The following is a 72,089-nucleotide window of genomic DNA, read 5'->3' as shown; positions in this document are numbered from 1 at the left end:
CTAGTGCAACACTCTCTAACAGAAAGGCTTTCCTAGATGTCAAATGAATCAGCTAAAACAACATGCAAATCTCATTATACTTATATATAGGTGCAAGCAAATAATATTTAAACACTCACAAAATAATCAAATGCATGGGAAAAAGGCACAAGCAGATAATTATGGCAAATAATAATCATTTACAAGTCAAATAATAATGAAACATTCACAAGTGAAATGCAAGAAATTAGAACACAAGCAAATAATAAATGAATAGGAGAATAACGGTATGTGCATATATATGTGGTTAAGAACAGAAATACCCCACAGGCTGGCCACTCAGCACACACACAAAAACACATGTAAAAATAACTATATATCTATACATATATCTCAATACCAATGATCAAAGATAATACTGCACCGGCTGCTGTAACTTCATTTTAGCTCTCACAAGACTCAGCAGATGAGTCCACCTCTCAGGAGAGACCCCAGTTGTCAAGCCAAGAAACCTCTGTTTTTATAATATTCTCAATGCAGGAAGACACCTTCTACGTCAAGGAAACGTACTGGTGCTGGCCAGGCTCCTGCAAGCATTCCAAGGCAAAGGATTCCTAATCCATTTGCCTAACACTCCCACACTACATGTTTCAGCCCGTTATCTTAGTGAAACTCATGAAAGTAGAACACATCTCAAAAAGTACAGAAAACACCCTCAAAGAGGAAAAAAATCTTGAACGCAAATATCCTGAAAAACGTGAGTAACCTGGGGGCCTACTTGTGTGTAAAAGACTCGGGCCAGACAGAATCAGAATTCAAGATGGAGTTAGAGCACTTTAAAGTCAAAAGTTAAATCTTCATTTCCCAATGTACAACATAATGCTCATTTGTGCACAACTTCCCATAGCACTATACTCCGAGACAGAGTAGTACTTTCCACGCATTTCTCTCTCTCATGCTTTCAAAAAGCACATCCCACACATTCTGTTCCAGGCAAGGCTGCTTTGCTTAGTGCTGAGGAGAAAATAAAGACTCCTACTCTGAAGTTATAAGGAGCCAAGAAATCACAAGTCAAAATGCAAGTGAACAAAAAAAAAATTTCTTTTTAAAAAAAATATTTTTATTTCTGCAATACAATCAGTGTCATACAATTCGTAACATTTCGTAATTGTACCTACTTCAGCATGGCATGTATCATATTTACAATCACACTTCATATTGCATTTTATGTTTTATAACGTCCCTCCATTCTAACTCCCCCCTCCCCTTGGTTCCCTGGCACTTTAAACTTCTGCACTTAGAGTAACTTTCGAAGCAAGGTCATATCAGTCCCATCCGTTGCTTATATATATAGCGTTACTTCCATCATTGTACCTCTTCCAACATTATGTGAATGTCATCGTATAGTTGATATCTGCACCCCTCTATTTGTGATATACTCCCCCATACCACAGAACTGTGGGCGTTACTCTTTTTCAACCCAGTTTGTCAGCTTCCACCTAACGCTGTGTGCCGTGTACCTATTCCATGTGTGTCAGACCGCACCTTTCAATTTCCGCTATCAAAGAGTTCCATTCCAATGCAATGCGATTTTTTCTGAGGCCTCTACGTTCTTCCCGTTGCAGTTCCACTCCCTCTGCCTTTCCCCATCGTGTCACCTCACTATGCCACCCCTCAATGCCTGGTGACCTCGTGGACTTCCATTTCATTGCTATTGAACGCTTAGCCAGTATCAGGGCCATACCCACAAAGCGTGTGGCAACACTTCTTTTCCTTTCCTTGTAACCGACTCCCAACATACTATATATCGGTGTTGCGTAAGGCCTTCCTGGTGCAATTCCCGATAACAGTCTGTGTACCGTGCCCCAGAAATGTCCTATTTTCGGGCAATCCCAAAACATGTGTAGGAGTCCTGCATCCTCTGTACCGCACCGTTGGCATGTATTCGCCGTTTCCGGGAACATGGCGTGTAATCGGTGTGGAGTGAGATATGCCCTGTGTATAAACATTATTTGTATAAATTCGAATTTGGGATTGCATGCCACTTTTTTCGGGTATTTCAGTATTTTCTCCCATTCCTTTTCTCTTATTGGTATGCCTAAGTCTCTCTCCCAGTGTTTCCAGAGTGGTTGTAGCGTTGTCACTCTGTTTTCTCTAATGCCATTGGTTAGCCATTTCGTTAAGTGGCTGCCCGTCCCCTTCAGGTATTGCATCGTAAGTAATGAGTTTGTGATCGGTTCTGTGCCATCTCTTGCCCACGTCGTGGTTATGTAATGCGTCACCCTTGCGTGTAATAGGAACTGTGCACCATTGGTCTGGTGTGAGCGTGCAAAGTCTGTATGCGTCACAAGATAAGCCCCCTCAAAGAAGTCCCCTAACTGCACGACCCCTGCGTCGCTCCACGCCCTCAGTTCCCATTCCGTTAGTGTACCTGTCCCTAGAGGAAGCCCCAACAGCGGGACTGTAGGTGCGTAAGACGGGCCCACATTAGTGTATTTGACCACCTTCCTCCAGTATTTTATGGCAAGCCGTAGAAGGTGTGGTGCCGATCTGGGGATTTTAACACCCGGCAACATCAGACTATGTATAATTCCCTTCTTCCTGTCATTCTCGGTCATATCCAGCTCATGTAAATTACGGCCCGCAAGCCAGTATGCCAGCCACTGAAGTTGGCAGGCATATCCATATGCAATCAGATCCGGCACCCCCATTCCTCCCCTATCGGTCGGTAGTTGTAGCTTTGCTAGACTGATGCGTCGTCTGCCCGTGCCCCATATCAATTCCGTTAGGAGTGTGTTTAGAGATTTGAAAAAACTCATCGGGATCAGGACCAGCAGATTCGTAAAGAAATATATAATTCTAGGCAGTATTACCATCTTTGATATTGCCACCTTCCCGGCTACTGATATTGGCAGCGTATTCCAGAATTTTACCTGTGCCTTGAGATTGCTCATTGCTTTTCCCAGGTTGCCACCTATCAGGTCCCGGTCATCCCGGTATACTTGTATTCCTAAATATCTAAAAGTCGTGGGTGCCATCTGGAGTCTATGTGGTGTGAACTGTATGTGGGTGTCCTCTGTTATTCCGTGAAAGCAATAACCATATGATTTAGATTCATTCACTGTTAGACCCGATAACTCTCTGAAGTCATTGAATGTTTCGGGTATTTGGTCCAATCTACCCTTCATGTCTCCGATATATAATATGATATCGTCTGCGTATGCCGATATTAAATGAGATTTGGAATGTCTCTTAATCCCTTTCATTGGGGCCATAGTCTGTATCTTTATTAATAAAGGTTCCAATGCAAGGATGAACAGAAGAGGCGACAGTGGGCACCCCTGTCGTGTTCCCCTCTCTATGTTAAACTGGTCTGAGATAAATCTATTGGTCCTGATCCGCGCCGTGGGGTTCAAGTATAGCAGATTTACCCATGTAATATATGCTTGCGGTATCCCGAATTTACGTAGTGCCGCGAACATATAATCCCACCTCAGGGAGTCAAAGGCCTGCTTGAGGTCTAGGGATATACACCCCTCCCCTTTGTCTCCTGATCCATTTTGTATCTTCAGTTGACTCAGGCGTCTCAGATTCAATGCAGTGCTCCTACCCGGTACAAAACCACATTGGTCAGGGTGTATCAGCTCCGGAATATATTGGGATAAACGTGTTGCTAAAGTCTTACTGAGGATCTTGTAGTCCGTGTTCAATAGTGACAGTGGCCTGTAATTCTCCATTTGCAAGGCATCTCTGCCAGGCTTTAGGAGGGAGATCACCAGTGCCTGTAGTGTCGTGGGCGGTAGGGCGTTGGACGTCATGGATTCCCTATATAATGTGTGTAAGTGCGTGGCTAATATGTCAATGTACGTTACATAAAACTCTGCCGGCAGCCCGTCGGTCCCTGGGGATTTATTTCTGGACATCGACCTAATGGCCTGTCTAATTTCAGCCAGTGATATGGGCTTCGCCAGTTCGTTACTCTGCGCATGTGTAAGTTGTGGGAAATGTAGGCCGTCCATAAATGACTCAAAGCGCGTTTCCGACAGTGGTGCGTGTGGTCCGTATAGTTCCGTGTAATCGCTCTTGAACTCCCTGTTTATATCTGCCTGTGCCCGTATCGTCTCTCCCCTGTGGTCCTTCACCTCTACTATAGGGGTACTTGTTGGATCATTTCGCACCAATTTCGCCACCAGTGGACCTGATCTATCAGCCTGGGTATGTTGTCTGCACGTATATTCCCTGTAATCTATTAACCTTAGTTCTTCTAGCAATTCCGCGTGTTGGATATGCGCCTCCTGAAGTTGTGTGAGTCCCTCGGCCGTGCCTGCTGCCCCACATTCGAGCGCTGCTAGGTTACCCTCTACTTCCTTAAGCCTTTCCACTACCAGGTGTTTTAAGCCTACTTTCATGCCCATTGCCACTCCGCGTATAGTCACCTTGAAGGCGTCCCACTCAATTTGTCTGGAGCTCGCTGTATTTGCATTCTCATCAAAATACCTCCTGATTGCATCTAATATTGTAGGTCTGTAAACTGAGTCCTATAACAGACCCGGCGACAGGCGCCATGTTGGTATTGGGGTTGGGATCCTTCCCCATTGCAGCGTCAGCTCCACTGGATTGTGGTCCGAAAGTGTCTTGCCCATGTGCATTACTGATTCTATAGACCCTATTAGTGCAGTGGAGCAGAATATGCGGTCTATTCTTGTGTGAAGCGGAGAGTAGAATGTATATTCCTTATGCTGCGTGTGCTTGATGCGCCATGTATCTGCCAACTCCCAGCTTGTCGCCCAGCATTTTAGGGCTTCCACCTGCTTCTTGCTATCTGCTGCATGTAATGGGGCGTGTGACCTGTCAAGGTATATGTCTAACACCGCGTTGCAGTCCCCACCTATTATCCAGTCATATTCCGCCCATTCTGATAGTACCCTACTAACCGTATCAAAGAACTTCGATTGCTCCGTGTTAGGTGCGTATATACTTCCTAGCACTACGGGGGAGCCATCTAGTGTCCCTCTTACAAACACATATCTGCCTTCCTTATCCACTTTGTGTTCCATTTTTTTAAATGGGACTGCGTTTTTGATCCAAATGGCAGCCCCTCTGAAGAATGCCGAGTATTCTGTGGCATACAATTGACCTTTCCATTTCCTATGTAATTTGGTACCCTCTGCCCCATTCAAGTGGGTCTCCTGCAGGTACGCTATTGATACGTTTCGTCATTGCAATTGCGCCAGTGTTCTGTGTCTTTTATGTACTGAGCCCAACCCCCTCACGTTCCAGGTGCATATCTTGTATGTGTTAGGGGTTGACATAATGGTGGTTAGTGGTGGTGCATGACCTCGCCAGTGACCCACTAGTGTATGTCTGTGTGTTGTGTCTCGCTAGTGCCATATTTGTACGTAACTTCCCAACTTTAAGGTCCCCACTCAAAAACTGTAGAGGACCAAACATAAGTACCCAGCTGGGGTTAGAATCCAATTCAGTTGTGCCTGCGCCTGGGGGGGTGCGCCCAGTCGTTCTCTCACAACAATGAGTCACTTAAAGTCTTGCATACGGCCCTACTAATAGTATGCACTTTGAACCATTGTCACTTTCTCGCACCATTCAAACATCTGTTTTTACGTTACCAATCCGCATCTCCAGTCCAGTTAGTCAGTATTCGTTCGCCTCCTGCGCTGTGATACGTGGAAACAGTTGTAAGCTGTTGTCTGAGTCTGAGGCTGCAGTGTGTGAGCTGGCTTGGCTCGTCGTGCCTGCCTCGGGTTCAGCATCGTGTTCTGCTAGCGCGTTTGTTGTCAGTAGTGCGGTTTCCTGTTGTTCTTCCGCTCCGGCGAGTGTGCTGTCTCCCTTCTTTCCAGTTTTCCCTTCAGCAGTCCCGTGAGTTTTGTTATGCGTCCCCAGATTGCCATGAAGTCCCGCTCCCATCGTTTCGGTCGAGTTGTCTCGCGCTGGGCAGGGTGTTAACGACACCTCCATCCACTCGGATGCCTCTTCTGGGGTGTCAAAAAAGTATGTTTTGCGGTCATGTATAATTTTGAGACGCGCTGGGAAGAATAGTGCATACTTCATACACATACAACATGCGTTTTACCCCCAGGAAGGATGACCTGGCCTTCTGAACTTCTGGGGTGAAGTCCGGGTATATTGACACCACTTTGTTCTCGTATTTCACCGGGGCCTTCTCTCTCGCGGCCCGTAATATTGTGTCTCTGTCCATGTAATGGAGGAGTCGGGCTATCAGGGGGCGGGGGGGGGGGGGCTCCCGGTCTAGGTGGTTTTGGGGGTATCCTGTGAGCTCGTTCAACACTTTACATCTGGGTGAGTTCTGTACGGTCCACTAACGTCTTCAGCCATTCTTCCACAAATTGCCTCGGGTTCGTCCTCTCACTGCGTTCCGGTATTCCTAGGATGCGTATATTGTTGTGGCGTGAGCGCCCTTCTGCATCATCCACCCTATCCCGGAGCCCTCTGATCTGACGTTCCAGTTCTTCCAATCTCATTGAGTGTTCCGTTTGTTGAGGGATCAGGTCATCCAGAGCAAGTTTATGTTCCGTGACTTTCTCAGCCAGTTTTTTATGATCAGCTTTTAGGAGGGACAGGCCCGTGGTCATCGTGTCCATTCGCGTTTCCAGTGCTTCCCGTGAGGCCCTTATTTCGGACAGGGTTAGGTCCAACTTAGCTTCTTGTGAGTCCATGCCTGTCGGCGATATTATTTCATTGTTAGATTAAGCTAGTGGGTCTTCAGAACCGGTGGATTGTGTCGTAGTGATCCCCATGGGATCCGGTTGTCGGAGTCTGTTGCGACCCATTTCCGCTTTACACTTCTGTCCTGGGTACTCCTGTCCGTGCAGTACTTAATTCTCTCACTCCTTACCGTTCCCCTTCGACGCCCGACAGCCAGCCTCTGCAATGCCACGACTCTTCTCCAGTGTCCGTTCCGCCATTGGCGAATCACGGTGGACTGCCTGTATCCACTCCAAGCCTCTGCTCGTTGTGTCCCTCTGCCCCCGTGCTGAGCTGCGTCTCTCCCTTGGTGGTGCCTCTTGGCCTCCGAGAGATACCTGGTCGGCACTCTATGTTGACTCTGTGCCCTTTCCTCTGATGGCAGGCAGTATGCACCTGTGCACGTCAAGCGTTGTAGTCAGCCCTCCATTCCCTTCCGGGGATATTCGCCCTTTGTCATGCGTGTCGTGGCAGGACTTCTCCAACCTCCCTTCGGGCTCTGCGGAGGCTCCGCACCCCTTCCTGTGTCGTGCAAGTGCTTTATGCCGCTGTTGGAGCTCACCTGCCCAGTTATTCCTGTACGCTTCTTACGCTACCCATGTGTGGGTGGTGGGGGGGGTTTGTGCTGTCCCTCGGTATCCCGGAAATGCCTGCGTAAACAAGGCTGCTGGGGGTGCGCCAGTGGAGCTCCGCCGCGGCTCGCTTCTTCAGAGTGTTCCCGAGCCTGTTCTCAAAATGGCAGTTGCTTGCACTCTCAGTGTCGTACTAGCCCGGTATCTTCGGGGCTCCACACCGCCCCGTCGGTGTACTGTCTGCTTATGCGCTACCAGGTCGGTGCTACCCCTTCGCCGATTCGGGGGCTGTGTATCGCGCTCTCCCCCGTTCTTTCACCCTGACGTCACAACTCCGCACAGCGCATCTTCTCCCGATACGAGCACTGGGCTCTCCCTTTCCTCGGTTCTCGCTCTCCCGCCGTCTCGTGCCAGCCGCACCGTGTATTGTGCAGAACACCGGCATGCATGAGGACGTCTCTCCGCTCCACTGAAAGGTGTCCCGACTTGCCGCCGTCCTGCTTATGTCCGCAGCAGCTTGGTGCGGTCGGCCATCGTCCGGCTCCACCCCTCACTGTGTGCCGTGGCTTGCTCCTCTCTGCTAGGCCGTATCTCCACTATGGCCCGTGATCTCTCGGTCCGTGGCCTCAGGGTTCTGCAGGTTTCGCCAAACTCCTCACGACCTCGACTCGGTGCAGGTAGGTTGGGGATCTAGGGTTACAGGTCCCTTAGTTAGAGGATATTCAGCCTATTTCTAGGGCTTTGGACGGAGCGAGCTTAGCTCACGTCTGCCATGTTCGGCTGCTAGCCACGCCCCCCCCCCCCCCAAGTGAACAAAAAATGATGTCGTACATTTAAGATGGAGTACATTTAAACACATAGAGTCAATTAAAATACTGATAGACAAAGGTCATCCCATAATCCTAATACATATGAGTGAATAAAGCACTACGCCACCATCCATCATGACACAAGAAAGACATTCTGCTGTCCTTCAGTCCTCTCTCTCCCTTCCTCTGTCATTGGACATCACTCCATTTGCCATATTTAGAGTAGTCGGCCATCAGAGTTGGACAGAGAGACCCTCACGACATAGGGCAGTAAAGGCAGATGGTGTTTCCAATGTTCGTTGGTGTTGGTGGACACGTCCGTCAACACACAGCTCAAAATCAACTCACCAGCACCACCTGCAGCTCTCACTAAAAAAGACACTTCTCTGGCAACACACACCATATACCTCATACCACAAGAAGCACCAGCAGCAAAGCCTCTTGTGAAAAAATATTAAGATGTCTGGAAGAAGACAATCCAGATTCTCAGAAAATTAGCTATTTGTGATGGTGACTAAGATAATTGTGCCCCAGTTTGGAGGAGAGATTCAGAAAACAGCCATGAGCCAGAGAAGGCAAACCTGGGGCAAAATAGTGAATACAAAAAATGCTGCCTCCAGTCCCAGACATTCACAGGAGGACATCCGACATTGGTGGAACAACCTTGAAGGAGAGTCCTGTTACTCACCTCCAGGCACACCAAAATGCCCTGGCAACTGACAGTGGGTCTCCCAGAGCCGTCAACCTCATGTCCTGGGAAGGGACAATGTTCAAACTCCATGCTGAAAGCATTGTGGGAATTCCAGGGTGGAGTGAAGACTGGTAAATACAAACTAGCTCTCTCTCGGTAACAAATTCACCCTCTCCACGCTCTGGTACCCCTAATCCCTAACACATATCTCTTCCCAAATGACAACATATTCACAGGCATATGCTGGAGTAGTACAAGACAGACTGGATGAATCCTTGTCATGAGGACAAATCTACTCCAGTTCTGTATTTTGATTCTGACTACTTATTTCTGCCAAACCAGCCCTGGCTGTAGAAGTAAGCTTTCCAACAGCAAAGCCAGCAGGAACACACCCATTGGAAAACTCACTGTCCACTCTACTCTAAAGAGAGCATTCATTCTGTAATTTTGATGTGAAGGGTACGCCATTACATTTAGGATAGAATAGCCCATAAGAAACAAAGGCCCTGAGTTAGAGTTAGAGTACCTGGATACTCCATCACAGTGTGGCTGATATCAAGCATACCTTATTTAAAGGCCAGTAGTATATAATGCACTTGAAATAAAGTGGGTGAGATACCTTTCCAGCTATGAAGGAGTAACCCATCCACCAAACACAAAACCAGGCCCAGAATATGGTGCTGAATGGTATCACACAACACTGAATGAGGCCCTTCATAAAATAGAATCACCTAGCAACTCTACTGAATGTTAACAATGTGTGTGAACTCAACTTCATATAATATATCCATAACGTTTAATAAAAAAATGGTGATGTTTTCCATTACATTTTTAACAATAACATGATATTTTCTTCATATTTCCCTCTAGCTCAGTCTCCATCAGAAGAAGATCATTTGTGATGGAGTACCCGTCTGCCAAGCTCTAAATCAAACTGATTGGCAATAATGGACTGATACCATGACTGACAGGATATCTGCCACAAGACTGTCCCACCCACCAAAGTTTTAGCCAGGCTCTTCATCAAGTGGTTCATTAGGCTTTCAGTCCTGTGGTGCGGGTAAAAAGAATTAGCCCTCTTCAGATCTCTAATAAACATGACGAGTTGACACCACCATGCCAATCTAACCACTCTGTGACATGAATTGCATCCATGGGCATTACTTAAGGGGACGCTTTTAGTGGACATCCTCGTCCAGCAAAGTGTAAGACAAGACTGTTGCCATAAACACAGAGAAGTGTGGCTCAATGGTTAGAGCGGCAGACCCTGATGCAGAGGACTAGCCCGAGACTAGGGTTCAATTCCCCGCCTCGGCGGGTCTTGGGCTCAAAAGTTCCACAGACCTGATAATTCTTGCCTCGTGCCTATTCCAATCATGGAGTCCCACTCTGTGACTCTGGGCAATAGCTTGCTTAATCTCCACAACGGCCCCCACAACGCTAAGGATGCCTGGCCTCCACCTTGGGGGTGCCCAGGAGTGGACACCTCACAGGGAAAGCCAGAATGGGTTCCACAGTGGTATTCGTACAAGCGCCTTGACATTTACACAGGTTAGCCCTTCACACACATACAGTTGCTTGAGGTTAGGTCTACATAGTACATAAAGTGTGAAAGAATGTTATTACAGATGTGAATGCATGTTGCCTATTGTTAGGAAATATAGGCCCTATGAAAATGCCCAGGGCCACAATAAACACCAAAATATTCTGAGGCCTTACCGCACAGGGTTGCAACTAGAATGGGGCATGGGGGGCATGGGGGGACATGGCTAACCTGGCCGTTGGCAAAATGCCAGAGGGATAAAATAGCTAGCCCGGCACTGCAAATGCCACAATAAAATACATTACATTGTTTTTAACATTAGTTCTCAAGTGCGATGCAACACCATATAGAAGACACTAGATGGCAACATTGCTACATATTATGGCATCCGCTGCCTCGCATTTATTGGCAAATGTGTTAAGTTATTGTGTGTAAACATAAATTGGAAGATTTAAGAGTCGTTGGGATGATGTAAGGAATGCTCCCATGGTAGATTATAAGGATAATTCCACAATTGTCAGTTTTAGCGTCATAATAATCTGCAGAATGCTCAGTGGAAAAAATACAAGAGACCTGTTTTTTTCCAAATAAACATACACTGTAATGTTTAGATGTAAATTCATTTATGGGACGAGTCTTCTTTCTGAGTTCTGCATATTGCAATTGGTGACATGTGAGAAAAGGTATATTTTCAACAAAAAAATCACGAAGTCTTTCGTGTTGATGTTTGTGTCATTTGATTGTTTAGTTAAAATCGAATACAATTTGGAGTTACATATATTTGCATGTTTTTATTTGCTGTGAAGTTTAAATAGATTCAAACAATGTCAAAGTAGAAAATGACGATACAACTTTATAAAATGTTTCTGCAGTTGAAATGTGCAGAGGGATATAGAAAACATTCTCCCACATAAGTATCAATTAGTATATCCAGTATTTATTGACATATTTTTATTTTTGTGTACCATAATATGAAGTGTGTATCAATCTTAAAGGCCAACGAACCCCTTTCATGGAGGCCCCTTATCATAGTAATCGCATGAGTGCCCTCGGTTCTGTGTCCTTATTCATCTTGAAGCTCCAAAGATGTATTATAAACATGAAATAGCCAGTGTGCAATGCGCATGCGTCCTTTTCACCAGAGAGGCCTGCATGGCCCTTTTGAAACTGTCTCAATGCACAAATATATCACAATAGTCGCGTCTCTTCACAATAAGTTGTCTCCTCAGTGTAAGCATGAGGACATGAAGACCTCTCTCCAAGCAAAGGGACTCCATCAGTATTGTGGGGGGAGGGACATGTCCTCTTGGGAGAAGAAAAATACCCCAACCATGGATCCCTGAACCGGGGACATATCTTTTAAAACGTTGCCTAGAATCAACGGCCGAGTCCTCGGGATCAGAAGCTCTGCAGTCTTCAGTCTCTGAAATCACTTCCGATAAGGGCAGCAGATGTTTCTGTGTCCACGTCAGAGTTCCCTGGACCTGCATCGTCAGACCCCTGCGCCATCCTGAGAATTGTCAAAGGGCCCCAATGACTGCATGGAGCACTGCTGCTTCTTCCTTCACAAAGCGTGAACATCTCCCATCAAACCTTGCGCCATCACCTGCTTCTGCCACTTTGATGGATCAATGGCCTTGCAGGGTCTCCAATGACCCTGGTCAAACCCTGACGTAATGATCTCCGCTACCACAAGCCTATGGGATAGGGGTTTCAGATTAGAGAATCTACCACCAATGACGCTCTAACGTGAGGGTAACCAGGGTTGGGGGAATCCCCGAGATGTAGACTCAACTTTCCCAGCACTTTCAAGTGAAGATGAGCCCAAGATACCAGGAAACCATGTTCTCATGTTCGTCTGTGCTTTAATCCCACTTTGTGCTAGCAACAGAGGTTGGGACAGCCATTGTACAGTTTCTCGTTGAGCCCAAGGATCTTAAGTGTTGAACAAAATACCACTCTAAAACCTGCCTGGAAAGATGCCTCACAGACATCCCGTGCATGCTCTGGAGATCCGGTGGCCTGCTTCATTGATGTCAATTAGAGGGAGCCAGTGGTCTAACTCCTTGCATTTTGGGGGATTGACTCCAAGGTCTACCGCAGAGATTGTGACGCAGTGGACCATCAAGAAATGAGGAAGAGGCATTCCAAAGCTACGAAGCATTCCCACCATCTGCACCGTGACCACTGCAGTCTGCGGGATCAGACCTTAGGTTCACCTCCCCGTCCAGGTGGAACTCCATTTGCTCCCCATGCCTGCACTATCTTCAAAACCTGCTGAATCATTTACAATGCTATCACGACCAGCATCCCTGCTGATCTTGAAGACAAGATCACTAACTGTGCTTGATCTCAGAACCCGCAGCCAGGACACCATCACACCAGAGAGTAAGAAGTGTATACAATAAAAAACAAGACAGCAGGCCTTTTCCATCTATGCACTGAAGATCTGGAACAACATGCCAGTAGTCATCAGGATCGCCCCAACCCTGCTCCAACGTAGGAGCCTACAGCACAGTGCATTAAATGTCCACAAACGAGCTACCTCTCCCATTACTTAAAGACTTTATGCTGGTCTTTGAAATGTACAGAACTCTGCTAACTTTTGGCTTGGTTTACGGTATAGAAACACCACATAAATACGTACAAACATACATACATACAATGAGGGAAGACGGAAGTGACTTGGCTTATCCAAGATGGTGAACCGGACATACTCTGGTGCAATGGCATATGTAAATATATGATGATCTAGTGACCATCCGGTTCTTCCTAGCTGAGTCAAATGGGTGGGTAGCTGAAATATGAGCAAACAGCATCCTTCAATGCCCACCGATCTACAGACGTTGCCAAGCTCCTGTTTCTGGGGTGTTTAGTCATCTCAAGGCATCAAAACTTTGGTTCCAGTACTCTACTTTAATGCTATTGTATGACACAGATATATGTTTGCAGAGCTGTGCATACAATACATTTGTTAGCCACATAATAAAATATCTGTTTCAACTCACTCCAGCCTTTAGAGCCACTAAGAATTTCACAAACAGCTCCTCATTACTCTGCCCCTCACGATCTGCCCGCTATATCCCCAATTTGTGTAAATCTTGCTCATTTTCAACACTGGTTGCCTCTATCCCCCAAATCTGGGAAAGTCTCCAACCTGGGTAAGAGGGTGGAGTGCTCCTCAGACTATCAATGGATGTATAGGAGGTTTTAGAGTGCACTCGCCTTGCTCTGACTTGCTGTGCTCTGGTTGGACTGCTATGCCCGTCCTGCCCTGGCCCCTGAAGCACATTGCTTCGCTCCAGCGATAGCGCATCCTTAAAGGAGGTTCTGTCACACTCCATGGATGGCTTTCAGGCATGCTCAGGTGCCACCCCTGGCAGTCAATATTTGGGGGGATAATAAGATGCCTGCAAGAGAGAAAAACAATTAGTACATCCCCTGAATTATAATAATAATAATAATCCACATTTGTAAAGCGCACAATCACCCGTAAGGGTCTCTAGGCGCTGGGGGCCGTTGGGAAGATTAAGCAAGCTATTGCCCAGAGTCACATGGTGCTGGGCTAACCTGCCGCCGGCCCCGGGGATCGAACCGTGATCCCCAGAATCCAGCGTCAGTCGCCCTGGCCGTGACGCCTCACCTCTTCCACTGTCACAACAAAATGTAATTTCTGTTAATGAACTGTGCGGATATTTCAGAATATATCAGAATTAGGAAAGCACAAATGCAGCACAGTTTTTGTAATTCTGAAGTGTGCAGGAAATAAATATTTTAATACAATCAAAACAAATCAATACACTTAGTGATGCCATTTCCACACATTATCGTTTGCGGACTGTATAGTTTTATCAGTAAAACTGTATGTTTGTGCAAATGTAATGGCCATTTCAATTGAAAATGTGAAGTCTGTAACGGTAGAGCGCTATCACTCTACGCCAGTGGTTCCCAAAAATTTTTGACCTGTGGCTCCCTTGACCTAATGGGCAGTTGGCCGTGGCTCCCCACCATTTTTTACCGGTGGGCGGGATGTAAGCCGACCTCAGGAGTACTTCCTGTTGTCTTTTCCTTAAAGTAATTGGGACGCAATGAAGGTATTATAATCATATTTGTAACAAAACAAGAATATAACAGTTGTTTAATAAAAACTTGTTAAGTGAGAAACAATACAAGATTAATAGCCAAATATGCTTACATGCAATTTATTTTAACCACACAACAATAGTTTAAAAACTTCTGTATAATAAAATATCTTTTTCAATGAACAGGAAAAACAACTAAGTCCGAATTTACCATAAAAATCCTAGTGAGATGGATGTGCTTGTTTTTCCTTATATAGCTCCTGAAATCTTGGAGTTATCTTTGAGATCGCAACACGCATTTCTTTTTTAAGGTTAATTTTTGCCCTATATTTTGACTTTATTACTGCAACTGCTGAGAAACCAGCTTCACAAAGGTACGAAGTAGCAAACAGGATCAAAACATGTAGAGTTCTCTTGCTTATCATTGGGTATTCATCTCCAGTTTGGCACCAGAACTCAAGCAGTGACTGAGACTGGAACCTTACTTTCAATGCTGAGTCACTTGCAACATCAATAAGCTGTTCTGCTTCCTCATTGTTGAAATGCATTGAAGGCGTCTCTCACCCATTTTATTGGCTCCACTTCATCCTCTGGAAAATATTTATCAAGGTAAAAACGCAGTTGAGACAAATACAGAACAAAAACTGTCCGCATTTCCTCCTTTAACACCATCTCATTCTCCTGCAGAAACTGGTACAATGAAGGAAAACATTTATAGTCACCTTTTCCAAAGGATCACTTTCTTCTTAAAGCCTGAAACATTGTCTGACAGTTGCAAGATGTTAGTATTATTGCCTTGCAAGGACTTGTTCAGTGCGTTCAGTTTTTCAAATAAATCAGAAAGAAAAGCCATTTCATCAAAACAATGTTTATCATCATGTAGATATGAGTATATTTCATTCCTCAGATCATACACTCTAAGCAGGGAGTTACCAAGAGACATCCCCGAGAACTGCTGTAGAACAAGAGGCATGAGTGTTCAGCACCCATGTCCTCACACAGTTTAGCAAAAAATCTTACTTTCATTGGTCTTGTTTTAATATGATTATCCACTTTGATGACTTTTTTCAGAATACCATGGCAGTTCTTCACTGAGGTTTCCTGCTGCCAGTGCTTCTCGGTGTATTATACAGTGTGTCCAAACAGCATTAGGCGCTTTAGATCGTATGCAAGCTTGAAGTCCTTGGTAGCATCCTGCCAATGAACGACCCCATCTGTACAAACTACAACACATCTCTCCCAGGCAATTTGATTCTGTGGCATAAAATCATCCACAACCGCATACAAGTCTTGACCTGTAGTTCCACCTTTGATTTCTTTACAAAACAAATACTCAACAATTTGTTTTTCGTACAGAAACCTGACATAGCAAATAAGATGGGTGCCTTTGTGGTTGTCTGTTGCCTCATCCAACTGGAGTGCAAAGTCTTTGCCTCTTAGATTACAGGTGAGCTGATCGTTAATATCTTAAGCCATATCATTTATCCTCCTGCTGATTGTATTATTAGAAAGAGGCACTTTCAGCAGCTGTTTACCCGCATCTTTGCCGAGCATGATTGTTACCATATTAACAGCAGCAGACAAAATCAGCTCTTCTGCAATTGTGTGTTTTTTTTTACTCTGTGCAACTAGATAGGCCACTTTATGTGAAGACAGGAGGGCATTACTATTAATTTTGGTTTGTTTAGAGAAAGTGGACTTTTGTAGTTTGGCTTCTACAACTTTTCTTACAAAAAATTCCCTTGGCTTTTCGACCATATTTGGGTTAAGACTTTCATGATGCCGCTAAGTTTACTTGGAAGCATGAACTCCAGAGCCAAAACTTTTAAATAGATTGCACATTGAGGACGGTCCTCATTATTAACCTGAACACACGTGAAACCATAATCCAGATACCTGTCATCATACTTTCTGTACTCGGCTTTTCGTTTCCTGTCCTCTTCTTTGTCACAAGTACCTGCAACTTCACTTTACTCAGATGAACTTGGCATTAGGAATCTCTTCATTGTCAATCATAAAGATGGAAATCAGTTCCACTCGTCTGAATTATTCAGATGGAGACGAGAAGAATTTACAAAAATATATAAGAAAGGTCTTTCTAGCTGTAAAGTTCCTGGTCTTCTTTTCCTTGCTCAAGTATTTCCAGGTTTCTTCCGGGTCTCATCCACAGTCTCCACGGTATAATAAGTCTGAAGTACAAAACATCCAGGTAAGAAAAACAAAAGTTATCCTCTTTCTAATGATGGATCTATTATTTTGGTTAATTTCCAATAGCAGCCCATGGTGATGGTGACCATTTGGATTAATTATTTTTATTGGTACCCCGCACAGACAGAAAGAGCATTCCCTTTTGTAATGAAATCTAAGATCGCACATTTTTGCAAACAATGAAAAAAGTCAAATTGCGGCTAATGTGGACACCACATTGTGATTAGTAACACCAAATACCACACTTCAACAATTCCTGGGTCCATCCAAGGACAGATCACAGTAGTGGAGCACACACACCACTGTAAAAGTGCAGTGGAGCACATGTAAGTCATGCATCTAGGTGCAGGTGCAGGACTATCTGTCTCAGTACCTGCTCAAAGGCTTGCCGCTGCGCCGCACCGGCCTATGCGAAGAAAGCTAAGTGCCTGACTTCAGAACTCATTCACCACTAGCCCGAGAGGAGGCGGAGTGAACCAGGGCAGGCAGCTACATGGAAGTGCAAACACAATCTGTCAAACATCGTGTGCATGCAGATGAGTGTGTGAGCAGGTGTGAGCAAGTGTATGCAAGTGAGCGAGAGACAGGAGTGAGTGACTGCTATTGTGACTTAGAACATGTGAGACTGAGAATGAGGGCAATGAGTGAAAAGAGTTAGTGCATTGCATGAATCAGTGTGAGTATGGAAGTGAGAAAGAGTGTGAGTGAGTGAGTTTAAATGACCATGAGTGAGAGCGTGCCTGTAAGTGTGCTGTAGAGCTTGCGAGTCTGGTGCTGACCCTGGCATTCGTGGCATCAATTTTAGGTGTGTTTTAAGACGCGGCTACTTTAATGGTGATGTGCAGTGACAGTCCCCATGTAAAGGTTAATAGGTCACCTTCCAGTTACTGATGTAATCAGGACCAAACATGTTGTAAGGGGGTGCCACTTTCTTCCAGGCATTCTTCATTTGCTTTAAAGTCATACAACTGGAAAGGCGTCAAATTATGCTGCTACACTTGCCCTTTCTTGATGGGTAATTTGGAGAACCCTGCCATATTATGGGTCCTCCGAGTGAAGGAAAATTGAGAAAATAACCCATCGGATTTGATGCTAATTTATCAAAATCCCTTAGCGTAGCCTTGTGGGAGTGGCTGCATAAAGCAGCAGTGCATGGGAGGGGGGGGGTGTAAACCGGGCAGAGCAGCGGAATAGAGGCAGAACAGAGGAACATGGACAATGGTTGGAAAGAGGCAGTGAGGGCAGAGAGGACGAGGCGGTGACAGCCTGAGGAGGGACAAGTAAAGGAGAGATGCAGAACATTTGGCAGGGGGTAGAAGTGAGAAAAGAGAAAGAGCGAGGAGAGGATATATCTACCATTGAAGAGGGCTGGGACCGTGACAGGATGAGGTGAAAGCAGGTAGGGCTGCTGGAGAGTCAATAGCATGGACATGTGACCACCTGTGACTGCCTGCACGACCGGCCCATCAGGGGCACCAACCTGTCACAGTCTGCCCGTGGGCATCAATGAGTCCACACGCAACTGCACCCCTCTCCTACCCTTCTCTACGATTTGAGAGAAAGGGATCTGTTGGACAGGCCACATGAAGGGCCGCTCTCCCCCGGCCCAACCAGGCCCGAACCAGCCACGCAAGTACCACACACCACCATTGCACGTCCACCGTCCCCGCAGGGACCCCTACACTCGAACCTGTTGACCGCGTAGGCCGACCCACTACCGGCCTGCGCGCCCATCCTGGGCGCCATCTTGGACACTCCACCACGAGGCCGCCTGGCCCCCGATCGACCTCAACCCTGGGCCTGGCCAGGCCTCAGACATTCCGGCACCAACATCCACCCAGGAGGTGAGCGGGCTACTTGGTCAGTCAATGGGAGCCAGAGGTGTCGATGGCTCTCCCCCGCCAAGTACCGCTCGCCCATCGCCTCCCCGGGCGCTGGCTCCACCCCCCTGCTGGGTGTCTGAACCCCCTCATCCCGGACCTCCCGACCTCCAAGTGCGAGGATCCGGACATCAAAGCACACCAGCCCTATAACTGGGGCAGCTCCAGAGCAGGACGGGAGTTGTATCTTGGAGTCGAGAGACGCAAAGAAGAACTCATCCTTGACGGACTACTGGCGCTGCCGTAGCTCTGTCTTGTGCACCTTCGTCGTGCCTGCTGGCGCTGCCGCGGCTTTGGGAACCACCCTATCCTTCATCGTCGTCGGGACCTGCTGGCGTGGCCGCGGACCGTTTGTAACCACCACCTTCATCGGGACCTGCTGGCTCTGCCGCGGACCGTCGTCTTCCTTCATCCATCTCGGGACCTGCTGGCTCCGCCGCGGCCCGTTCATCTACGCCCCCGAGCTCGAGGATTGAGAGCTATTGCCATCTTTTTGGTAACAAGACTGTCCCGCTACCCTCTTCCCAAACAGAGACCAGAATAGAGGGGACCCCTGAGTCCAGACCTCCTTGTACCATTCTACCGTACTTGAAGAATTCCCTATAAAGTATCGTTGAACTTTATCCTTGTGTGGTGTCCGTCTGTGGGGGGGAAGTTACTTGTCTGTACGATTCGCTGGAGACGGCTCTCCCCGGAGACCTCTCCCCTTATCCTCGGCCGACCCTCCCGGTCCGTCCAACATTGGTGGCCAGCGACGGGATACGAATCACCGCATAAACCGTACAGAGAGTAGCTCACCCCACGGCGAATCACGATGTCAACTAAAGACAGCGGATCAACGGAGAAATTCCAGATGGAGAAATTGGACGAGTACAGCCATCGTGAACTTAAACAGTTCTGTATCGAATTAGGTATCGCTACCACCGGACTAAATACCAAAGATGACTTTAAGCAGGCCCTGGAATCTTGGGCAGAAACCGGGGCTGCCGGAACCCCCGATCAAGAGATCGCAGCACAAACCCCCATGGCCCCTGAAGAACGAAGAACGGGTCTCTCGCCAGACGAGATCCAGGAACGAGAAAGAACCCGACTACACGAGCTGGAAATGGCCCGGCTCAAAATGGACGTTGAACTAAAGTTGGCCGAACAGAAAATCAACTTAGAGCACCTGCGTCTCCGAGAAGAAAGAGAGGAGAAACAGAGACAAAGGGAGCTCGAGGAAAAAAAACTGGCATATGAACATGAGCGGAAATTAGCTGAAATCGACCTACGCAAACAGAATAAAGAAGCAGGGGTGCCCGAGCAACCCCACACTCCAGGGGCAACAGAGAAGAAGGTACACATCCCCAAGGATGTCGTTCGAGAATACTTCCGAGAGGACGACATCCAGCAATGGTTTAAGGCCTATGAAATCGCTATGACTGCACACCGGATCGATAGAAGCGATTGGGGGGCCGGTCTGTGGGGGAGATTCCTCAATGAGGGCCGCGACGCCCTGCTGCAACTCCCGGACCACCAGATGACCTCCTATGACCATATGAAAGCTGCACTCCTCACCCGCTATGGCCTCACACCCGAGATGTACCGTCAGAGGTTCCGAGACTGCACCCGCATCCCAGGTACAACTTGGGTGGACTATGTCAATTACTTTAGCCGAGCCTTCGAGGGCTGGATCAAAGGAAGCAAGGTCACAACCTACGAACAACTGTTCAATCTTATGGTATGGGAGCATCTGTCGAACAATTGCTTCATTGAACTTCGCCAGCACCTCCTCGACAGCAAGTTAACGGATCCCCGGCAGCTCGCAGCCGAAGCAGACCGGTGGGAGATCACCAGAGTGAGTCGAAATGGGTCCTCCGAACAGAACCGGAACAACAATGGTCAGCATCGTCCCCGAGGAGGTGGAGGCCAAGGACGCGGAAGAAGCAACGCTCCGGTCACCCCCACTACCAGCCCCACCCCCCCGGCCAACCGGGCAGCACCCCAGCGCGACCGGGACATCGAGCCAATGTTACCTGCCATCGATGCCAACGAGTCGGACACTATGCAAACGACCCAAACTGCCCCCAGTACCAGAGCCCAAGACCCCGCCAAGTAGCCGCTGCTGCTCTGGGGGAGGAACAGATCTCAGAGGAACAAGAAGAATATGAACAGGAACACCAAGAATGGGAGCCAGCCGCCATGGCTCTCGCCTGCCTAGGGGGGAGAGACATGGTCCCGCGGGTCCCCCTACCCGCTAATACCCAGAAGTACAGCCAATGGGTGGGCATCAATGGACGCCGGGCTGAAGCCCTTCGTGACACTGGGGCCAGTGTAACAGCCGTCCGCTGTCACCTGGTGACCCCCGAACAATACTTACCAAACATTCTCTGCCCTGTACGTTCAGCCGATAACTCAGAAAGTCTGTGTCGGATGGCCTGCGTCCCCTTCGAATGGGGAGGGGTCTCCGGCATGTTGAAGGTGACGGTCCGAGATGATGCCCCCGTAGACTGCCTCCTGGGTAATGACCTGGAAAGCTCTCCATGGGCAGCAGTCGAACGAAAAGAGCACCTGGGGATGCTGGGCGTCCCGGACTGGGCGTGCGTCACCACCCGGTCCATGACCGCCCGTGCCAACACCCGCCCAGAGGAACTCGAATGGCCGGCGCCACCGCCTCCGGTCACCCCCGCCGAAACCACCGACCGTGACGTCCCCCCCGAACCAGCTCAACCTCCAGACCTCGCTAACCTCGACCAGTGGCCTCAAGAGGGGGGGCCCACGCAAGAACAATTTCGCCAAGAACAAAAGACCTGTCCCTCCCTCGAGGGACTCCGCCAGCAAGCGCTAGCCCAAAGCGCAGGGGATACCTCCGGAACTCACTGGGTCTACTGGGACAATGATCTGCTGTACAGTGAGCAAAGAATCGCGGAGCTGGGGGCCAGCCGAGTCCTAGTGGTACCCCTCCGTTTTAGAGACTTTCTGCTAAACCTGGCCCACGATGTCCCCCTGGCAGGACACTTGGGTCAAGACAAAACCTATAGCCGCCTGGTGACCCACTTCTTCTGGCCCAAAATGAGGGACAATGTACACCAGCATTGCCGATCTTGCCCCACGTGCCAAGCCAGTGGGAAGAGCGGCCGCAAATTGAAAGCCCCCCTGCAACCTTTTCCCGTGGTCACCACCCCGTTCGAGAGGGTCGGAATCGATATCGTAGGGCCCCTGGACCCGCGCACAAAACAAGGCCATCGATTCATCCTGGTGCTAGTGGACCACGCCACCCGCTACCCGGAGGCTGTTCCCCTGCGGACTGTGACAGCCCCGGTAGTCGGCCGGGCTCTGATGGGGATCTTCTCCCGGGTGGGCTTCCCCCGGGAGGTCGTCAGTGACAGAGGCACGAACTTTATTTCGAAATATATGAAATCTCTCTGGCAACAGTGCGGGGTTACCTACCGGTTCACGACCCCCTATCACCCTCAAGGAAACGGCCTCGTTGAGCGGTTCAACCGCACGCTCAAAGGGATGATCGGGGGGTTGGAAGAGCCCCTCCGTCGCCAGTGGGATGTGCTGCTGCCGTGCCTCCTCTTCGCATATCGAGAGGTTCCCCAGAAGTCCCTGGGCTTCAGCCCATTTGAACTGCTATATGGACACCCCGTGCGCGGGCCGCTCAGCCTAGTTAAGGAAGGCTGGGAGATGCCCCCTCTAAAGAACCCACCAGATGTTTTCCGCTACCTCCTAACACTCCGCAACCAGACCCGGCGATTCCGAGAACTAGCAAAAGCCAACCTAGAGGCCAGTCAAGAGGACATGAAAAGGTGGTATGACCGGAATGCCTCCTCCATCGAATTTGAACCTGGGCAACAGGTATGGGTGATGTCCCCCACCGAACCCTGCGCCCTACAAGACAAGTGGACAGGGCCCTTCAAAGTGGTCGAGCGCAAGGGTCCGGCTACCTATCTCATCGACTTGGAATCTTCCCGGAACCCCCTCCGGGTCCTCCACGCTAACAGACTGAAACCGCACTTTGTACGGACAGAACTCAGCCTCCTGATGGCCACAGACAATGGGGCTGAAGAGGACTCCGAGCCCCTCCCGGACCTCCTACGAACGCGGGAGAAAGACGGTTCCGTAGATGGGGTCCGACTCTCAGAGGCCCTCACCCGAGAGCAACACCAGGAGTGCCAAGTTCTCCTGTCACAATTCGCCAGCCTGTTCTCCCTCACCCCAGGTGTCACTTCCTGGTGTACGCACGATGTGGACACGGGGGACAGCCCCCCTATCCGCCACCGGGCCTACCGCGTGCCAGATCGGGTACGGGCCTGCATCCAGGAGGAAGTAGCCAAAATGCTCACGCTCGGGGTCATCGAGCCCTCAGACAGCCCCTGGGCCAGCCCTGTAGTACTGGTCCCCAAAGCAGCTGCCCCCGGCACCACACCAGAACTCCGGTTCTGCGTCGACTACCGGGGCTTGAATGCGGTCACCAGGACAGACGCACATCCCATCCCCCGGGCAGATGAACTAATCGACCGCATGGGAGCTGCCCGCTACCTCAGCATCTTCGACCTGACGGCGGGCTACTGGCAAATCGGCCTCACGCCCCGGGCACAAGAACGTTCTGCCTTTTCCACTCCCGATGGCCATTACCATTTCACAGTCATGCCCTTCGGCATGAAGAATGCCCCAGCAACATTCCAACGGCTCGTCAATCAGGTCCTGGCGGGGCTCGAAGGATTCAGCGCCGCCTACCTAGACGACATCGCTGTATACAGCAACCAGTGGTCCGAGCACCTCCACCACCTCCGAGCAGTGCTGCACGCCCTTCAGCAAGCTGGCCTCACGATCAAGGCCAGCAAATGTCAAATTGGGCAAGGGTCTGTAACCTACCTCGGGCACCAGGTGGGAAGCGGCCTGGTGGCCCCTCTGCAGCTAAAAATTGCCGCCATCCAGTCCTGGCAGCCCCCCATTACCCAGACCGAGGTACGAGCCTTCCTGGGCCTCACGGGCTATTACCGAAGGTTCGTGAAAGACTATGGTACTATCGTGAGGCCCCTCACAGAGCTCAAGTCAAAAAATCAGCCCCAGAAAGTCAACTGGACCCCAGAGTGTCAAGCTGCATTTGAACAATTGAAAGCCGCCATGTGCTCCGCCCCTGTGCTCCAGGCCCCCGACTACAGCCGGGAGTTCATCGTCCAGACGGATGCCTCCGACCATGGCATTGGGGCAGTCCTGTCTCAAGTGAACACCGAAGGCCGTGATCAGCCGGTGGCCTTCATCAGCCGGCGACTCCTACCACGGGAACAACGCTGGAGCACCATAGAGAGGGAGGCCTTCGCGGTGGTATGGGCCCTCAAGAAGCTCCGGCCCTACCTTTTTGGCACACCCTTTCGGGTACAGACCGACCACCGACCCCTGCAGTGGCTGATGCAGATGCGGGGGGAAAACCCGAAGTTACTACGCTGGTCCATCTCCCTACAAGGGATGGACTTCACAGTTGAACATCGGCCTGGGCCAGATCACGCCAACGCAGATGGCCTGTCCCGGTTCTTCCGCCTCGACGAGAAGAGTCCCCAAGAGAATGGGTAACTCTCCCCGCCTTCAGCTGGGGGGGACGCATGTTGGACAGGCCACATGAAGGGCCGCTCTCCCCCGGCCCAACCAGGCCCGAACCAGCCACGCAAGTACCACACACCACCATTGCACGTCCACCGTCCCCGCAGGGACCCCTACACTCGAACCTGTTGACCGCGTAGGCCGACCCACTACCGGCCTGCGCGCCCATCCTGGGCGCCATCTTGGACACTCCACCACGAGGCCGCCTGGCCCCCGATCGACCTCAACCCTGGGCCTGGCCAGGCCTCAGACATTCCGGCACCAACATCCACCCAGGAGGTGAGCGGGCTACTTGGTCAGTCAATGGGAGCCAGAGGTGTCGATGGCTCTCCCCCGCCAAGTACCGCTCGCCCATCGCCTCCCCGGGCGCTGGCTCCACCCCCCTGCTGGGTGTCTGAACCCCCTCATCCCGGACCTCCCGACCTCCAAGTGCGAGGATCCGGACATCAAAGCACACCAGCCCTATAACTGGGGCAGCTCCAGAGCAGGACGGGAGTTGTATCTTGGAGTCGAGAGACGCAAAGAAGAACTCATCCTTGACGGACTACTGGCGCTGCCGTAGCTCTGTCTTGTGCACCTTCGTCGTGCCTGCTGGCGCTGCCGCGGCTTTGGGAACCACCCTATCCTTCATCGTCGTCGGGACCTGCTGGCGTGGCCGCGGACCGTTTGTAACCACCACCTTCATCGGGACCTGCTGGCTCTGCCGCGGACCGTCGTCTTCCTTCATCCATCTCGGGACCTGCTGGCTCCGCCGCGGCCCGTTCATCTACACCCCCGAGCTCGAGGATTGAGAGCTATTGCCATCTTTTTGGTAACAAGACTGTCCCGCTACCCTCTTCCCAAACAGAGACCAGAATAGAGGGGACCCCTGAGTCCAGACCTCCTTGTACCATTCTACCGTACTTGAAGAATTCCCTATAAAGTATCGTTGAACTTTATCCTTGTGTGGTGTCCGTCTGTGGGGGGGAAGTTACTTGTCTGTACGATTCGCTGGAGACGGCTCTCCCCGGAGACCTCTCCCCTTATCCTCGGCCGACCCTCCCGGTCCGTCCAACAGGATCTCTTTGTTTACATGACTTAAGAAGAACCAAGAACCACTACTCCACTCTGTCTTTTTCTGAATGTAGAACATTTCCTGTCGGAATGTACAGTGTACACATTCTTGTGGTGATGGTAGGGCAGGACAAGAGAGAAGGTGGCATAACTGCTGAGGCCTGCCTCCATAGCAGTGCTTAATTTGAGGCAGTGGTTGCCGGTGCAGCCCACCGGCACTCATTTTTGGGCATCACCACTTATTTATCATCATCAAAGATTTACTAAGAGCAAGAAAGCGAAAAACACACAAAAAAGGAAGAAGAGAAATATGAAGAAAAAAATCATCACACGGGGAGAGAGCAGGAGCCTTTTAGAGTGAGATAAAGGGGGCGGGAGTGCTTCAAGGTGGATTAAAGACACATGAGGTGGAATCAAGACTGCTCAGCCTTGGTATCTGATGCGCTGACATTTAATAGCACCGGGTGGGCGGGGGAGACCATCTTCCCACAACTCATCTTTCACTTCAAGCTCACTCACTGTGTTCTTTAATGAGTTCTACTCAAATTTCTGCTTTCCGCCACACCACTTTTAGAATCCACCAGCCACCACTGCCACTGACTCAAATTAAGCACTGCCAATAACTGCACAATCAACAAATGCTATCCTTATAGGCAAATTCTATATAAACATTCAGCGATACCAGCAGATTTTGTGAACCCAGCCCTGCTTAGTACCATACATCAGGCGTGGTACTAACGCATTTTGGTGTGGTGGTGCGCATAACCGCACCAAAATGCGTAGTCACGCATTTATAGTGCCTCCTGAAGTTGCTGACAAATGGAACGCATCATGGCTATTAGGGCTCATTGAACAAAGCTCAGACCGCGCACTGTTCTGGTGCCCACAGTGTGTGAGAGACTGCACCGCACTGTGCAGAGTAACTGCACTGCTCTGCTGCTGAATTATTTGTTTAAAATACATCTCATCTGCCAGGAGGTGGTTCCAGTTGCGGACCAGGCTCAGTTCGAGGATTCATCGGTCCTAGCCACCGTTGGATTTTTCCCTAGTGCTCTGCAGACAGAACTAAATGGTAACCACCTTTATTTAACTTACATCTGCCTTGAATAAATGAAAAAAGATGCATTGCGATTCTCAGGCTCACTCTAGCCACAATCAGCAGGGGAACCTTGACAACCTCAGAACACTGAGTACCTCATTTAGAGTTTGGTAGTTGGAACACTGTCAAATAGTGACAGATATCCTGACTGATGGCTGGCTGTATATTTTGGTCATATAATACAGTTGCGAAGTTCTGGTTGCAGGATTCTGTTTTACAAGTCTGAAGTATCAAGTGGCTGGTAAATGTCATCAGAACCACCGAATGACCTAGTAAGGCCATAATACTCTCCAGTGAAACAGCAAGAATGCCTTTGACCATAAAGCAAGCAAGGAAAATAGACACCCTGAACACCAACTGGGTATTAAAAGGCATAAATCATTTGGGTGCAGGGGTCACCTCACTCCTGACTGCTGCACGCTACCTGCTGCACTACTGATAGCTACATTCTTAATATCGATACATGTTATGCATTTATATCCCATGTTAAAGCCCATTAAAAAAAGCTATTAGTAAAAGTCCACAAATCAATGGAATGATGTAAAACTTCTTTGAATTATGTAAACTAATTAATGGTGAGACATCATTACCATGAATCACGAGGGGTGCCGGCAAAATCCGCTTTGAAACAGCACAGGCCAGTCAGCAAGCCTGTTCTAACACACTGCACACGTAAATCTGCAAACCCCTGCTCTTACACATGTAAATCTACAACCCTCTGTTCTTCAAATGTGTGTAATTTTTCAAGAAAGTGTCACTCGTAGTCATGAAAGGTCACTCATTTTTATACTAAAATTATGAAAATGTCACACAAAGCAATCTGAAACCATGGCAGCTATGTGAACCTGACTATAATTTACCCTCACAAGTCACCTTTTTTGTGCATTTTAGTTCAATTACGGCAGTGGACTTCACTTACCAATATACTTGAGTTCAGAAGAGGGTCCCACGAGGCACGGCGGGCAGGCAGCAGCACAAATGAGGCTCAAACGCTGCTCAGAACAGGTATGCTTGGAGTTGAGAAGAGGTTCCCCACAAGGCACAGCGGGCAGGCAGCACAAACGAGGCTCAAACGCTGCTCAAACGCTCAGAACAGGTATGGCCGTATGCCAGTAATGGCGGAGACTATACCTTCACAAAGCTCGTACAACGTGTACGTACGCACGCCACTTATGGCCCAAACCATAATCCAGGATGATGAAGGGGGGTATTTCTAACTCCCCCATAGGTTCCCAAATCATGCGCGGCGCCCCTGGCCACTCATTGCGGTGCAAGGGGGTGCCGAGGTGCACAGTTTGGGAACCACGTCTCTACGCAACTGCACTCTACTCAACTCTGTGACACATTACTTCACTCTGCTACACCACTCTATGTCCCTCTACTCCACGTCACTCCACTGTACGCCACTCTACTCCACTCCACAACACTCTACGACACTCTACTCCTTTCCACTCCACTATATGCCCCTCCACTTTATGACACAACACTCTACTCTTGAGCACTCAACTCCACTCCACTCTAGGACACGCTACTCCACTCTAAGCTAAGCAGCGATACTCCATGGCACTCTACCACACTCCACTCTATGACCCTCCATTACACTCTATGATCTCTGCTCTATGACACTCCACTCTATGCCACACCACTCTTTGCCAAACCATTTTACCCCACACCACACTATGCCACACCACTCTACACTACACCACTCTACACCACACTGCTCTACACCATGCCACTCTACACCACGCCACTCTGATTGACTCTACCCCACTCAACGCCACTCCACTCTCCGCCACTCTACTCGACTCGATGCCCCTCCACTCTATGACAGTCTACTCCACTCTACGGCACTCTACTCCACTCCACTTTATGACACTCTACTCCTCTCTAAGCCCTTCTCCAGCACTCCACCACGCTCTGTGGCCCTCCACTGTACGACTCTCCACAACCCTCTACTCTATAACACTCCACTCTATACCACACCACTCTATGCCACTCTACGCAAATCTATGCCACTCCACTCTATTTCACTCTATGACACTCTGCTCCACTCTATAGCACTTTACCCCACTCTATGACACTTTACTCCACTCCATGCTACACAACTCTACGCTCCTCTAAGACACTCTACAACACTCTACTCCACTCTTTGCCACAACACTCCATGCCCCTTCAGTCTCTACCCCTCCACTCTACATCACTCCACTCTTCACCACTGCATGACACTCCACTCTCATCCACAACACTCCTCTCTAATCCATGACACTCCACTATACGACTCTCTATGCCACTCGACAGCACTCCACAACACTCTATGCCCCTCCACTCTGCACCACTCCACTCTACACCACTCCACTCACCACTTTCCTCTATGCCATAAACTTTTAGCCACGCTGGTGTACAATATGGCTAAAACACATTGGCAAAGCCAATAGCTCTTACATAAGCAAGACCTATTGGTTTTGCCAGTGCTTGTTTCCTCTGCATTCAGGGATTTGTAGTCCTATTTAGCACATTTAAAAATGGGATTACAAGTCCAAGAATGCAAAGAAATAGTCTGGGTTTCATCAACTACTCCCAATGAACTTGGGAAATGTAAGAGATATGTGCTTCTCCACCACCCAAGTCTTACAAATGTACTAAATTGCAACTCAGCCCTCACTCATTAGGTGCCCGTCACAGCTGGTTAGGAGCACTTTATGGAAATCCCCAAAAATCAGAAGAAGAATGCAAAGTTACGTGATTTAAACAGTCAAGACTGGATGAACATCCGACACTGGATACAACTTGGGATCTTCGCGATGAGCCTCGATAATGTGAAAAACTGTGTACTCCAAGTGGGAATACCTGATGTAGAAGAGACAAAGGAAATAAAAGACACCCACGAAAAAAAAACAAGGAAAATGTATTAGAAGATGAGATCCATCCTGAAACAGGAAACTAGAAGCTAGAAGCTGGCCCATGTCAGGTGTGAGTAGTGCTCCCTCTTTGCATGCTGGTACTTTGCAGTTCTGGAATTATAAAGACAAAACTAACCTTCTGGTACAAGGGTGTAAAGGGTAAAAACAAGGCTGGAACTGCTTTCACTTGACATAGATAAGCATGAGATGTCTGGATGGAATGCAATGCTAATTTAAAAAAAAACTATAATCCTAAGTAATGATTTTCCAATAATAATGGCACATTTCCAGAAGATCTCAAATTCCACGCGTTCCACCAGGCAACCCCCAGGGGTGGATGCCCCCACTCGGAGTGGCCCTGTGTTACCAGGAAGTTGTCTTTCCAATCCTGGGATCTCGTTTTACAAATCATTGGTGTGTGGGATCTTAGTTCATGTGGGCCTGCTGAAGAGAACCGCCAGAATGCATTAGTTGTAGCTATAAAGTAAAAGTATACCATCCTATACTTGCAGTAAGACGTGATGTTTTGCCTCTGACACTTTGCATCCTGGGATTGTTAAATCCACGCTTACAACGGTACCAGGGAAACTTCAAGTCCCAGAATGCAACCTGATGTTGGCTAGCATACAGGACTGGCTTGCTATGTCACACCTCGTGTAACTACTAGGCAGGTATGCAAATTAGCGTAATAAAGTTAGGAACTAGAGAGCGCGGCTTTATGTCTAGAGTGAGTGAGCAATCTTGCTGAAAGATGGCTCGTGCACGTTAGCAGGACATAATGATACCAGTGAGGAGTCTTAACGTTGACCTGTACTTCCCGAACCAATTACCTTAGAGATCTCACGAAATCTCAAGCTAAGGTGGGTCACTTACTAGTAGTTTTGTTTTCCTTTGCATTCTGGTACTTGTAATGTTCCTGTAAATGTAGCTTCAGGACTGCACTTATCAGAATGCAAGTAAAAAGGCAGGGCTGGGGAAAGGGATCATGCCTGATATGAGCGACAAGTCACTGTTCATGAAATAGAAACTGGATACGAGTTTCATACAAATGTATACGATCATACAGATTAAGAAGTAAAGAAATTGATGATTTCTTGTGAAAGACACTTTTCGCAATGTCCTGCGGCTTTAAAATTCGAAGCCCGCCCTCCTCCACAGGTGAGGTGATGGAATAGGAAAGTGGTATTTATAGGAGGGCCAGGGCGCAGGGTTCACTCGAAGCGAAGCTATCTTTTTCTGGTTTAAATCGTGCTGGTTGCTGAATCATGGTAGGTTTATAGCACTATGGTCGATGTATTAAGAAGTGTTTGGTTTTGGGAGACTGCAATTCAGTTTTGGCATTTCAAGTGAGCAGGGCTTTGAGTTTTTAAAGTATCCTTTTGTGAAAGATTTTACCCACAGAGTACCGTGTTTATTTGAATTTATGTATCGTTTTAAACCTTGAATTTGATGAGCGTTTAATCGCAAAAGAACCTACCGGCCTTATTTGTTTGCGTTTTTCTTTTTGCGTTTTCTTTCTTCCGCATGTTATTTCAGTTTTGGTCACCCCCGCACCCCCAGTGCTTTCAGTTTCTGTTACAAGCAGGAATTACCGTATACATTCTTGGTATTTGCTTTGATTTCTTGGACTTGTAGTGCTGGTTTTATAATGGAACAAACTGGACTACACATCCCAACATGCAACAAACTCCCGGACTGCATGATCTCGGAAGCTATTACTCCTACCCGCCCTATTCCCCAACAACAAAATAAAAATCATTGTCTCAAAATGCAATCTCGTTTATAAGGGTTTTGTTTTTATAAGTTATGATGGCACGGGGAGTCGCGGTTTGAAATTACTCAAACATGTTTCGTCATTACTTTCGTGAGGAAGTTGCGGTTATGGATTCATTTTAACACCCGTGCTGAGTCCGAGCTGGTGCTACGTCTCTGCACACTCAAGTCCTACTTTAAAGTGCATGTAGTTTGCTTGTATCGTGTTTTTGTTTGTGGTGGCTTTCGGTTAAGTTTGGTGTCGTATTCCTTTTATCTGGCACTTCTATGGCTCCCTGGTGGCCCTCGGCTGCCTGGAACGATTTTGGTTGGGCTTGTATGTTTGTCGTAGAAGTCCTTGGTGCAGGGTGATTTATGTGGGGAAGGGTTGGAAGAAGTTTATACGGGAGGTATGTGAAAGAGATGGTTTGAGCACTACTCCTGTTTTAGCAGTCCAAGCTTTCTTGTCGCTTTTGTTACTTGGGGCACGTAAGTAGGAAGATGATATGCTATTGGTTGCCGTAAAGTACGGTCGGTGGATGGTGTGTGGGGGCTTTCTTCTCCCCTGCATTCGTTTTGAGTCCCACAGCTTGCTGGCTTGGACGCCAAAGGCTCCCTCGGTGTTTGGGTGTGGTCACTCCATTGCTGGGATGTTGGATCGGGCCTTCCTCCTGAGTGGGGGTCACATTGTAGAACTGTTGCTCGGCTTCTACTCTGAACTCGGCGCTCTGAATGTGATTGGGGGGGGGGGGGGCTCATGAGTGAAGCATTAGTCTGACTTCACAATTAAAATGGGTTAATTTGCAACACTTAAGAGTGAAATGTTTTAACTCTCAAATCTCAATACTTCAGTTTCCTCATATGAAACAATTAGTTCATGGTTTGCTGACCTCTGGAAGGGAGTTTTCCTGCCCGGGCTATCTGCCCCAGTGGTGGCATTACGGCCGGTAATGTACGCTAGTGCAATAGGATGTTGTCCAGTAGAGCACATTAGCACACAGACTTTACTAAAGTGCAGACGTGTAGCTACTAAAGGTGGTGCTGGGCCCAGTCATGAGGGCCCTACCGTGCCCTAAACACTTGCTTTGCTGCAGATCCTGGAGCAAGAAGCCCATGTCCCTCTCTGCTTTGGAGACCTTGGCACTCTTACTATGCCTCTGCTAATGCATTCAGTTACACTTCAACAGAGCAGCAGCAGGCTGCACAACCACCCTCTGGTGCATACAGTGGGGTTCTAGTGGCGCTGCCCAGGAGTGCTGGGGCTCCTCGTTTGACTTGGCCGTAATGGCCACACCTGCACCGAAAGCCATAGCTGGATGAACTAGTAACTTCGACAGTGGGTTAAGGTGACATTTGCAGACTGCATTAAATGCTGTGTATAGCATTTGATACTCATTGCAATGGCCTTGGGACTAGTTTTAGCACTAGGTTCTTCTTGGCACTCTTCTAGTTGCATTCCTAGTACAATGGGGGCAATACATAGAGTTCAACCCTTAAGCGAACTGTTTGCTACCTACTTGTGATAGACATGCCTGCTTGGAATACGGATAGGGTTCTCAGTCTCCAGAACTGACGTGGCTTGATTGTTTGAGCCTATTCTCCACTGGTCACTGATGTCCTCCCCTTTGCATTTGTAGGGCTCTGTTAGGAGGCAAGGACCTGACATGAGCTTGCCAAGTCCATTGCATGCATGACTCATTAACATCTGATACGACATGCAACCGCCTGAGTTGCAGTGTATAGGAAATTGGAACATTGGTGAACAATATGGGTTCTGTACTTTTATGACTGTTGATCAATAAATTACAGCAGCAGGACCGTCCAAAAATGGGGACCGAGCAACTTTAAAAGCAAGCAGAGAAGTGTGGCTCACTGGTTAGAGGCGGCAGACCCGTAAGCAGAGAACGGCCCGGGACCAGGGTTCGATTCCCGACGCGGCAGGGTCGTGGACCAGGGTCAGCGGACTCGCTAATTCTCGCCTCGGTGCCTAGTCTAGTCAGAGACCACACGCGGCAACTCTGGGCATCAGCTTGCCTCATCTTCACAACGGCCCCCCCAGATCACCGGGGATGCTTGGTCGCACCTTAGAGATACCCATCTCTCAGGGTGAGCCAGGCCGGGTTCCCCAGCGGTCGAAGTGTGGAGATACTCCTCCGGGAGTCGATTCCTAGCGCTATATAAACCTTTAATTAATTAATAAAGATCAATCTCCCATTGGGGAAATATTGAATCCACATGTATGCCTTGCATTCACTTGAACCAGAACTCCAGTACCACAGCAGTGTAAAAGACAGAGCTTTACTAGCAAAGCATATTAGCAATACTACTTTTAAAAATCTTCGTGTATACATCCACAGTATCATAATTGTCATAATAAATGTGCAACTCGTAGGTACTTTTTTTCCCTTCAATTTAGAGGACTTGTGCAGTCTAAAATCCTCAGTCAACATAACAATTTTATACAATCAATATTTTGGGAATTCAAAACACATTTCTGTGTCCACGCGCTTCTTGTATCCGAATCGGCCGCTTTGAAGAAGTAGCTGGATAAATTCTAAACGGCGCCCTAAGCTGTCCAGAGGATTTAATTCCCCTACAATTGTATTGACATCTGGAGAGCATTGGACTGAGTACGTCTTCACCTTTAAAAGGATTGTTCCACTACTACGAGGGTGACCCTCTACCCCCATAGTTGTGAGAACTTTCTGTTTTTTAAATTTAAATTCGGAGGAGCCTCGTTATTGCTTACAGGTCCCTCAAAGGATCTTCACAACCTCTTCTTGAGTTACTGTGTCTTTCGGGGTGTGTGGGAGAATCAATTTGTTGGTTCTGAAGACGGTGGCTTTAAAATAGTTTGATTTAACGAAACGTGTTGCTGAACTCCTAGTACTGAATCTGTAAACTGATGATACAATGGATGATTTGGACACCTCATTAAGTATCATTTACCACAGATTGAATGGATAGTTTATCTGGTGTTGTCAGTTTATCTCCCTGTTTTTGAGGCAATTCTGTTTTGAGTGTATAGAATTGTCTTGCGTCGTACTGTGTAGATTCTAACCTCCATCAGTCCTCTTAAAAATAATTTGCTATTATGCTATGTTAAAGCTTTCTTTTAAATACGGCTATGGTACTGGAGTTATAGTTGTAGTGAATCAGGCGAGTGAGGAGTGAATGTAAGATCTACATGTGGATTGAATATCTCCCAAGGGGAGATTGTTCTTTAGTGCTGTAATGGTTGTAATGCATGCATTTTTTTCCAGTAAATGTAATGTACTTAAGCTATGTCCTCTTTATGACTTTCAGAGGGAGTGCTTATCCGTTCACGTCGGCCAGGCTGGAGTTCAGATGGGCAATGCCTGCTGGGAGCTCTACTGCCTGGAGCACGGGCTGATGCCGGATGGCACTCTAAATGTAGATTATCAAGTTGGACAGGTGGACTCTTCCTTTGGGACCTTCTTCAGCGAAACTGGATCAGGAAAGCACGTCCCTCGAGCAATCTTCATCGACCTGGAGGAAACAGTCATTGGTAAGGCTCCGGAGGCTGAAGTGAAAATGCAGCGCGTACAGTGAATGTCAATGAAACTCATTTATGTAGTTAGTGTTATCATGAATATCTGGCATAGTTCTGGTTCTCGGACTTACACTGGACCACTTTTAGCTAAGCCATCCACTGAGGTAGTGGTGTCACTGGACGGACATGGCACCAGGATCCTGTGAAGTGCTTCACAGAGCAATAGCTTTCTTGGATTCAGAAGGACAAGAAGAATTACACAATAACTAAATGTTTTAATGGCTTGTCTGCTGCAGAACTAAAGCAGACTGGTTTCGGCCTTATGGGGCCTCTTCAGTCGGGTGTAGCCTTTTATTCTTTTTAAAACAACCTGTGAACATTTCATCCATAGTTTTTGAGTTCTATCCTGGAAAGGGGTTTATAATTTCAGAGGTTGCTCCATTATGTGGCTTGCTTCAGGTTTTTTGCCCAGTTATGATACAGCCCTGTTTAAGGGAGTGTTAGTGTTGGCACGATGGTTTTGCTTCCAACCCTTTGAAGGCCTACCTGCAATCTGTGTGCCACAGACTCCACTTTGCAGCCAGGTCCCTTGACCACTGTACTGTCTAACTAATTGGCTAGTCTCTAGTTGCATTCCATATTCCAGGGCATCCCGCTGCCTGAAAGTTTCAACTAAGTTTATCCACTGGCCCCTCTTTATCCAGAGCTGGGGACATCCTAGAGCCTCGGAACTCCAACCAGAGGCAAGAGAACCCTGGTTAGTGGTAGGACCCCTGAGTCTTCAGCACTAAATACCTCTCAATATTGGCAGCCTTGCAAACCCAAGCTCGCACTACTTATGCACATCAACAACCTTTTCCATGCACCTGCCCATTACCAACTCAAACACTTCAACTCCTGCTCATCAATGCACATTGTGTAGTCATCCATCCCTCTGACACAGTTCTACCACTAGAATAAGACCACCTATATGCACTCTTTATCAAAGAAACCTAGATCTAGTTGAATTTCCCCCGCACCTTCGTATCCTCATTTAAGCAGACCACTGCATTAAACTTATGCACGGTGTTTATAACACAGGATGGTGACTCCATCAACCTAGTCTCCCTCAGCCCAGTCTTTCCCTAGACACCAAGCAACTGAAGTAGTCATTCAAACTCCCCACTTGCAACTCATTGTTGGCACTCCAGACAGCTGCCTTCAATCTGAGATCTGAGGCCTAACTGCAGCAAAAAACCTGTTGCGTCAATTTAGTACACCCACCCTACATTCCAGAGAGGTGTTAACCTTCCTGGTGGTTTCAGCACAAAGCCAGTGAAGGAAGTGTCCTTCACACTCTTCAATACTCTGAACATTAACCAGGACATCATTGAGCCAACCCACTCTAAAGACAACATTGGGAACCTGTCTGTCTTACCCCAATCCACTGCAAGGTTCTAATACCTCTGGACTAGATATACTCCTTTGTTACCCCTGCATATTTCACTGCAAACACTTGCATCAAGTTCAACCAAAAAACTGACATGCCGCACCTTCAAAGACCTACCTGTGGCTCCCCTCAGACGAACTCCTCAATACATGCAGCTCCTCCAGCCCATACCGAATGTTAATGTGGTGGTACACTATAATCCGTGTAGAACGAGGTGTTCCATGGTAATGTTGAACCGCTAAACTGTTGACAATGGGGTATGCCAGTTAACTTGAAGCTAACAAGGGTGCCATTTTGGGACAAGAGAAGCGGAGACTGGCCAATATACCCCTCCAACTTGAAATTTGCGCCTCTGTACATGCAAAGTAGTCATCACAAAACTATAGTCCCATTCTAAAAGACTGCATTAATAAAGCAATTCTTGAAAGTTAAGCACTGTTCAAGGTACTACAATACTAAATCAATCCCCTTACCAATTATTCTTATAAGGTAGTCCGTACATACCATCATTTAACCAGCAAAATCAAATCCTAAATTGACACATGCAATACTTCCTTGCTCCCAATTACTTTATCCCACAAATGGACACTCCGTGATCTCCTCACACGCTGAGCTAGCAAACATAATTATCACAAAAGGGACAAAGTCTGATTCAACCCTACCATCATTTATACTTTATCCTTTTACTGTCTTCCCACCCCTTACATCAACTCTTCTCTCTGCCAAGGATCCTCCTGTTGTCCCTCAAGAGGACAGATGTGTTCACTAAAGAATCCGATCCTACACCGACATGTGAACTTATCCAAAATCTCCCATTTTCAATTGTTTGAAAAAAATCTTCAAACCAGCAGTGTCCACCAACCTACAGGAATCGCTGGATTAGATCACTGTTATAGTACTACCAATACAGCCTTTTAACCACCTCATCCCAGAAAGCATTATACAAGTCAGAAAATCTGCAGCAGTAGCAAGTGCGCCCCTTACCCCCCCCCCCCCACCTCATGATCTGCTCGACCGATCTGTAGCCTTGGACACAGTAGAGCTTTCGAGCACTGATCCACAGCCTAGATACATGCACAGGCTTCTGATACAGACCTGTAATGGTGCACTTTGGACTTCAGGAGGTGACCACACCTAATTCACTGATAAACCACCAGATCCCAAAATTCCCCATCCAGCCGTTCTGATATCTAGTGCTTGGCACAAGCAACCAATGAGACGGCAGCTATGTTCTGCCTCCTTGTAGGCTTTCATGAGTTGTATCCCTGGGTTCCCACCTATTTGGCTCTCATTGCTTCCCTGCTAGGTCTGCCGAATTACTATTAGTTGAATAGATACATAGACTGCAAAGCAGTCCACATGAATTGTATTACAGCTAACGTGTTAATGGTTTAAGCAGCTAATTAGGAGACATGGTCACCATGCTGTAGCTTTACCTGGTATTGTGGTCCAAGGATCTCATCCTTAGTGGATCGGGTCTTTAAAGGTATAATTTTCTGTACACTTATGATTCTGGAAAATGCCACAGGAAATTGGAATTAATTCTAACCTCTAGGGGAAGACCATGCAGGAGAATTATTAAGCAAGTGGATGTCATAGCCTTGTATTTATGACCATTTCCCTTCAGTCTGTTAACCGTCCTGACTGTGTGCTACCTCTTCTAATCCCCTAATTCCATGTTGGTGGTAGCCACAGTGCGGAAGGCGGAGTCTGCCTTAATAGCAGTGCATGTGTAACAGAGCAGAGATCTTGTGACTAAGGTAGTCTGCCATTAGTTCTAGTTCTGGAAAATTGATTCTTCAATATGAGGCAAAATTCTAGGGTTTATCTTCTGCACCCTACAGTTTTGGGGAGCTGTGAAGTGCAGGAAGAAATGTTTACTTTTTGGCAGAATATTTTATCTGATCTTGAACCCTCAGATTGCAATATTTCCAATGAAACTTGTTTCAACTTCTACAGAATATTCACTCCATCGGGCAGGAGATCTTGATGTAACCGTGATGGTAGAATCTAGACCATGTATCTGAGTAACAAATCTTTGCTCCCCTTTAGATCTTCCAAAATGTTACTGTTCATGCTTTAAGGTTTGAATCTGCTGCCCCTTCTTGAATTCATTCACTGGCTGCCATAATGGCACATGTAACATTTAATTTAGCAGGCTTTGTTGGAGTGCCTCCTGTATCTGCTTCTAAATTTTCTCCAAAATAAAATATGGAGATTCTTGCTTTTCTGTCTGTGGGGTCGAGCTGTATCTTTGTTTCTAGTACAAAGCAGAGGTACTTTCTTCCCTGCCTAGCAGCCCCTTCCTTGGAACTAATTTCCAGTAGCTTTGTGCAAATCATTTCCTTAGAGTTTAAGGAACCAATAAAATATCTTCCGTTACAACTACACACACCTGTTCCACAGCTTTCCAGCATGAATGGGCGTCTGTAGTACAGAAGCCTCAATTCTACTGTGGCAAAATGGATGGCTGGAAATACCAAAGAACGGCTGGAATATATTTTTGGTGTTCAAAGTCTGGTATAGTCTGGTGACGGTAGGGACTCCTGGCAGTTTGGTTGTCTGTCCTTCTGATGGGCAGATTTTAACGATTATGAATACACGGTTTTCCCTGAGTCTGTGGTTAACAATGACTTGGATAGGTAGCAAGCTAAGTTTCTGGATAAACTACCTTAACACACTTGCTGTACTGGATTTGCCATTCTAGAAAGGCAAAGCTAAAGTCCTACATGTAGTGTTGCAAAGATGGTTTTATCACTAGTACTGTGAAATTTACCATATATCCACACCAGCCTATTGGTACTTTCTCGAACCACTCGGTCGGAGCTAGATTCAATAGGTTGTATGGCGGGTTATAATTTTTTTAATCTTTATTTTGCCCACTACAGATGAGATAAGAACTGGAAAGTATCGCACCTTGTTCCACCCAGAACAGCTCATTACTGGAAAGGAAGATGCTGCAAACAACTACGCTCGTGGCCATTACACCATTGGCAAAGAAATCATTGATTCTGTAATGGACAGGATCCGAAAAATGGCACGTACTTTTTTCCATTTGCTTGTATGGCTGTTGGCATGTGGCCACAGCAAATGTACAACTTCAGCATATTCCAAGAGATGGGGTAGTTTCTTGGTAGCCCTCGTAGGGCAAGGGATTCTAAGTGTACTCTAGGCAAATGCTACAAATAAGTTGGCCAGTTTGATAACTTAGTGGGATTGGAGTTTGGAGGGCTGAACTATTAAATTGTTTTGCATTTCTAAGCTGTTCAATTTTCCTCCCAGTTACCTCTCCAATGATGTGTCTTTAGCAAATTATGCCTTTCACAAATATTAAAGTAAAAAATGTTTCCCTCTTGCAGGCGGACCAGTGCAGTGGACTTCAAGGCTTCTTGATCTTCCACAGCTTTGGAGGTGGGACCGGCTCAGGCTTCACTTCGCTCTTGATGGAACGACTCTCCGTGGACTATGGCAAGAAGTCCAAGCTGGAGTTCTCTGTATATCCTGCACCAAGGGTGTCTACTGCTGTGGTGGAACCATACAACTCCATTCTGACCACCCACACGACTCTGGAGCATTCAGACTGTGCTTTCATGGTGGACAATGAGGCCATTTATGACATCTGTAATCGTAACCTAGACATTGAGCGTCCCTCCTACACCAACCTAAACAGGTTGATCGGACAGATTGTGTCTTCCATTACAGCTTCTCTCAGGTTTGATGGTGCCTTGAATGTAGACCTTACAGAGTTTCAAACCAATTTAGTGCCATATCCCAGAATCCATTTCCCTTTAGTTACCTACTCTCCAATTATATCTGCAGAAAAGGCCTACCACGAGCAGTTGTCAGTGCCAGAAATCACCAATGCCTGCTTCGAATTTGCGAACCAGATGGTGAAATGTGATCCTAGGCGTGGCAAGTACATGGCCTGCTGCTTGCTCTATCGTGGTGATGTAGTGCCCAAAGACGTCAATGCAGCCATAGCTGCAATCAAGACCAGGCGGTCCATCCAGTTTGTAGACTGGTGTCCCACTGGGTTCAAGGTGGGCATCAACTACCAACCCCCTACAGTGGTCCCCGGAGGAGACCTGGCTAAAGTCCAGCGGGCAGTCTGCATGTTGAGCAACACAACTGCAATTGCTGAAGCCTGGGCCCGGCTTGACCATAAGTTTGACTTGATGTATTCTAAGAGGGCCTTTGTGCATTGGTATGTTGGGGAGGGCATGGAGGAGGGCGAGTTCTCTGAAGCCCGGGAGGATATGGCTGCCCTTGAAAAAGATTATGAAGAGGTTGGAACAGATAGTGTAAATGAGGAAGAGGAGGAAGAAGAGTAATCTCCATGTAGAGCACTGAAGATGGCATGCACTTAATTTATGCTTGCATGAGCTAGTTCTCATTAGTCAGTTATGGGATTAGTGTGGCATTTAGCTCAATCTAATAAAATCACTTCCTACCAATCCAGTGAAGTTGTCTAGTAGTGTACAGCGCTACATAACAATGTCTTCAGATGCGAAAAATATAAGATCCCTAGCAGTTCTGCAGACCTCTTTACATTGCGTGTTGGTTTGATAAAATATTTTAATGTGTTTGTCTAAGCTACTGCATTAATAAAAAAAAGCTATGATCCTTTGCATGTGTGTGTTGGATTTATCTGAATCCTGTGGCAGCGAACGAACCATACCTAAACAAAAGGACCGACGCTGATCTTGGGAGCTTGTGGTCCTCCAACAACTCCTGGTCTTCAGTGTGATCATTAAACCTACCACAGATTCAGCATATTTCATAAGACTGTATTTAGTATTGTGATTGGAAGTTGCATTAGTGTATGAGGGTTTAGCTTTCAGAAAGGGATTGGCTATGCCTGAACTACAACATGTCAGCTCTGGCTTTAGAAAAGTATCAAAGATGAATTGTAAGGGGGTATTATGCAAAGGAGGTGTGACCTAGACTACTGATCTGTGTTGGAAACTTATTTAAAATTCGAATATTATTTCACCTGGAACATAGTTAATGCAGGAACAATGGTTTAGGTCCTGTTCTCTTGGAAGTGACTTGTCAAGATCGACAAACGGAACATTATGGGTTTTTTTTTGTGGTTGCAGGACGGCGGAATGGGGCTGGGAGACAGTGGAGCTAGCTCACTTCTAAATCTGTGGATCAGTGAGAATTTGGAAGGTTGCTCTGCAGCTCTCCGTGAATCACTGACAATTTGTTTAGCAATTCCAAGTTTTTTTGGGTAGCTTCTCATTGGTTGTTCGCCAAGCATGCTTTACAGTTCACTCTGTCACTTTTCCTCATCGCCAAATGGCCTGTACTGACAAAGCCTTCGGTGCTTCTGGTTTCAGACCTCCGTCTTGCAAGAATGGAGAAAAGTGTTTTTTTTTATGAACGGCTGATATTTTAGTATAAAATTAAGTCCCCAGTTGTAGAGAAAATAATCTGGCTGGTGTTCAGCACTTCATTTAATACTTAAAGCTCCTGTGAAGCCACTATATTGCAGGGTCCTCCAATGATAATAAAGGAATGGTGTATACCTCCATTAAAATATACTCTTGTTGGATTACAATTGGCGTTTTAATGAAATGCATTGGTAAGTTGTGCTCCTATCAAATAACTGGCAACTCCATTCAGTATATAAAGTGCATGGACTTAGGCTTTACCTAAAGACCACTTAAGCAGTCTGAAGTACTCCTTGCAGACCATAACAAATACTTAGTGGGCTTTTAAGACCAGCTCACTGCTTACCATTGGCTGCCTTTCTTACCACACTTGCTTGCATCTTATTAGATGGCTTTCCTTCCTCTTGAGTGTGCCCCTCACTTAAACAATAGTCTTTGCAATCCTCTTGATTGGATGACTGGTCCTTCCTCTGCTCATATTCAGGGAAGGTGTAGTTGGCTTTTTTCCCAGCCCTCCTAGAAGTGCAGCAAATGCTTTTGCTCTGTATGGTAGTACAACTCGCCTCTAATACCATCTGTCACCCGTATTGCGTGCTTCCATTTTTTGAGGGTTAAACTTACCACAGCGAGTGGAATCATCCAGAGTCTTGGAATGCTTAAATAACATTTAATTGTGACTTCATCGTTCCAAATGCAGACTTGCATGGTGACACACTTAAGTTCTCAGTCTATGCTGCTGTACCTCATTATTAATTTTTATTTTTTTTGCTGATTCACAGCACTGGCAAAACCGTCAATGAATAGCTTGAAAAGGTGAGACCGCATGGCTTTGCGAATACTACTTGACTTTGGGGCATCTGTAGAGCTCCTACTTGTCGACTGAGCTTCCCACCTATAACTACTCTGATGCTTCAATGTCACTATACATCATCCAAAATCTGATCTCCCTCTCAGTTTCTAGTTTATTCTATAAAACCTCATTCTGGCTGTTCACATCTGCAAAAAAGGTGTCAAGTGAGGCAGATTGTGTTTTATAATGGAGATGCATGTTGGGTAGTCCTATATATTCGTATTTGAATGGTCATTCTCCAGTCTTTTCTGTGAGAAATACTATGACATTTTCCAATATTCTACCATGCTGTGTACTCTTCTCCACCAGAAGTTGAGGTGCCTTCAGCTTAGACCTTTTAAACCATGGTCTTTGTTCTCCCCACATAGTATTTAACAAGCTGGATTACCCTTTGCAATATGAATTTAGGGAAAGACATGGGGAACATCCTAAGGAAGTACAACTTTATACTGGTCCCTGCAATGTACGTTGTAAGGTACACCACTGTGCAAAATCACGTTTTGTCTTGTCTATTAAATGTGATGCATCTGGGACTTACTTTTTTCTCATTTATCCCAAGATGCTTAATCCTAAAATACTTAATTGCGAATGAAGGCCACTTAAACGGTAAGCCTGCTATAGGGGAAGGTGAAGTGTAGAACTTCATCAGTAAAGCCTCACTTTTGGTCCCGTTTCATTTGTACCCAAATAAGCAACCAAACTGGAGTTTCCATGATTTCGGGTAGGGTCAACTCTGGTTTTGGTAGTAGTAGAAGTGTGCAATCTGCATGGATGATATACCAGAGGGTAAGAAAAGCACTGATTTTTAGAAGCTTGTCCGAATGGTAAGAGAAAAATAAGTGGTGACTGGATTTGCCTGATTTGCAACTCTGTCAATGGTGAATTTCTCAGATTGGACCTTGTAGCATGTGACCATAGAGGTGGAAGACTGATGGCCATCTAATTTTCTGTGTCAATTTATTCATGAGGCCAGGTCTCTGTAGTACCCTAAACCGACCCATTCTACCCTATCAAAAGCTTTTTCTGCATACAAGGACACAGGCCTAGTTTTGTGCTTACTTACCATAACGGGAGGAAAAGGTTTTATATGGTGACTAGAGGAGCATCCTGGGACAAAGAAGGCTGGATTTCTATGTACCAAAAAGGAAGGAATTTCCACAGGCTTTAGGCCAGTTATTTAACCAAAAATGTATCCCCAAGCATTTATTTGATAAATTGGCCTATGGTGACCCGCTTTATTGAAGCGGGTCCTTATCCAGCTCCAGAAGAAATTAGACTGAAGCTTAAGTTTTGTAGGAATGCAGTTGCAGTCAGCTTATCTGTAAACATTGCAGCACAGTGGTGCAATAATGTACGGTTGAACTTATCAATCAAAAGCTATCTTATCCTGATGCTCTGCTTGAAAGTGTTGTATGGCCGCCAGGATTCCTTCTTCTGCGCGATCTTTCATGTTTTTTTGGATTCTTCCAGTATATGTGAGGGTGACCTGCGTGAGGAAGCATTCTCGAAGTGATTATCCAGTGGCTCCAAAGGGATATAACTTGTAAACTGGTGCAAGAATTTATCCTATAAGTAATGGATTGGTGATTATCTATTGAGTATCTCTGAGTTGGGGTAGAGCAGTGTGAGCCCATCTACTTCAATTGCAAAGCTAAGCCTGCCTACTTTCTCTGATTTAACAGAATGATAAAATGTTAATTGATAGCTCTTTCTCAGTCAGAGTTAAGATTTATTTTAGTGTGAATTGCAAGTCATTGTTTTTTTTGATCGTGGTGACCCCCCCCCCCCCCCCCATGTTGCTCACTCAAAATTTGATTTTGCTGTTCTTTGCTGATGGAATTTTGCTTTTTTCTGGTAGCGAGCAGATTCTTTAATTGGCCTCACCTTAATACTTTAGATGCCGCAGCTTCGGCAGAGCTGACCGAATGCTCCTGAGTCATTGCCCTACAGATTGAACTGTAGTTTCTTTATCACCCGAGGGTATTTAATAGCCACCCAGTTGTTATCCAAGACTGTTTTTTGGTTCCTAAGCATCAAGCGCCTTCTCCAGCCGTAGAACTGATAGAACGTTGCCTAATGTCTTCAGATTGTCACTCAGAAGACACAAAAAGTAGGTACCAGGAAATGAATAATTCTAATGTCTGTCATTTAGGCACTGCAAAAATGTATACCGTCTCTCCTGGATGGGGTAAGCATAAGGGTTCCAAAAGAGCAAGATCTGTTGGTAAACTCACTGGTATAATTATGTTGCAGCATATTTCTTGTGGCCCAGAATAACAGGTCAGGTGCAGTATCCCAGTTGCCTCCTATTCGACTGTTGAAATGCCCCAGTTCTACCACAAACCTGTTATGAAACGCAGCCTGCCTTCCATTGATGTCATACACTGGACAAATTATCACCTATGAAGATGACTAAAAGTCTTATAAAGGCAGGTCTACCATTGATCAGTCTAGGTTGTGCATTAACTGGCCATCAGATTCTTATTAATCAGTATTGCAACTTCCTTCCGCCATCTGTTCCTGGAGAGAGACCATTCGCATAGACCACTTTCACCACATATTCTTTTTGAAGCTTTATGAATTCCAATTTGGACAGGTTAGTTTCTTCTAGTTTTTTTGCCCACAATTATGCAAGAACTTTTCCGTTTAATAGAACTATTGAGTCCTTTCACATGCATATAATATGTTGAATCCTAGCAGTTGTAAAGCATGAAGCATTAACATGGTTCGACGGGTATTGTAGTTACATTTATATAGCGTTCACTACCCCTGATGAGGCGTCAAAGCGCTTCTTTGGCAAGTAGCGCGCTACTCCGGAACCCATTAAGGTTTGTATAGTGAAATATGAAAGTAATTTGAGTGGTGGATAGGTTAGTCAGTTATTTGGGTTCAGAAGGATAGCGGAGGGATAGAAGACGGGTGGGGGAGGGAAAGGTTTGCATTTATGTAGAGCATGTTACCCCTGATGGGGGGGTGTTGAAGCACTTTCTTGGCGAGTAGCATGCTACTCCGGAACACATAAGGATTAGTGGTGAATTAGTGTAGTGAAATATGAAAGTAATTTGAGTGGAGGATATTAGTTATTTGGAACTGGAATAAGTATAGCAGTAGAGGGGATGGCTCAGAAGTGCCTTGTGAAGAAAGGGAGGAATGGTAGCTCACTTCACAAAGGCCTAATTTAAACACCTGTCTGGGGGGGGGGGGGAAGCAAACGAGAAAACATTGGTGACTGGTTTTAAATCTACTCAACTGCCACATCTGCATAATCGCCTTTACAAAGGACAACATGATTAAGGACCATTAAGCATGTTCACCTGGAACAAAAGAGCTGTAGTACACTGGCAGATGCTGCAGCAAACACCGTAGTGCATGCGCTATATTCAAGGATCTATTACAACTTGAAATCTCCAATCCTTATCAGGTAAAGTTTGCAAATGATTACAAAATGATGAACAAATTCTAGATATTGGACTACTTGACTCTTATGCATACAGAGTCAACCTCAAAGTACTTTAGCAATTGGGCAACTTGATTTCTACATTGAAATAAAAAATGTCCCAAAAATTGTAAATGTACCACACGAATCACTTCAGGGTGAACCTAAAAACACAACCCTAAAAGCCGAACAGATTTTGATTTATGCAACATAATGGAGGACTTTTTACTTGGGATCTAGATAAAGTGGAAAACTAATTCCTCATGATTTACAATGACCCTTCTTGGATACGGACTATACCCCATATTCCAGGATATTGGGAGCGATCTACTTTCAATATAATAATCTCCTATGCAACACCTTCAGTGACGATTTATAATGAGCTGTGGATTAAGAAAATGTATGGTACAAAACGAAAGTAAAATGCTACTGCGATAGGCAAGCCCAGCACAAAGGGGGGTAGCTTGGCTTGAGTGACAAGGCGGTAGAAGGCTGTTGTGTTAAGCCGGCTATGACCAAATAATAACTCCCTGCACACCACACAAAGGACACCACACCACTGTTATAGAAAAATACGTTTCGTTTATGTAAAAGTTCTCTGGGTTTGAAGGAAGTTCACTTAGGTAATCACATTCACATTTCTTACATGGGTTTGATTAGCTGTGTACTGGTTTCTCAGGAATAAATAGTTGGACTCTAATAAATATACTGGATAAATATCAGGATTCAATACATTAGAATAAATATCAGCAATGACTGGAATAAATATCAGCAGTGACTGGAATAAATATCAGCAATGACTGGGCAGTTTCCTAGCAGGTTAGATACTGATCGTTTCACATAAATATCACGGTCATTCTGGTATCGCTGCCACCAATTAATCACTTTCAGGGTAAACACATTACGTTTGTCATTCAATGCGGAATGCGTGCTCTTACAGTTTTTGAAGTGTTCACGGGTTTGGGCTCTCTGGCACAAGATACGCGTGATAATCCCTTAGTTGCACTCACAACTCATTGTGCGTATATCTGGAAGATAAAGGCATAAAATGACTACGGCAATTACACTCCGCGGCCAGCCGGTTCAATGCTACTGCTGCCGGAGGAGTCTGTGCGCTTCTGTCAGCGCAGGCGGGGTTTCCGAAGGCGGCTCCAGTTCACGAGTCTTGGGACCGTCGAACGGGCTGCCGGAGGGGCCAAAACACCTGCGCGCACAGTTCAAAATGAGACCGCATCACAGTTCCACAACAACGCGGCAACTTCAGGGGTAGAGATGGCCCACCTCACTTCGGCGGTGCCGGTAAGCGCTCCAGTCAGTATGGCACTTCTCCCAAGGGCGAAGGGGGGTTCCAGGGGCTCTGCGATCCTCCCTCCGAGCTCACTCACGGGGGGGGTTCCCGCCCACACACCAGCTCCCAAGTCACTTGGGCAGGGCAGAGACAGTAATCTCGCCCAAATGAAGGCCAGCCTTTCCCCGCCCCAGCGCAGCACCTCACCTTCTATCCACAAACAGCGCGTCGACGGCGGTGGGTTCGGAGACGTCCGAACGCCCGCCAGGAGGCACTTAAGTTGAAGGTGGCACTTTTAAGAGTTGCAGTTGCGATCTCACCACTGGGGGGCGGGGAGGCTCTGACTATGGCCAAAGTCTCTGAGGGGCAATTGGGCACTCGCTGACCAGGCGCTGAAGGCTAGAGGTCACTGCTCACGCTTCTGACTGGAACGCCAGTCAGGGTCCACGCCAGCGACCTCTGCTGTTCTTCTGCCTGCGCTATCAGCTGCCTCAGGGGGTTAACAGGGCAGGTGTCAATCTGGGGTCAAGTCCTCTTCTTCTGGTGTTCTTTGATCATTCTTTTTATGGCCGCCAGGGACTGGGCCTTTTATAGCCCGTGCCCTAGGATGCCAGCACGAGCCAGAAGGTTCTAGAACCTTCCCTGGCTATGTCAATGACATGGCCCTTTCAAGGTATCTTTTTGGTCATTAGGAGCCACCGTACTGGGCTTCCTAAGGCAGCCATTTTGTGTACTTGTAACTCCTGAGGGGATTCCTGTCAGGTTTGCAGGTTACACAAAGTGCGCCAAAACCTTCAAAGGGTCAGAGGGGCTCCAATGGGAGTCACTCTCATAGGGGACAATGGTGTCCACCATTTTAGGGTTGACAACCCCAGTTGGTTATGCCACTGGTTCCGTCAGGCGCCTTGTATATAGGTGCCAGGAACTTGGTGAGCAACTGGGCATCAAAGAGCATCTAGCCCCATGGGACAACACACAAAAAGGTCCTGATAGACAAAGAAAAAGCGACAAATTTTAGGAGGCACGGGGGGAACAAAATAAATCATAGTGTGAGGGGACTTTCAGAAGCAGACAGGTCTAACACGCGTCCCCCCCCCAGCTGAAAGTGGGGAGAGCTACCCAACCCCTTGGGAGTTTTCAACACTAAGGCGGAAATACCTGGAGAGACCGTCTGCATTGGCGTGGTCAGCTCCGGGCCGATGTTCCACCCGAAAGTCCATTCCCTGTAGGGAGATAGACCACCTCAACAGTTTTGGGTTTTCCCCCTTCATCTGCATGAGCCAACGAAGGGGTCGGTGGTCTGTCTGAACCAGGAAGTGCGAACCAAACAGGTATGGTCGCAGCTTCTTCAGTGCCCAGACCACCGCAAAGGCTTCCCGCTCAATGGTACTCCATCTCTGTTCCCGGGGAAGTAGTCTCCGTGACAGGAAGACCACGGGTTGATCCAGACCCTCTTCATTGAGTTGCGATAGCACCGCCCCAATGCCAATGTCGGATGCGTCTGTCTGGACAATGAATTCCTTTGAGAAATCTGGAGCCTTCAAAATTGGAGCGTTGCACAATGCTTGTTTCAGGGTGTCGAAGGCTCGTTGGCAAGCCTCGGTCCAGATGACTCTCCTGGGTTGCTTCTTGGCCGTGAGTTCAGTAAGGGGAGCCACGATAGTGCAATACCCCTTCACGAACCGTCTGTAGTAACCTGTGAGGCCCAGGAAGGCTCGGACCTCAGTCTGGGTCTTGGGGGGTTCCCAGGCCACGATTGCCTCAATCTTTGCCTGAAGGGGTTGCACCGTTCCCCGGCCCACCAAGTGACCTAAGTACACCACCGACCCCTGCCCAATCTGACACTTGCTGGCCTTGATTGTCAGACCAGCTTGTTCCAGGGCCTGGAGAACGTCTTGCAGGTGCTGCAAGTGATCCTCCCACCTGCTACTGAAGATGGCAATGTCGTCCAGGTAAGCAGCAGAGAAGGATTCCTTCCCAGTGAGGATCGTGTTCACCAGTTGCTGGAATGTTGCAGGAGCGTTCTTGAGCCCAAAGGGCATCACACAGAACTGGTAGTGTCCATCAGGTGTGGAGAAGGCTGACCTTTCCTTTGCTCCATCAGTCATGGGAATCTGCCAGTACCCTGCTGTGAGGTCAATGGTACTCAGATATTGGGCAGCTCCCAACCGGTCAATTAGTTGATCCGCCCGAGGGATCGGATGAGCATCGGTCTTCGTGACCGAATTGAGTCCTCGATAGTCCACGCAGAATCGCAATTCTGGCGTGGTGCCAGGTGGTGCAGCTTTGGGAACTAAAACCACCGGGCTAGACCAAGGGCTATTCGAAGGTTCAATGACTCCGAGCTCCAGCATCTTAGCTACTTCGCTTCGGATGCTGGCCTTCACCTTGTCCGACAGCCGGTAAGACTTAGACTTCACAGGTGGACTGTCACCAGTGTCCATGTCATGAACACACAGATGGGTCTTACCCGGGACAAGGGAGAACAGAGGAGAGAATGACCCCAAGACCTGGCGACATTCCTCCTGCTGCTCCAGAGTTAGGGATGGTGAGAGTTTCACTACCCCCACTGACCCATCCTTCTCTTGAGACGCAAACATGTCGGGGAGAGGCTCAGTGTCCTCTTCCTCCGATCCATCAGTCACCATGATTAACATGACTTCGGGCCTCTCATAGTGGGGCTTGAGGCGATTGGCATGCAGCACCCTATGGGGATGCCGTGGGGTCTTGACGTCCACCAGGTAGGTAGACTTGCCCATCTTTTCCAATACCTCATAGGGGCCTGTCCAACGGTCCTGAAGAGCGCTCAGCTCTCCCGGCTCCATCACCCACACCCTCTGTCCAGGCTCCAGCTCCACTGGGTGAGCGTTGTGGTCGTACCACGCTTTCATCACTGCCTGGCTGGCTTCCAAGTTGTCAGAAGCTTGCTTCCACAACTTAGCCATTTGGCTCCGGAAGGCCAGCATGTAGCTCACCACATCCTGGGGAACTTTCCGGGGAGACTTTTCCCAGGAGTCCCTCACTAGGCTGAGAGGTCCACGTACAGGGTGCCCGTACAAAAGCTCGAAGGGGCTGAAGCCCACTCCCTTCTGCGGCACTTCCCTGTGAGAAAAAAGTAAACAGGGTAGGAGGACGTCCCATTTCCTCCGCAGGCTTTCGGGTAGACTTCTGATCATACCCTTCAACGTCTTGTTGAATCTTTCCACAAGGCCATTGGCCTGTGGGTGATAAGGAGTGGTGAACCGGTAGGTCACTCCATACTCCTTCCACATTGCCCGCATGTATGCTGACATGAAGTTGGTCCCCCTATCAGACACAACTTCCTTGGGGAAACCCACTCGGGTAAAGATCCCCATCAGGGCCTTTGCCACCACCGGTGCAGTGATGGTTCTCAGAGGAATTGCCTCTGGATATCTTGTGGCATGATCCACCAGTACCAGGATAAACCTTTGACCGGAGGTTGTCTGTGGATCTAGGGGCCCAGCAATGTCGATGCCCACCCTTTCAAAGGGGGTGCCAACGACGGGAAGTGGTTCCAGGGGAGCTTTCAGCTTCATCCCCGTTTTCCCACTGGCTTGGCATGACACACACGACCGACAGTATGCGTCGGACGCCACCCTCATTCGAGGCCAATAAAAGTGGGGGACAAGCCTGGCAAAGGTCTTGTCCTGACCCTAGTGTCCTGCCAAGGGAATCTCATGAGCCAACTCTAACAGGAAGGCTCGGTAACACTGTGGGACTACCAGGGCCCATGACAACCTGTGCACTGGCGCCCTGGGTTCACTGTAGAGAAGGCCATCCTCCCAGTAAACATGATAGTTCCCAGACTCGTTACCCGCTGCTTGGGCTTCAGCCTGTTGCCTCAGACCCTCGAGGGAGGGACATTCCCTTTGTCCCTTGCTCAGTTCCTCCCTGGACGGACCTCCGTCCACTCGCCAATCAGCGGGGATAGGTAAGTTCTCCAACTGAACCGTGTCCTCCTCCGTGGACTCCAGGTCCACCTCCGCAGGTGGCCTATCCGCCTCACGGGGCACGGACGTCGAGGCAGGCTCCTCCTGTCCTCGACATGCTCCCTCATCAGCAGCTACGGGGCGGGCCATTGTTCCAGACTCCGACCCCTGCGACTTCTCCTCTCGAGCAGTCGCTGACCTGGTACTCACACAGGCCCAATCAGGTGTACCCAGCATCTCAGAATGAGTCCGGTATTCCACCTCCTTCCAAGCATTGTGCTCCATATCATTGCCCAGCAAACAATCGACTGGCACGGCGGGGCTTACGGCGACTCGAAGTGGACCTGCAACCCCTCCCCACTCAAAGGGAACCTCGGCCACAGGATAGTGACCCATTCTGCCGTCAGCCATTGCGGCTGGATGAAGTACGCCTGGCATCACCTGCTCCGAGGACACCAGATGACTCCTTACCATAGTCATACTGGCTCCTGTATCTCTCAGAGCTTCCCCTCTATGGCCATTCATGGTGATCCACTGCCCATACTTGGTAGTATTCGCGGGCACCTGGATCTTTGGAACCATCTCCCGATCACCCAGGGACACTAAGGTGACTCCCGCCCACTCCCTTCCCTTACTTAAGGACATCTCCTCCCCGAGCGCTACACTAGCGACTCCCGGGGCCTTTCCTCCAGTGGGAGGGGGTGGTCTCTTTGGGCATTTCGGGTCTCCTTTGTAATGTCCAATACCACCGCACTCAAAGCAATGGACAACCCTTGGCTGCTGACTCTGGCCAGGGTTAGGGTTCTTCTGCGGGTTAGCCTTAGAGTTGGAAAAGGTGTTTTTCCCCTTAAAGTTATTTTGGGGACCTTTGGAGAACTTTCTTATTATCTCCCCCCTCTTTCCTCTGGGGAGCGCCCTGTCCGGACTTCTGAGAATCTCCTCCAGTCCCCTTCGTGGACACTCGGGTACTCGCCCAAATGTCCGCCTCCTCAGCAAGCTTACGGGGGCAAGTAAGTTTGCTGTCTACCAGGTGTTGCCTCAGCTCGGGAAGACATTTCTCGAGTAGATGCTCCTTGAGGATTAAGTCATACAACCCTTGATAGTCCTCCACCTCACTACCTTGGACCCACCCTTCCAGGGCTTTCTTGGCAAAATCCAGGAAGTCAACCCAATTTTGTGAGCTCAGCTTGTGGCTGCCCCTAAACCTTTGCCGCTATTTCTCGGGGGTCAACCCAAACTTCCTGATGAGCGCCACCTTCATGGCGGGGTAATTAACCTGTTCCTCCCGGTCTAGGGCCAATAGGGCATCCCTACCTGTCGGAGGCATGCACCGGTATAATCCACCACCCCAATGCTTCTCATGGATCCCATGGGCTCTTAAGGAGACCTCATAGGCTGCCAGCCACTTGGCTATGTCGTCTCCAGCGGTATAACTGGCGACTACGTCCTTGGGTAAATGGGGCCTGGGCTCCTTGGCAAATTCCTTTGACTCGACACCCTTCGGAGTGATGTTAGAGGCCTGGAACTCGAGTTCTCGTAGCTTGAACTCGTGTTCCATCCTTTTCCTTTCCATCTCCAGCTTGGACTCATGTTCCAACCTCCTCCCCTCCCTCCGTTCTTCCAACTCCATTTTTGCTATTTCCCACCTTAACAGTCTTTCCTCTCTCCTGTCAGCTAACTCGGTTTCTGACAACCCTCTCGATGACACACTGCTGCCCTCCCGCGAGGTTGCCTTGGGGCTGATTGACATCTCACCCACCCCTGGGGGACATTCCGCAGTCCTATCAATGACAGTACCTCTGTCCGATTCCTCCTCTTCCACCATTCCCTCCGTGTGTGCTTCCACCCATGCTCGCAGACTAGTACGGAGCTCCTCTCTTTTGGCCCCTCGCCTGACAAACACTCCCCTCTCCTGACAGAAATCCTGAGCTGGGCCACAGTATAGGTCTCCAGCTCTGACATTTTGAATTCCATCTTGTCAGTGAAAAGTGTGGACCACCACCCCGAAGTAGGTGACCAGGATAAGAACTTTGAGGGTCACTTCCACCCACCTCCAGGAAAGAATTTGGAAAAAGCAAAACGTTGAATTTGAGGGCCGCTAGGAGAAAACTCCGGGTGTGTACCTGTGGTGCACACTGAATTATGTGGTTCAAAACAATCCCACCCGCTGAGCACCAATTTTATGTTGGACCTGCGATAGGCAAGCCCAGCACAAAGGGGGGTAGCTTGGCTTGAGTGACAAGGCGGTAGAAGGCTGTTGTGTTAAGCCGGCTATGACCAAATAATAACTCCCTGCACACCACACAAAAAGAAGGACACCACACCACTGTTATAGAAAAATATGTTTCGTTTATGTAAAAGTTCTCTGGGTTTGAAGGAAGTTCACTTAGGTAATCACATTCACATTTCTTACATGGGTTTGATTAGCTGTGTACTGGTTTCTCAGGAATAAATAGTTGGACTCTAATAAATAAATATACTGGATAAATATCAGGATTCAATACATTAGAATAAATATCAGCAATGACTGGAATAAATATCCGCAATGACTGGAATAAATATCAGCAATGACTGGAATAAATATCAGCAATGACTGGAATAAATATCAGCAATGACTGGAATAAATATCAGCAATGACTGGAATAAATATCAGCAATGACTGGACAGTTTCCTAGCAGGTTAGATACTGATCGTTTCACATAAATATCACAGGGTCATTCTGGTATCGCTGCCACCAATTAATCACTTTCAGGGTAAACACATTAAATTTGTCATTCAATGCGGAATGCGTGCTCTTACAGTTTTTGAAGTGTTCACCGGTTCGGGCTCTCTGGCACAAGATACGCGTGATAATCCCTTAGTTGCACTCACAACTCATTGCGCGTATATCTGGAAGATAAAGGCATAAAATGACTACGGCAATTACACTCCGCGGCCAGCCGGTTCAATGCTACTGCTGCCGGAGGAGTCTGTGCGCTTCTGTCAGCGCAGGCGGGGTTTCCGAAGGCGGCTCCAGTTCACGAGTCTTGGGACCGTCGAACGGGCTGCCGGAGGGGCCAAAACACCTGCGCGCACAGTTCAAAATGAGACCGCATCACAGTTCCACAACAACGCGGCAACTTCAGGGGTAGAGACGGCCCACCTCACTTCGGCGGCGCCGGTAAGCGCTCCAGTCAGTATGGCACTTCTCCCAAGGGTGAAGGGGGGTTCCAGGGGCTCCGCGATCCTCCCTCCGAGCTCACTCACGGGGGGGGGGTTCCCACCCACACACCAGCTCCCAAGTCCCTCGGGCAGGGTAGAGACAGTAATCTCGCCCAAATGAAGGCCAGCCTTTCCCCGCCCCAGCGCAGCACCTCACCTTCTATCCACAAACAGAGCGTCGACGGCGGTGGGTTCGGAGACGTCCGAACGCCCGCCAGGAGGCACTTAAGTTGAAGGTGGCACTTTTAAGATTTGCAGTTGCAATCTCACCACTGGGGGGCGGGGAGGCTCTAACTATGGCCAAAGTCTCTGAGGGGCAATTGGGCACTCGCTGACCAGGCGCTGAAGGCTAGAGGTCACTGCTCACGCTTCTGACTGGAACGCCAGTCAGGGTCCACGCCAGCAACCTCTGCTGTTCTTCTGCCTGCGCTATCAGCTGCCTCAGGGGGTTAACAGGGCAGGTGTCAATCTGGGGTCAAGTCCTCTTCTTCTGGTGTTCTTTGATCATTCTTTTTATGGCCGCCAGGGACTGGGCCTTTTATAGCCTGTGCCCTAGGATGCCAGCACGAGCCAGAAGGTTCTAGAACCTTCCCTGGCTATGTCAATGACATGGCCCTTTCAAGGTATCTTTTTGGTCATTAGGAGCCACCGTACTGGGCTTCCTAAGGCAGCCATTTTGTGTACTTGTAACTCCTGAGGGGATTCCTGTCAGGTTTGCAGGTTACACAAAGTGCGCCAAAACCTTCAAAGGGTCAGAGGTCAGAGGGGCTCCAATGGGAGTCACTCTCATAGGGGACAATGGTGTCCACCATTTTAGGGTTGACAACCCCAGTTGGTTATGCCACTGGTTCCGTCAGGCGCCTTGTACATAGGTGCCAGGAACTTGGTGAGCAACTGGGCATCAAAGAGCATCTAGCCCCATGGGACAACACACAAAAAGGTCCTGGTAGACAAAGAAAAAGCGACAAATTTTAGGAGGCACGGGGGAACAAAATAAATCATAGTGTGAGGGGACTCTCAGAAGCAGACAGGTCTAACAGCTACTTACCCAGTATGCACCTGTTCTTGGCATGTAGAGCTGTAGATTCACATGCCCTGCACACTTCAGCAATCCAGCGCTGGGTCTGGATACCTGCAAGCTGCCCCTCCCCAAAGAAGCCCCCCCCTCCCCTCCAGCAACTTCAAAACTGGTATTTCTCCTCACACAGTTGGGGACTCGCTTGGGTTTGGTCCTCCAACGCGCCCCTTTCTTCACACAGAAGGGTTTTCTCTTACTTTTAAACACGCCCCTTTACACACCCATTGCAGGGAACTTGGTTTTTCACTGGATTAACCCCTTTGTTGCTGGCTTGCAGCTATATTTGTTTTGGTCATGGAAATAAATAGCTCTCTGTAATGGCGGGCTTCGCTCGCGTTGCCGCTTTCACGTGAGTTTGGCTCGTGGGTTCGACTCCTGTCCACCTCACGAGCCAAAACCTGAGTATAGTGTGTTTACTTTTGAAAATGTGTATACACGTGCCACGGCCCATGTATACCCTGTTGTGTTTCGAATTGCTTTCCTCACGCATGGACGGCTGAGTCTTTCCGTTTGCCATTGTAATCACCGGCTTCACGGAGACCAGACGTCCATGACGGGTGGAGTCATCTTTGAAAAGAATAAACTTCTTTACCTGAACCCACTGTTTCATCTTCGTTTATCACATATTTTGGCGACGATCGGGAGACTCCACCCCACCCACGCTGATCTTTTTCCGGAATCAACACCTCGTCAATTTCGAGTGATGTCATTGGTCGGATGAAACTACCGCTTTTCCAATCAACGGAGTTGCCTTTCTAAATTTCGTCTTTCAGCGACTCCTATTGGGCGGTTACAATCATCTTCTACTCGATCAACCTCATTGGATGTTCCTTTATTCAACAACTTTATTGAGGTATCGGTGAAGACTGAAGACACGACAAGGTACTGTGTTGGTTGAAAGTGTTTATTTAATTAGCGCATCTTCAGCGATATGCACGTTGTGATCGAAAACACTGTGTGTCACTACAGCGACACGCACGCTTTCGACTTACAACGCTTTTGAGATTTATTTATTTATTTAATTTTGTTTTAACACTCATCCATCGCGTGTCACCCTCAACGATACGCACGTTATTGCTGGATCTACATTTATTCATTGCGTGTCATCTCCAACGATACGCACGTTGTTATATTGACATTTAACCATTGTGGGCTACTCCAGCGACACGCACGCTTTCAACATTTAATCACAGGGTTGTGCACCGCGTATCACAACGATACGCACGCTTTTCATTCCAGAATTAGCATATTTACAACAAAACAGTCGTATTTAAAGATTTAATCTTCTTCTTTGTTTAAATTACATATCCTCATTTTAAAACTTTGGTAATATTTAGATGTCTATGATTTCAACAAGTTATTAACCTTTTACAGCATTTAACATGGCTAACAACCAGTGGCACCAGATTACTCAACCTCCACCTTTCTTAGATAAACCTGGCACTCCAAACATAATTTGGTCTGAGTGGTTTGGGTTATTTGAGAACCATTTAGTGGCTATTGATGCTGCTGATTATTCTGACAAAAGAAAGTTCGCTATCCTTTTTGGTTGTTTAGGGCAAGCTGGTCAACGAATCTTTAAGAGTATTGTTCCTATAGCACCACCTATTTCACAAGATGAAAGTGGGGATCATCTTTGGAACGTTTACATTGAAGCCATTGCAAGGTTAAAAAAACAATTTTGTGATGAACCTAACATTATGTTAGAGAGACACAACTTCTATGCCAGGAAACAAAAAGAGGACGAGAAGGTAGAAGAGTACATCGCTGCACTCAGAGTTTTAGCAATCACTTGCAATTTCGAACCTTCTCCTGATAAATTTATTAGAGACCAGTTCGTATTTAATTGCGCATCAAGGAAGATTAAACAAAGAATTCTGGGGTGCAAGAATCCATCTTTAAGTGAAGTCATAGACCTTGCTCTTAGCATTGAACGTTCTACATTAACCAGCAAAGTCGTTATGGATCAACCTAAACAGGGTGTGAATGCTATTGACTGTTATGACTCTGATGAAGGAGAAACTCTGTGTGCCATTACTAATAAAGGCAGAATTCAATCCAATAAATTTAACAAAAAAAAAAAAACTTATTTTTGTTATAGGTGCGGTTCAAAGGATCACATTGGCAACGCCCCAAATTGCCCTGCTCTCAAGAAACGGTGTTCTATTTGTAAAAAAATTGGACATTTTCAGGGGGTTTGCAGATTCGCGAAGAAACCTCCGAATGTTAATATGGTAGACTTTGATGCATGTACTGAATCTTTTAAGAACATTATCGTAACTCTTGATGCTAATGGTGACATTGATTCTATTAAGGGTCCACTATGTGCAGCTATTATTGATAATGTACATCTTCAAGTCATGGCGGATTCAGGCTCCCCATACACTATCCTTAGAGATTCAACTTTTTACGAAAAATGGGACAAAAGGATCGAACTGATTGAATCTGATGTTAATCCACTAGCATTTGGGGAGAAGAATATTAACATGCTAGGGTATTTTGAAGGATTAGTCCAATGCTTGGGGAGGGAGACCGTCACTAAAATTTATGTAGCAGAAAAAGGCAAAGACATCGTGGGCTGGAAAGACTTAGCCAGGATGGGTCTTTATTTAGTTCCAGGTGATGAGAACCCCATCAAAGTTGGGAAGTTACCTACTTTTAAAACTGATCTACCTGTTGCTGTAATTGATGATCATAACACAAAGGTTCAAGAAATTTTGTCAGAATTTAAACCAGTATTCATGGAAATGGTAGGGAGTGTCAAAGGATTTGAGCATAAGATTAGACTGATACCCGGGGCACAACCAGTTACTCATAAAGTTAGAGCTGTCCCACTGAGTGTCAGATCTGAATTAAAAATAATGTTGGATGATTTGTGTAAACAAGGTATCATTTCCCCCATCAATTCTTCACAATGGGTCGCACCAATTGTAGTCGCACGCAAAAAGACTGGGGAAATTAGATTATGTGCGGATTTACGCTCATTAAATAAGAACATTATCGTTGACTGCCACCCACTACCAAGAATCCACGAGCTTCTGGCTAACATAGGCGACGCTAAATGGTTCTCTTTGATCGATCTGAGGTCAGCGTACCATCAGGTGTCTTTAGCGAAGGAATCCCAAGAACTTACCTCTTTTATTACTCCTTTCGGAGCTTTCAAATTCCTTCGCCTCCCTTTTGGGTTAGCGTCTGCTGGAAGCGTTTTCCAGAAGCTGATGGATGTGATGTTTCAAGGTATAGCGGGTGTGCAGGCGTACCTTGATGACATCTTGATTTTTGCCAAATCATTAAACGAACATGACGTTATTCTCAGAAAAGTGCTGTCAATTTTAATGTCTAGGAACATGACTGTTCACGCAGACAAATGCAAGTTTGCAGTTAACAAGATTGATTATCTGGGGCATACAGTCTCTGACCAAGGTATCACTCCCAAGTTTTCAGTCATTAGAGCCATTGAAGACGCAAAACCTCCTCCTGATAAGGATGCTTTACGATCCTTCCTAGGACTTGCAGAGTATTATGCAAGGTTTGTACAGTCGTATTCCCAGATAGTGGAACCTTTAAGGAAGCTTTTGAGGAAAGGGTCTAGTTTCGTTTGGACACAAGAATTAGACAAGGTTTTTTGTGAGATCAAGAAAATGATTGTTTCTGCTAAAGCCATACATGCCTTCAGAGAAGATGCCATCTCAGTTATCACTGTAGATGCGAGTATTTCTGGTCTCGGGGCAGTTCTTACACAAAAGGTGAATGGTCAGGAACAAACTGTGGCATTTGCATCTAGAGCACTCAAAGAGTTCGAACAGAGATACAGTACTATCGAAAGGGAAGCTCTGGCTTGTGCTTGGGCAGTCCACAAGTTTAAAATGTACATTTGGGGTAGGAGATTTGAGTTGGTCACTGATCACAAGCCACTAATTTACATCTTTGATAAATCCAGTTCAGCATCCATGTCAGCTCGACTGATGAGATTAGTCTCAAAATTACAAGAGTTCAATTTTTCTGTTAAGCATATTGTTGGTGGCAAGAATTTTCGGGCTGATTGCCTATCTAGAATGGCTATGGAGAAGGACGATGAGGAGGATTTTCTTGTAGAGGACGTCGAATGTGTTACCTTTGTGGATGCAGTGGATGAAATTAGTGATGTGATTTCTGAGGGCGATTGGAAGGAAGCCACTGTTTTAGACAATGTGTTATTAAAGGTGATAGAGTTTACCACACGGTGTTGGCCTGAACCGAGAAGTCTAAATGGCGATCTACGTAGTTTTGCCCAAATTTCTGAGGAACTGTCTGTTGAGAACGGTATAGTACGAAGAGGTGAGAAGTTTGTCCCTCCTTTTAAACTGAGAGAGTCTATTATTAATAAGGCTCACCAAGGACATCTGGGGACAACTAAAACCTCTATGCGCATTAAGCAACACTATTGGTGGCCCTCAATCGATGTCCAAGTTAAAAATTTGATTGACTCGTGCCCGGAGTGTTTATTATCCGATAAACATTGGCGCACACTGAAAGTTCCCCTACATCCCACGGATTTCCCTAACTCTCCCTGGGAGAAAGTTGGGGTAGATTTTTCGGGGCCATATTCCATTCTTCAACAGGAGAATAAGTACATTATTCTTTTGGTGGACTATTTTTCAAAGTGGATGTATTTTGATTTTGTTAAGACTCCTGATTCAGATTCCACAATAACCTTTCTCAAGAGGGTGTTTGATTTAGAGGGATCTCCCAAGTTTATCGTCACAGATAACGGGACTCATTTTGTTTCGGATAAAATGTCCAAATTTTTGAAACAATTAGACATCAAACAACTCAAAGTCTCACTTTATTCTCCAGCTTCGAATGGTCTTGTCGAGAGGGGGAATAAAGTGATCAAAGAGGGTGTTCAGACGGCGATTTCTTGTGGTTACAATGTAGTCGAATTCGTAAAGCAAAAAGTATGGCACTATAATACCTCTCCTCATTGCGTGACTGGAGTCTCCCCGTTTTCCTTACTGAGAGGTAGAGAGAATCGTTCTGTTCTATTTCCTTCCTGGTTACATCAGGACTCTGCTGGTAAAACTATCGATTTGAATTCCGTCAAGAAATCTGTTCTAGAAAAACAGAGCCAAATGAAGTTACAGTTTGATGGTACCTCAGATGGTAAATTGGTGGACCTGCTGGTTGGTGACTGGGTTTTAATCAAGAATCCAGGTAGGGTAGTTAAAGGACGCTCAAAATTTTTTGCACCCATTCAGGTAGTTAAAGTGAGTAGGGGAGCAGCCTTTCTAGGAAAAAAGGGTTGGTGGAACAAACGCCAACTAGTGAAAGTCTCTGATCACCAAGCAGAGATTATCAAAGGAAGGAAGCATAATGGTAACTCCGATAATTTAGATTGGAGTTTTTGGATGGATGCCCTTTCTGTTTCCGATGTTCCTAACCATTCCTTTTCACAAACCCCTCAGTCTTCGGGGCAATCCTCAGGGGAGGTTTCTCTGGAATCTCCAAACGTTGTTGTTAGACAGGATGTCCCTTCTCACACAAAAGTTTCTTCTTTCGGCAGACACATCAGGGCTCCTGAGAGATATAACGAGTTCATTAAATTTTAGGCATTTGTGTTACTTGTGAATAGATCCATTTTAATTTCATATGTTTTCTCTTTCCATTTTAATGACTGTTGTAAGGGGGAAGGTGGTGTAATGGCGGGCTTCGCTCGCGTTGCCGCTTTCACGTGAGTTTGGCTCGTGGGTTCGACTCCTGTCCACCTCACGAGCCAAAACCTGAGTATAGTGTGTTTACTTTTGAAAATGTGTATACACGTGCCACGGCCCGTGTATACCCTGTTGTGTTTCGAATTGCTTTCCTCACGCATGGACGGCTGAGTCTTTCCGTTTGCCATTGTAACCACCGGCTTCACGGAGACCAGACGTCCATGACGGGTGGAGTCATCTTTGAAAAGAATAAACTTCTTTACCTGAACCCACTGTTTCATCTTCGTTTATCACACTCTCCTCTTTTACATCATAAAGAGGAGGAACAAGGCATTAATTGAGTTACTTTATACAGTGTTCTATGGAACAGGCTGTTGCAGCTCTGAGTTTATATATTGGTGTTTGGTATCCTAATCGGGCAAAGGCTATAGTTAAATGGATGCAGAAGTGATCCGCACTCTGAGGGTGAGGGCTGTAGTTCAGGAGTATTTTGTTCTGATCAGGATGAAGCTTTGGCCGAGTGGATGTAGAAGAACTGTATAGTATCTGATTGTGAAGGCGCAGGATGAATTTATACACCGGCGCCTGGTACCACATATGTGTGAAACCTTTGGGTGAATAATGCAGAAGTGTTTTGTTTGATTATGACGGTGAATCTCTGATCCAGTAGGTGTAGAAGTGCCCAATACTGTCTGAGGGTAAAGACTGGTTGTCCAGTGGATGCAGAAGTGCTCGTGGTATGTGAGGTGGAAGCCTCGGAGTACATACATAGGCGCTTGATACTGTATACAGTTGAAGGCTCTGGGTGGTTAGTGCAGAAGTCCTTGGTTTGGGGTGAAGGTGAAGCTGTGGTCCTATGTATGTAGAAGCACGCAATACTTACTGTCTGAGGGTGAAGGCTCTGGTTGTCTAGCAGATGCAGAAGTGCTTTGTTGTATGTGAGGAGGAAGACTGAGTATATACATAGGCGCTTGGAACTGTATATAGACTAAGTCCTTGATTAAGTGGCTGAAGTGCTCGATGCTGTCTGAGGGTGAAGGATCCTGTTGTCAAGGGGATGCAGAAGTGAATAATACTGTACAACGGTGAAGGATTCAGTCATCAAGCGGATACAGAGGTGATTGATACTGTCTGAGGGTGAAGGATCCCGTCAAGGAGATGCAGAAGTGAATGATACTGTATGAGGGGGAAGGATCCAGTCATCAAGTGGATGCACCAATGATTGATACAGTATGAGGGTGAAGACTGTTGTTCAGAAGTGTTTTATTCTATAAGAGGGTGAAAGCTCTGGTGGAGGGGAAGCAGAAATGCCCAAGCTCTTTCTGAGTGAAAGCTTTGGTCAACAGGACACCAAAGTACTTGTACTTCTATAGGGGAAGAATATATGGATGCAGAATCTCCAAGTGCTGTAGGAGGGTGAAGGCTCTTGTCCTGAAGTGTATGCTGACGTGCTCCGTACAGTGTGAGTGGGAAGATGGAGCAGATGCCATGAAATGGTTGAGTGTGTAGACCCTTGGTACTGTATATGGAGGAAGGCTTTGGTTAAGATGATGCATAAGCAGTTGGTACTATATGAAGGTGAAGACTAAGCAGATGCCGAGGCATGCGGTACTGTGTGAGGCCGAAGACAGTCGCTGCAGCAGTACTTGGTGCTGTATGAGGGTAAAAATTGAGCAGATGCAGAAGAACTTAGTTCTATGTGAGGATGGAGGTTTTAGTTCATTGGATGCCAAAGTATTTGATAGTGGAAGCTCAATTCGGGAGCAAGCGGAGGCTCTTGATTTTCTCTCAGTGTTAGTTGAGGCACGAGCACTTTTTGGATACTGGCTTCCCATACACAGTTGGCACCGAAGGCCCTAGATCTGTCATGGAAGATGAGACTAGACTGTTGTGCAAATTGTGTGATCAAAGCTACATTAAGCTTCCCCCCCGCCCCCTTGCTGCTTCATGTGAGATCTCTGGAATGTGGAAAGGTGTTTTCCAGGCGGATCTGCTGCCTCACAAGACAGGGGAAGGTGGCCTTTCTGGCTGCTTCCAACCATGTCATTGATACTCCTGCGCCAGCTCACTGACCCATGACGTCTGTGGTACAGAGCTGCCAGCAACACTACCCACGTCCGAGGCTATGCGGCATGGTGCACAGGTATGCAGGCCCATGCCATGGCTGGTGGAATCTCTCCTCTAGCATTTCCCACAGCTGGTGGAATGTGGGCTCTGCGTGGTAGCACGTGCCATCGCTTGATTAGAATGTGGAATCTGTGTGGTAGCATGCACCATAGCTAGATTAGAATGTGGCAGCATGTGCCATAGCTAGATTAGAATGTGGAGTCTGTGTGGTAGCATGCACCATAGCTAGATTAGAATGTGGCGCGTGTGGTAGCATGTGCCATAGCTAGATTAGAATGGAGTCTGTGTGGTAGTATGCACCATAGATAGATTATAATGTGGCGTGTGTGATAGCATATGCCATAGCTAGATCAGAATGTGGGCTATGCGTGGTAGCACGTGCCATCGCTTGATTAGAATGTGGAGTCCGTGTGGTAGCATGTGTGATACTTAGATTAGAATGTGGCGTGTGTGGTAGCATGTGCCATCGCTTGATTAGAATGTGGAGTCCGTTTGGTGGCATGTGTCATAGCTAGATTAGAATATGGCGTGTGTGGTAGCATGTGCCATAGCTAGATTAGAATGTGTGGAGTCTGTGTGGTAGCATGCACCATAACTAGATTAGAATGTGGGCTCTGCGTGGTAGCATGTGCCATCGCTTGATTAGAATGTGGAGTCCTTGTGGTAGCATGTGTCATACCTAGATTAGAATGTGGCGTGTGTGGTAGTGCTACAGCGCGGCTCCAGAAATCATTTATAATCCATACTCCCCATTTCCCTGAAACCTTAAAACTCACAAATCATGCATCACTGGGGCCCATAACACTGCGCATTTACCCTGTTCACTTACACTTGGCTTCAAGGCTTTGGTGGATCACAATGGAGAAGTGCTGTAACATTTGGTGGAGCGTCTAAACCTATTTAACTATTCATTATTTACACCTGCAGATTTAACAATTTACCATGGATTAAATTATTCAGACACACCACCATAGTGGCAATGGATCTACTAGAATGAAAATTAGGCGTAGGAAGAATCAAAGACCAGCTTTTACTTCTTCATTTATCTAATCTTTATTCAAAGCAAAACGTTATCATGTCTGACATTTATGCATTAGTAAATCTTTATTCAGTAAAATCTTAAACTTTATTTCAAAATGATAATTTTATTTAGAGCTCAAGAAAATCGCTTTATTTTAGAAGACAGTTAAAGAATAGAAAAGAACAGAGAGTTCCAAAATCATTCTCTCCTAACATCCCTAACTAACACCCTCATCTTATCCTTCAATCCTGAAAAGCTAACAAGTAAAATATCATAAGTATCTTACATCCAGGAATCGGTCAGCAATCGGGCAGCAACTCCGGTGGAAATTGAAAAAGCGACCCCAACTAGACAAAACCAGGGGTTTTTATACCCTAAATCACTAACTTAATCTATCTAAAATGTAACTACCATAATTTATTAGGTTTCCTATTGGACAAAATCGGGGTGGGTGAACATCTCCTCACCATTACAGCATCATTTTCACAACATGTCAGCAAGAAATAAAGGGTCATTGTTTAAGTTAGTCCGTGGCCTAGACATTTCCTTGTATTGGAAACATCCGTAAATTCTAACAGGCTCTGAGCATTACATCGTCCATGCTTGGCACCCATCCTAGGTTCCGGGCCACAGCAGCCTTAAACCGCCTCGAGCACAGGCAGTTTACTCTGACTTGCAGGTTTTGGCGCGCCGGCACTGTCCAACTCTTGCTCACAGTTTACCTGAGCAGCCATCCTTTTTGCATAGGCCTCAGAGGCCACTTTTGGAACTATTGTAAAAACAAACACAAATTCATGTTAATTATTGAATTTAAAACCTGTTCTGTTTACCTCCCACCATACTAATGTTTCCCATTAGTTGCTACCTAGCAAAACGCCACATAAATGCGTTTTATACTTACAATTTTGATCACCTCTTAACATAGAAACGTGTACAGTAAGCACATTTAAATTGCGTTTGTTTACAACTAAGTTGCAAATTAATTAACAACACGATAACAATACATATTAGCTGGATTTATTGCAACATGCAAGCAAAGTTAGTTTCCCCATGTGTAATAATAAAAATTGTGTGCATTTTACTCTATGGTTGGTTATTTTCGCGAAACATGCAATCGGTACTTATTAACGTCATGGGACATTAACTTTGCGAGGGGTACACAAAATTTTGCGTTTGCCATCTCGCTCCATCAGTAGCATGTGCCATAGCTAGATTAGAATGTGTGGAGTCTGTGTGGTAGCATGCACCATAGCTAGATTAGAATGTGGGGTCTGTGTGATAGCATGTGCCATATCTAGATTAGAATGTGGAGTCTGTGTGGTAGCATGCACTATAGCTAGATTAGAATGTGAGCTCCGTGTGGTAGCATGTGTCATAGCTAGATTATAGAATGTGGGCTCCGTATGGTAGCATGTGTAATAGCTAGATTAGTATGTGGCGCAGGTGGTAGCATGCACCATAGCTAGATTAGAATGTGGTGTCTGTGTGATAGCATGTGCCATAGCTAGATTAGAATGTGGGCTCTGTGTGGCAGCGTGTGTCATAGCTAGAACGGAATGCAGGACCTTGTAGTTAGTGCCTGCCATAGCCAGCAAACTGTGGGGTCTGTGTACTAGCCTGTGACGTAGCGGAATGGCAGTGTCTGTGTATTAGTCTGCACCACCGTTAGTGGAATTTGTGTGCTAGACTGTCCCACACTTAGTAGTAGGTTGGGTCTGTGTGCTAGCCTGTGCCATATCTAGAATTAAATGTGGGGTCTGTGTGCTGTCCTGTGCCATAATTAGAATAATATTAGGGGTCTGTGTGCTTGCATTTTCCATTGCTAGTAGAATGTGGGGTTTGCATGTATGTTGGCCAATGCCCCAATGTGGGGTCTACAGAGCTGACAATGTGTAGCTTCCCCGATGAGATGGGTGATGTAGTTGGAGTGCCAGGGCTGCCAATGATGCCACCTGCCATGATATAGACTGCTGTGTGAGGTGTACATGCCTTCTCTGAGTATGTGCAGGTGATCACACCCAATCCCCGAACCTTAGTCCACCATCTCCTGAACAAGGCACCTTGCGTACTGCCTTCAACCCTCAGGCGTCCTTGTACTCTCACCATCACTACTGCTACACTCTTCTCTTTGTTTTCCATCTTTCCTTCTCTCTCTCTCACTTCTCCACTAGTTCTCTGTTCAGTGTACAAGCTTTTCCCTTTTAGCTCTTCTCTGCACAATGCCCTTCCTTTTGCCCACCTCTTTTTCCTCCCACGTCTCTCTTCCTCCTCCTCCTCTTTCATAGCGTAGCAAGGGTGCGACAGACATTAGTGCAAACAAGGAAAATGGCCCCTCACACTGGGTTTGGTAGTAAAAAAAAAGGCTGTAGGTAGGCCACATGTACCTAAAACCTCTAGCTCCCAGTGCCATTGTACCAGCTGCACTTTTGGTGGCTACACCTGGCCTTCATGTGTAGAGTAACCACCTCTCTCCAGGTCATTACTAACACTACTTGCAGTCCTCGACGTTTGTATGATAGCCTGGTGTATTGTGGGTGATGTAGTATTGTGCTTGCATTGAACTAAATAGACGAGAACAAAAGAAGTCCATGGTTTGTGGGTGCAACGTTCAGCACTGAAGACGGTGTCCATAATGAACTCGAGAGGGGTGGCCATGCCCCTCCTGCGCGACAGATCCTCTCTGCGTCGTCTCCGGGCCTTTCTTCCATTTTACTGTACCTCACAGCCTTCCCGTCTCCTTCTCCCGCACCTAAGCCCTCCACTCCTCAAGCACTCCTGTTTCAATTTACTCTATCACTCCCGCCCTTTCCCACCCACATTCCTCCCTCCCCACCCTTTCTCCCCAGACCCCTTTGTTCCTTACTCCCCAGCAAGAAGAGGGCTTGACTATCTGCCACCAGCCAGTGCTTTGGTGCGCCATGCAGTCACCTACATGGAAGGCCACCCGATGCCCCCCCCTCTCAAGCTCGTCACTGCCCCCCCCTCTCAAGCTCGTCACTGTCCCTCCAGACCTCTCTTCAGCTTCCTATCCAGAACAGCTTCGCTCCCGTCACTTCCTCTCTTCCACGGTGCCACCCCACCTCCCCTTCCTTCCTTCAGGGACTTTCCTCTCATCACTCCCTAACTCTCATAAATTCGTCTCCCCAGAGCAGGTTTCTCCCTCTTCGACCTCATAACTGGTAAGTTTCCCCATAAGTCCAAGCTGAGGCTCTTTTATTTTCTTAGAATTCTGGGACTTGTAGTCTAGAAAATTTTCTTTCTTCCTTTCTGTATGGAATTCCTACCACGATGAGAAACTATCTACCCTCTGTACGCATATCGGTGTTTTCATTTTTTTCCTCTTTATTCTCCCATTGGAGGAAAGGCTTTCTGTGTGTTACACTCTCCATATAGACACCACCATAGTCTTTTCTTTTGGACCGCTTTACCTGAGGCACACATGCTGTATAGCAGAACGGCTCATTTCCTTTGCTTACTGGCCAAAAGGCTACAGTTTGTAGTGGTGGGTGGGGGGCATTCGGGAGTGGGTGTGATGTTTGTTGCTATAAGAATTATTAAGAAAACCGATGTAAAGTGAAGGTTTACTTTTTCAAGATCTTTACTACAGACAGCGGTAGTTGTCAAAGACCCTCAATATTTTGAAATGTATACATAAAGTGTTCTTTGGGTCAGCCCACTTCTTATCATTTGTTGGCTTTCTTGTTCATCTTATTTGCTTGCCTCGTACTCAGTAGCTTTCCCAGTGCTTAATTTGTAAAAAAGTAAGTGCCAGGGCCCTTCTTGGAAGGCCACTTCAGCCTGCTCCATCCATACCCTGCCAGCACTGCAAATGACAATATATGCATAACACCTAACCACCGTACTCCTACAAGTTTGACAATTCAGACTATTTTAGGCCATGCACAACTATAATAATGGCATGAGAGGCTGGTATTATTCATTTTCAATGTATATTGACTTAATACACACGTTTGTTGTGCTTATGTCAAAATGAAAAAGATAGCTCCACCATGTGGTGGACTGTCACTAGAGCCAGTGCTGACAATTAAGTGCCGGTGCTGAGCACCGGAAACCACCGGCACAAATTAAGCACTGGACGTTCCTTACTCCTCTTATGTATAGCCCTCCATACGAGTATAGTTTCTTTACAGTGCACACATTTGAGGTGGCTATGCAAAAAGGCCTGCACATTCGAAGCTTGTACAGATCTCTCAGAGAATCCAATGTTATAATCAAACAACATGGTACGGTTTGGTGCTCCCTTGGTATGGGCACCCTGCCACCCGGGGTCCAAAGGCCAGAACCGGAGATACCCCGTTCTGTGAACAATTATTTAAGAACAATTCCAAAGCACCCAGAAGTCCACAGTGAGATGAATGAGTCTGTTCAATAAAGTGATGTGGCGAAGTTGTGATTGAACTCCGTGTGGTTTATTTCTTCTACAATGTTTGTGTCAATTCTTGATATCCAAATGCACACAGGCAGCCTCATCACTTTGTTAAACAGACTCTTCTTACTCTGGACTTCTCTGAGTACTTGAGTATAGTTTGTTTATCCTTTTCCTTGGATGACTTGTATCTTTGCGCTACTTAGATTCAGGGAACTTTCATTTAGGGAACAACTTTTTTAGCTTATATTGTCTTTCTCTCCCTCTCGTGTGTTTTTCCCTCCCCATGCTCTCCATATTGCTCCCCCCTCAAGCTATTGCATTGCTTCCCCCACCTCTCCGTCATTCTGCAGTTCTCTGCTGCTCCCACTGCCCTGCGGTGGTGTATTGTCCTCTGCAGCTTCCACCCCTCGACTTTTTAAAAACTTTTTTTGTTAACAGGCAGTTCTTTTCTCATTCATATGCTCTTGTGCATATTTGCATAAATTTACTGCTCCAAGATTGATGTCCTCCATTTCCAAACTTTATATTAAAAAAAGGTGCTGTCATGATGCACGTACAAGTTATCTCTGCTGTAGCATCATGACACGTGCTCACGTATGCCTGATGATGTGTGTGTGTGTTTGTGTATATATATATATATATATATACACACACACTCTTCCCTCTGACTCTTCCCCTCCACATCCCTTTTACTTATCCCAAGCCTCCTCCTACTGCTATGGCCTCCAATACAAAAAAAGTTTAAATCCTTCCCTCTTCTATCCTGCCACTATCCTTTTTAATCCAAATAATAGACTAACATGTCCACTCATGTTTCACTATACTAATCCTTTATAGGTTCCAGAGTAGCGTGCTACTCACCGAAAAAGCGCTGCAACACCTCATATGGGTAGCAAGCGCTATATAAATGCAAACCTTTTCTCTCTTGTATCCCTCCGCTACTCTTCTCAATCGAAATAACTAACTAACATATCCACCACTCAAATTACTTTCATATTTCACTATACTAACTCACCACTAATCCTTTATGGGTTCCAGAGTAGCGTGCTACTTGCCAAGAAAATGCTTCAAAACACCTTCAGGGGAAACAAGCGCTATATAAATGCAAACCTTTTTCCCTCTTCTATCCCTCCACTATTCTTTTCAATCCAAATAACTGACTAACATATCCACTACTCAAATTACTTTCATATTTCAATATACTAATTCAACACTAATCCTTTATGGGTTCTGAGTAGTGTGCTACTCGCCGAAAAAGCTCTTTGACGCCTCTTCAGGGGTAGTAAGCGCTATATAAATACAATTTCAATACAATGGATAAAGTGGCCAAAAATATTGAGAATTTAATCATTAACCTTATCTCAAAGACAATTTTGGCCCAATCAGGTGGGGAAAGCAGAAAGTGCATGGAGGTGGTTTATCCCATGCCATCTTTTAATAAACCCACTCCAAAAGTTAAAAGTGTGCTGGTGGATAGTGAGGCTCCCTCAGACTTGGCAGAGGGCACTAGTCCTTCCAAAAAGGGGAATAAAACCAATAATTTTATTGTGATTTCTTTTAAATGTAAAGCGAAAACCAAGAATATCAAGTTGGTGCCAACTCCTGTTTTAATTCCCCACATTATTGACTCGATGACATGGGTGACCTGGATTCTGAGCATGACCAGGATGATACTACTGATACTTATTCCCTTCCGGGTCTTCTACCGCCCGCCTACCCCCAAAAGCCGAGCTTTAATTTTCTTCCCAAGATCTCTTTGCTGCCATTACAGTTTTGGACACTGAGGGTTCCCCTATGTTTGACTCAAGTTTAATTCACCACAGAAACTCCACATAATGATTCCCAGGTGGATCATGTGAGCGAAAACATTGCTTGTAGGCTTCGTTTACCTTTGAATAAACAAACCAGAGCCAAGCTAAAGTCAGAATGTCCTAGACCCACTCTTCCCTCAGATGTTCTATAGACCCATCTATGCTCACCTTTTTCTCTAAATTTGGCAAAGACCTGCACAAAGGCATGGCAAAGCCTGGTCCACGTGTCAAGACAAACTGTTGGACATTGTGGGTCCTCTAGCTCGGATATTTGATTTGGCAGAGTCCGCTAGACTGGACAACTCTTGTATAGATTGAGAAGTCTTCTCCCTGTGGGTTCAAAGAGCCCCTTGCTTGCTGGGTAACGCCAATTGGGCCATAACACCTGAGAGGAGAAAAGTTATATTGCTAAAACTTGTTCCTAAGCTTGTTAACCTAGCATGCATGGACCCAGGTATTCCAGCAGAAGGCCTGTTATTTGGTGATTTCTTCAACAAGGAACTGAGTAAATACTTATCTGTTTTCTCCCCTTGACCAGGCCCAGCAGTGTCTCAGAAATGTTATCTCTCAATGTGTTTTTTCCAGGGCTGGTAGAGGCAGGAGCTGCTTTATTAGCCGTAACAACCAACATCCAGGATCTGGAGTCTCCTATAATGCCAGTATACTGGAATACAAGCCTCCATTCTACCCACAAAGAGACTGAGGTTTCCATGCCCAGAAAAGTTCCAGATATAGCTCTCAAACAAGCAAGTCTCTCTTCTGGCCCTCCTTCTGTGGGAGGCAGTCTTCGTTTAGTACTTTCAAAATGGCAGTCCATAACTTCGGATCCCTGGGTCTTTAAACCTAGTACAAGGTTACGCTATAGAAGTCTACTTTGCTCCTTTTCAAACAGTGTTTCCTCCTCAACAATTTCCATGGAACCCTCATTTCTTTTGAAATAGAATATCTTTTAATCAAACAGGCAATTTGGATCACTTCTCCCAGTCCATCTGGGTTTTTTAGTTCCCTCTTTAGTCCAAAAACAAAAAAATTAGACCTGTGATCAACCTCAAACATTTCAACCAATTTGTAGTTTAATGTCACTTCCAGATAGAAACCATTGTCCATCTCAGGGATTCCTTACTGCAGCACGACTGGATGGTCCGGCTGGACCTTTCAGATGCTTATTTATCTGTGCCATTCTCCCATGTCACAGAAAATCCCTTCAATTCCAATGGCAGGGACAGACCTATCACTTTTCGGTCAGCCGCACGATGTATTACTAAACTGATGAGAACGTCTGTAGTTTCCTCAAAGTTCAAGGCAACAGATCAATAAATACCTGGACAGCACTCTCCTAATGGGTCAATGCATTCTTTTTCTATAGTCACAGATTAAAACGATGTGTTACCTTCTGTCAGATCTAGGTTTCTTTATCAGTACAGAAAAGTCCATGCTAATTCCATCAAAACAGATAGAATGTTGGGGTTTTCTAATAAATTCTACTCCTGCCACTCTTCACCTTCCTTCTTGCAAAATAAGGTCCATGAAATTAGAAATAATTCAAATGCTTCGCAAGTCTGCCATCTCTATCAGAACTCTGGCAAAAATAGTGAGGATTCTCTCTTCTTCTATTCAAGCTATTTTTCCTGGCCCTCAGCATTATTGCTCCCTACAAAGAATAAAAATCTGCCACTTTCACAGAGGCCTACTGTATTCAGATTCGGTAAACTTAGTTGTGGCATCCCAGCTAGAACTTTAATGGTGGATAGACCATTTAGATGTATTGCACGGCAGGGCAATCTTTGCATCAGTCCCAGATTTTGTAGTGTAATCAGATGCAAGCGTGATGGGTTGGGGCACCCATTGCAGTCAAATCTCAACTGGAGGCACATAGTCTCCAGAGAAGTCAAGATTGCACATCAATTTGATAGGTTTCAATCCTATGCCCCCCCCCTTCAATAATATGCTTATGAGTTAGCGGAATGTGTCTAACTAATGATTTGCATTTACGCATTTACATTTATGTTCTTAGTATTCAGTTATTCACTT

The 72,089-nt window shown here is 46.7% G+C and overlaps 1 protein-coding gene across 1 annotated transcript; it reads left to right on the top strand.

The window, feature by feature from the left end:
* Positions 1 to 30,292: 30,292 nt before the first annotated feature.
* Positions 30,293 to 40,445, top strand: LOC144819500 (tubulin alpha-1D chain-like). The gene is made up of 4 exons (XM_078677357.1): positions 30,293 to 30,393; positions 34,184 to 34,406; positions 38,709 to 38,857; positions 39,180 to 40,445. The coding sequence occupies exons 1-4, from the start codon at positions 30,391 to 30,393 to the stop codon at positions 40,149 to 40,151; spliced, it is 1,347 nt and encodes a 448-aa protein (XP_078533483.1). The 5' UTR covers positions 30,293 to 30,390; the 3' UTR covers positions 40,152 to 40,445.
* Positions 40,446 to 72,089: the final 31,644 nt, after the last annotated feature.

This window comes from Lissotriton helveticus, chromosome 1_1 (assembly GCF_964261635.1).
Source record: "Lissotriton helveticus chromosome 1_1, aLisHel1.1, whole genome shotgun sequence".
Classification (NCBI taxonomy): domain Eukaryota; kingdom Metazoa; phylum Chordata; class Amphibia; order Caudata; family Salamandridae; genus Lissotriton; species Lissotriton helveticus.
This window is presented reverse-complemented; position numbering and strand designations above follow the sequence as displayed.

Excerpts from the sequence above, each read along its gene's own strand:
- LOC144819500 (XM_078677357.1), top strand. Across the intron at positions 34,407-38,708 it reads CCTGGAGGAAACAGTCATTG|ATGAGATAAGAACTGGAAAG; the intron begins GTAAGGCTCCGG and ends TGCCCACTACAG. Across the intron at positions 38,858-39,179 it reads TGGACAGGATCCGAAAAATG|GCGGACCAGTGCAGTGGACT; the intron begins GCACGTACTTTT and ends TCCCTCTTGCAG.